This window comes from Lissotriton vulgaris, chromosome 2_1 (genome assembly GCF_964263255.1).
Source record: "Lissotriton vulgaris chromosome 2_1, aLisVul1.2, whole genome shotgun sequence".
Classification (NCBI taxonomy): domain Eukaryota; kingdom Metazoa; phylum Chordata; class Amphibia; order Caudata; family Salamandridae; genus Lissotriton; species Lissotriton vulgaris.
Genome location: NC_141687.1, coordinates 738,420,443 through 738,492,531, shown reverse-complemented (window position 1 = coordinate 738,492,531; position 72,089 = coordinate 738,420,443).

Below are 72,089 nucleotides of genomic sequence, written 5' to 3'. Positions count from 1 at the left end.
TTTCGCCCAGTTAACCTTCAGTCCGGAGAGCGCGCCGAACCTCACAACTTCCCTCAGCACCGACGCGAGGTTATTGGCCGGGTCCCTGACATAAAGCAGGGTGTCGTCCGCATATGTGGAAATGCCCATCTTGTAGGTGGGGTAGTTGATGGCTTCATACGAGTGGTATTCCCGAATCGCACACGCCAGTGGCTCTGCCACAAGGGCGTAGAGTAGCGGGGAAAGGGGGCATCCCTGTCTCGTGCCCCTGCTGATGGAGATCGGCTCCGAGACTGCATCCCCCAATCTGACTCTGGCCGTGGGCTCGTGATAAAGGGCGCCCAGCAGTTGGAGGAAAAGTTCTCCTAGCCCCAGCTTCTGCAGTACCTTGCGCATGAAGGGCCACTCCACAGAGTCAAAGGCCTTCTCCATGTCAAGAAAGACCGCAATGGCTTTAGTGTCATGCCTAGTATGCTGCATGGCCCCCATGACCGTGCGGATATTGTAAGTGAGGTTCCTGGCCGGGATGAACCCAGCCTGCTCCGGGGCTACCAGCCCCGGCGCCACTAGTGCCAGCCTGGTAGCCAGCACTTTTGCGTAGAGTTTAGCGTCCACATTAAGAAGGGACAGTGGGCGGTACGAACCTGGCAGGTCGCTGGGCTTATCAGGTTTGAGTATGGTGACAATTAGCGCCTCTCGCATGGAGAGTGGCATAGCGCCGTTTTCGCAGATTTCGTCAAAGAGGGTGGAGAGGTGGGGTAGCAACTTATCTTTATACGCTTTGTAAAAGGCCACCGTCAGACCATCTATCCCGGGGGCACTGTCCGCTCTCATGGTGGCCAGCGCATCGGAGATCTCCTCGCGGTGTATGGGGGACATCAGGAATTCCCTCTGCCAATTCTCAAGGAATGGCATCCTGATATAGGCGAGGTAGTTGTCAATTTGGTCCTCAACCCCCGAGATTTTAGTGGTGTAGAGCTCCTCGTAGAATCTCCTGAATTCCGCCAGAATGTGTGTCTCCTCCTTGAGCGTCTCCCCCCCTGAGTTCCGCATTTCCGCGATGGTCTGTTTGCGCCTAGTGCCTTTCATAATCCTGGCAAGCAGTGCACCCGGGCGGTCACCTTCGCCATACGTGCGCGCTGTCGCATATTTTCCTAAATGTCGCACCTCCCTGTCAGCTTCCTCGTGGAACTCACTCAAAAGGTCTTGCAGGGCCCCATCCCCAGGCAGGTTCGGGTCAAGCAGCTGGCGGCGTTCGTAGTCCGCTATCTGCCCCTCCAGATATTTCAGCCTGTTTTTAATGGCCTTCAGGATCCCTGAGTGCTTCGCCATGACCACCCCCCGCACGTACACCTTAAATGTCTCCCAAACCGTCCCAAAGCTGTCCACTGATCCCAGATTGGTGTCGAAGAAAGTATCTATGTCCTCCCCCAGGTCAGCCCTGAAAGCCTCATCCAGCAGCGAGTAAGGTGGAAAGCGCCACGTGAATGGCGGGATTCTCTGCTGGGGAGTACGCAGCGCCAACAGCACCGGTGAGTGGTCCGACAGAGTGCGGGGAAGCACACTGCAGCCCCTGACCATGGAGAGCAGGAAGTGTGAAGCCAGCCAGTAGTCAATCCTGGTATGGATGTTGTGGTACGCTGAGTAGTGCGTGAACCCCCCCTTGGCGCTATTTCTTTCCCTCCACACATCTACCAGACCCAGTTTCAGCATTTCTGCCTGCATGCAGTGCGCCGCTGCCGCCGGGCGCCTGGCAGGGCCCGCAGACCTATCTAGCTCAGGGCTAAAGGTGAAATTGAAGTCCCCACCCCAGATCATATTACCAGCGGCCCATTCAGTACAATGTTCCGCAACCGTTGTATAAAAGTCAGGGGAGTCATAGTTCGGGCCATAGACATTCATGACCAGCAGGTTGTGGCCCTTGCCCGTGCACTTGCTTAACAAAAACCTCCCCTCCGGGTCCGCCTTTACCAGGGCGAGGGATAACTTGGATTTCGGATTGACCCAGGTGAGGACCCCTCTAGCATGAGTGGTGAAGCCTGCGTAAGTGGAGTGACCCTGGATCCCCCTGTGCATTAGCATCTTACTGGTGTTGGGCAGATGCGTTTCCTGCAGCAGCGCCAAGTCTATGTGATGTCTCTGTAGGTAGTGTAGCACCTTACGGAGTTTCCGATAATCATTCAAACCCCTCACATTCCAGGTAAGAGCCCTGAGGGACTCTGTGTCGCTCAGTGAGTCTGCCTGTGTTGTGTTAGCCATCAACAGTGAAGGAGGACAACAATTGTAGTGCAGCGTCGAGGGCCTCCCCCCACCAGTAGCAGCAGCCGCCCACCCACCCTGTAGAACATAACATTTTAGAGCACATGCCGGACCTTTCCCCAAACATCCCAAACATCCCCGAACTCAGAACCCCCATTGCCCCCCACCGCCCACAGTCAACCAACCCCAACCTGGTGTGACCGAAATCCCTACATTCACCCCCCCCACCCATCTTCAAACTCCCCCAAGCAGTCTCAAGAAGAGCCGCAAGCACTATGAGCGCCAGGGCAGAGGTAGCACACTCAATGTCTCAATCGACCAACGTCCGGTCGTCCCTTCTGCGCAATGTCTTTGGGCCGCCCCTACGCCAGCGCCCCCAATCGCCAGTGCGGCTTTTAAGTAATGAGAACAATATCGTACCCGCCGTAACGGGCCTCCCCCCCCCCCCCCCGGATCACATCGACCCCTCCCTGTTGTAGGACGCTATCAACACCTCCCCGGGGCAGGCTAACAGAGTCATGGAGAGCGCCGCCCACCACCTTAACCCGAGTGGCTCGTTTAGATCTCACCCGTGATACCATGTCCAGGAGTCCGCTCACTGCAGTGGAGCGCCCAGACTGGGCATCCTCCGGGCCAAGAGGCTAGGATCATAGCAAGGCCTCAAGTGGCCGGGTCTTCGGGAGAGACCACTGCACCCCTCCTTCACGCTAGTCTTGCTCATCCAGGTCCTCGTTGCCAGCGCCCTCCTCCGCAGGCGCCGTCCGGCTCTCTTTATGCTCCTTGATCCACTGCTTCAGGGATTTTTGCAGCTCCTTAGGGTCGGTGAAAAAATGCGAGTGGCCCTGCCTATTGATGCGCAGCCGCGCCGGGTACAACATGGCATAGTCCGAGCCCAGGTCTCTGAGTTGCTGCTTATAGGGGACGAATCGCCGTCTCTCCTCCTGTACCTTGGAGGTGAAGTCAGGGTATAGCGAAATGTTCATTCCCTCGTACTGCAACTCCCCCTTCTCTCGAGCAGCACGGAGGGCAGCATCCCTGTCCCTGTAGTTGAGGAGTTTCGCTATTATCGGCCTAGGGTTCGCCCCTGGAGGAGGCCTCGGGCCCAGGGTGCGGTGGGCTTGCTCCACTATGAACATGGGGGAGAAGGTGTCGTCCCCCAATAGGGTTTTAAGGAGTTTCTCAACAAATAGCTCCATTTTCCCCGTCTGGGTCGACTCCGCCACACCCGTGACGCGTATGTTGGACCGCCTGGAGCGAGCCTCTAAGTCTTCTGATTTTTCCTGTATCACCTGTAGCAGCCTCCCAAACTGCTTGCGGTCAGCGTCCCATGTTGTCTGCGCCTCCTCCGCCTCCGTCAGCCTGCGCTCTGCCATGTCCAGCCTCTCCGCATGCTTATCCACCCTCTCCGTCATGCGATCCATCCGATACGCCAGGGCGTCAATCTTGGTGCCGATGGCCGTCATGCCCTCCTGTAGGCCCTTCTCCATCGTGTTGAGCATGCCTTTAATTTCTGTGCACAGTGCGGTGTTCGGGTCTGCAGTTGCTCCCGGGGACTGGGCCGCCGGTGGCTCCGGTGCCTTCTGTCTCCTCTGGTCAAACGAAAGTTTCGTTTGCGTCCTATCGCCCTTGCCCATCGCCGCTGCTGATAGGGAGGCCAGTGTCCACAGGCCTTATAATGTCAATGGTGCCCCAATGGGACGATGCGGGAGCTGTCCTCGTGCACAGGCCGGCACCGGAGGCCGTGCGTTCAGGCCGCTGTCGCGTTTAGGCCTGCGTGCCCAGCGCCGCCACAGGCCGAGGTAGGCACTCGCCCCCCGCTCTCCCCCTCCGGGTGCCTCAGTGCCAGGACACCCCCAGTCAGCTCGAGGGTGCAGGGCTCGTGTTGGGGGGGCCTCTGTCCCAAAGCTGCCCGCTGCTCCTTAAGGCTCCCTCCGAGTGGTCAGGCCGTCAGGCGGGTCCCCTCCGCAGCATGCAACGGCGCCCGTGAGAACGCCACGTGTGTACTCCCGGCGGGGCTGTGTCGCCGCCGGCACTCACTCGATTCCTCCGCGCCCCTCCAGGGGTGCAGCCGTCACAGCAGGGGTCCGCAGTGCAGTTGCGGTACGCTGGATGGGTCGCGGCTACCGCCGGCCACGTTGTACGCACCACAGCGGGGCTTCCTCTCTCAGGGGCCGCACGTCGGGTGACGCAGCTCGGCCTCGATTTCCAGGACAGAGCGGGGATCCCGGCCCGGTCCGCAGCTCCTCGGTCGGCGGCGGCGCCGGGGGGAACTCGCGCACGCAACCCTTCAAAAGTCGCGTCGGAGGTCCGTGGGGGGTAGGGGAGGCAGCCCCCGCCGGAATTCCACAGTTTTCGCCGCTTTTGGAGGATATTGGACGGATATTCGGCAGCGCTAGCGCAGAGCTCCGCACTTAAGCGTCCACCATGAACGGCGGCTAGCTCCGCCCCCTGGTGATTGTGCTCTTCTCCCTTTGGTATGGGCAGCAAAAACAGGTTGAGCAAAAGAAGGCATAAACTGGGGGGATACCACAGTAAGGGTGTTCATTTAATACAACTATTTAATTTTAGGTTTAAGTGTAGACCCATGTCAAGAAAAGCAAGGACGGATCTTTGCGGAGCTCCTCTGGTTTGGCAGTCCTCTTGGGCACGAAACCCATTCTGCAGATGCAGAGCTGCTTCTGATGGCCAGACTGTGGAGGGGAACCGATTCCCCACCAACCGCATCAACTGGGAGTCTCTGTGACTGTTTGGTCATGGAGTTCTGTGGCGTGCTGGATGAGCTAGTGTTGCCACTGTCATCTCCCTAAATGATGCCGGTGACTGCGCTCAGCTGTGAGGAGTCTGCCTGAGTCGTGACTCGCTTAACACCTTCCTCCTACACATCGGGCAATAACAATGAATTATGGACTTCCCTTCCCTGCTTCCACATCAACGCTTTGCAGGTAAGTGAGGGGGTGCCCGGGGCTATATTATTCAATAGCATTTGGCAGTCAATACATAAGCATGGAGCACTCAAGGGTACCGCCCTACTTCCCATTTAGAAGTGGAGCAGTTCTCGATGCATGACCCTATCTGCAATTTCAAGAATGCAAATCCCAGCTCCCGCATTGCCTACCCATAAATTTTCTACACCCCCCCCTGCACTCAATGAATAAAGCTCCCTATGCAGTCTGGGTGTACTGTGCCTGAATGCCAGTCCAATACTGGTTGTAACTTCAAGCCTGCATGCTCCAGAAGGGACAGAGTGACGTTGGGAGGTGCGCCCCTTACGTTTCACATGCCTATTTCTTTTGCAGTTGCCTGGCATTTTCTTGTGATGAGGGTCTCTGTGTACATATGTGATTTCCTGAGGCTGCTTTGAGCTAGGCATGGGGTTATAGCCTTAGCCTCATCTAGTCAGACATAAGTAGTTGATGTAAAGTGTGGCTCCATGCCTGACCCCAACATGGTGCCACTGCTCCTCTAATCGGTCTACCTGACCATGAGGTCTTCCCATCCGGTTGCTCTGTGCTGCAAGTGCCGCTGCAGGCCAAGGTGATAGTGTTGTCATGGGGTAAGTTTCAGCTGCTACCATGGGAAGGGTACTCGGTCATTAACGCTCTGGGAGGTGCTACTTGGCAGGACCAAACCTCATTGCAGTTTTGGCTGAACCAGCCACTAGCCAGCCTCAATCCATAGAAGGCCAACTAAAAAATGTTGGTTCTCAGGCTTGAACCCTTGGAAGCCCAATTCCCACATCAACCTTATCATAGCATACTCCGCTTAGTTTAGTTTCCTGCAATGTTACAACTGTTCTGGCTCCTGACCAACAAAACAAGCTTATCCATCCTTAGATAACTTTCCTATTCCACCAGCTCATCATATTGATGCCAGTGTCTTTAGGATCCAAATCCTAGTTCCCCTACCTCGCTACCTAAGTCTTTAGCGAACCCTGAGAACACAGAGCACTTCACAAGTCTGTGGACAACCACGTGACGACTATCCATACCCTAGCAATAGTATCTTAGACATACCTACAACTTGCCAACCAGCATCAGGCTCCACCATGAGGAAAACACCAGTTAAACCAGCTCCTCCAATCACCCCTTTCCAGATCTAGCTTTAATCCTGTCAAGATCAAATACCCCAAAATATTTCCGAACATGCAACAAGAACTTGAACACAGTACCTTGAGGGGTTTCCATGAAACCATCTTAGCAGACCAATACCATTGCCAATATAAATGCTCCCTCAACACCGACCTCCTCCTCTTCACTCAAAACACTGACTTATAGATCGGGTCCTTGTGCAATTTTCTCCCATCCTTAGCTCTCTCTATCATCCCTTTGGTCATAAACTCAAATGCTCTTCCCCTTTGGCCTCTCTGGTAACCTTTCTATATCCATTTACAACAATGGAAAAATCATGTTCCAAGCTAAAGATACGATCCTGGCTATGATCAACTTAAATGATTTCACCCTCAGGCCCTCTGGTGATCCTCCACGCTCCCCCTCTCAGTCCATCCATAATACCCCTCACTCATTCTCCTCCCTGCTGGTATACTCAGACAGCACCTCTCACCCGGACACTTATACAATCCAATAGGCCTGTCACAACCCATAGCTTACTGCCAATACCAGACCTTGTAACTCTCCCCACAGACCATCCCAGCACTGTTCCCCTCCAACCACCCTCAAACCATTATCTTCCAGACCAGTTGCCACTGCTTCCCTCTTTTCATCTTCTGAGTCGGCCATATATCTCCCCTACGATCTGCCTTCTTCTCACCCTACCCTAACATCTCCCAACACCAGATATCAACAACCAGCGCCTTCCCCCTACCTGCACCACAACCCCTTATAGTTCATCCCTGACAGCCAACCTCCATCCTCACACGATTGCTGAAGATAACTGTCTTCTGTTCAACATGCTCCTTTCCTTATTTTCACACTTGTTTCGAAGAATGGACATCCTCACTTCAGCTCTACTCAATGTAAGTGACTCTCGGTTGTTTTGTCACTGCTACCCTCATCACCACAGGTGGACCCTCCCCTCACATCCTTCCAGCATACCAAGGGACACCCCACTACCCAGACCCAATCAGACCTAATCACCCCTAGATAACTCAGATGTACTCTATCTCCCTACAAGTTATGCGCCTCAAATTCCCATACCCCTCCTCATATCTTCCCACAGGGAGCTGCCTGATTTCCACCATCATCTCTGATCGCACTCAAACTCACACACACCTTCTCATGGCACGCTCATCCTCTGTTAAATTGATACATATCCCAACTACCCTCCCAGAACAGCCAAGTCAAAAAGACAACAACTTCTCATATTACTGTATGCTACATAATTATCATCATGCAGGGCAACACCATCTAAAAATATAAGATTCGATCCAGACTCATAATTTTAACATCATGATCCTCACAAAAACATGCCTAATGTCTCATCAAACCACATTCTAGACCTCCTTCTTCCTCCCAACCAATACATCCTGCATCGCAACCGGGAAGATAGACACATTGAATGCCTTGCACTCATTCACTGAAACTTCCTGAGATGCCGAACCTTCCCAACGACTCATTTTCAGTCTCTCGAATGCATGTCAGTGGAACTGTCCACTTCCACTTCTTCCAGCCTCTGATTGAATGTGATTTACCATCCACAGGTCTGAACAAGACCTTCATCGAGGAATGCAGGCATTTCCTCACTTTACAACTCATCAACTCAGTCAACAATATCTTCTGTAGTGAAGTCAACATCCACTGGGGAGGTGAGAGCAACAGTTATGTGGACACTTTCACCCCTTTCTCAATAGCAATAATCTTCAACAACACTGTCCTACACCCATACATCACAAAGCTGCCATCCTGGATATGATAATATCCAAGTCCCCCAACCTAAAGATATATGACTCCCATCCCAGTTGACTGGTCCGATCATATGCAGATTCAATTCTCCCTAATCAGCTCACCTACCAAAACATACGGGCAACCCAAGAAAGAGAAAATATGGTTGAGAGACACATCCAACCTTGCCACAGAAGCCATGGCCATCATAGCCCATTCCACCCTAATTTCGATTGCACCTCCAATGGACATTAACGAGGCAGAGGCAAGTAAAACTCCTGCATGGAATACGACAAATGTGCACCCCTGAAAATGCAAATTATCCAGAACTAAAACCTCCAGGCCCTGGTACTTTATGATGAAGTAAAGCTGATCAAAAAAGGTGAGAAAGAATGGAGAGTGCTCCATCTCATCTGAGTTTGACTACGCTCTGCAAAGCGAAAAAACATTACAAATACAGAATCCTCAGAGCCATATCCTCCCATATCAGAGCCCTCGTGCATTCGGCAAAGAATAGACTGAAGCGTCAGTTCGAGGTCATTGCACAGACAACTAACCCCTGCACCACTTTGGCTCCTAAGTCATGAGTTGCCTGATGCAACAACTTAATGGATGTCTTTGATAAAATAGTTAGAGACATCTATATCTCGCTGCCCAACAATGACACCCTTGAAATGGTTGAGACCGTACCGTGAAAGGAACTACAACCAACAAACATTCTCTTTTCCGAACAGGACAAGCAATAAACAATCTCCAAAGTAAAACCCTAAAACCACCATCAGGATGCCATCCCAGGTTCTATCAACAAATCTCTTGCCACCCACCTTCTCCGAATATGGACCACCATGGTGAACTCCTCTCTCAAACAGGGCCTGTTTCAAGAATGACTAAAAATGGATCAAATCCCCCCTCTATTGAAAAACCAACCTCTCGATCCAGAGTACCTGCAGAACTACCCTCCAGTCTCCACACTCCCATTTGTCAGCATCCAGGTATTCCTGGATTCATCCATGGCATTCAACAATGTAAGCCACCTGGGCCTTCTTCACACTCTTGAACTTCACATGGAATGTGGAGGCACATTCAACTGGTTCTCCTCATACCTATCCAACTGTTCCCAAATTGTGAAAATGGGCAACTCAGTCTTGATACCAGTCAGCGTTCTCCATGTGATCCACCAAGGTTCAATCCTCTTCCCAACAGTCTTTAACCACTACCTAGAATCTCTATCTGTGATTCTCAGAAACTCTGGGATTCTCTTCAACCTCTGCACCAACGTCACCCAACTATACTTCAAAAACTCTCTTGAAGATTCAAAACTGGATGTCCAACCATCATTTAAAAACTCAAACCAACTAAAACAGAATTTCTTTTGACCTCACCTTCGGAAGCAAAATTGCCAGTACGAGAATGGTTAGATGGCTAGCCTTCCTTGTCTGGATGGCTGCCACACCATTGCCCAGAGTGCCAGACCACTCGGCATCACCCTTTATAATCAACTCAATATTCACATTCAGATCGCAGACATGGTTAACAGCCCACAGCTTCTGGGCATCAGTCAATTCATTCTGGAACAAGACCTCAAATAAATGTTTCACTTACCTGATTGCTGCATCTTTCATCCATCTCTCCCACGTCATATGTACTCCTCTCCTCAACCAGTAAGCACCCAGGCTACTCTAAGCCAATCACAACGCCTCAAAGCAGCGTTGTGATTGGTCTGAGGGCAATGGTTTGGCATGCAGATGGGGAATGGGAGCCAGGGCATGCTCTCCACTAAGGCTGCAATGCAGTCTGGGTGGAGAACATGCAAAGTGCGCATGATGGTTTTTCTGGGCCGAGATTGCCAGCCAAAACTTAATTTCGCACTTTAGAGTGCAGCTACCACTCCTCCTCCCGGACATCACAGGAGTCAAACCCATTGCGCACTAACCTGTTGATACTAAAATTAAAATGATAACTTATGTTATTATCATTTAATGTTTTCTATTACACTGCCCCGTTAGCAGAGGGGTGCCAATCCTCTGATTTAGTGGAGGAGCCGCCACAGGTAACATGGCTGATCCAGTTGTACAACAGCTGCTTTGGGTCGTGGCTTGGCTCTGTTCTTCAGTCATTGTACAGGAAAAGTCATAGAGAAGACCCTGGGAGTTGTAAAATCATACCTCTCATCCATGTTTATGCAAAGGTTTACCTCATTTGAAGATTTTTGAAGCTCGAATAATGACAATCAAATGATCTCCAATGCACATATCACCATAGGAGCTCACTTTCCCTGTTTGTGCCACTGCGTACCTTAAACAGGTTGACCCGGCACAAACAGGGAAAGTGTACTCTATTATAGTGAATGCACTGCCCTCATGGTAGCCTCGAAGTCACACTGCTGTGGGGGCAGTGCATTCAAGTGAAATACAGAGCAGCTTCTTCAAATCCTCTCCGTGTTTCACTTTGCAGGCGACAACTTGCTTGCGCTTTGAGGAGGGGGGAGAGATCCCCTTGCAGGTAGATGTAGTGAATAAATACAGCTGCCTTCAAGGGATGTCTGGGGGTGGGGTTCCATGGTACCTCCATCTCCCCTCCAAAGGGCTGCCATTAGGAAGCATACTGAAATTGCGGCACCTTTTTCTGGAGCACTTTCAGTGCTCCTCCTAACGGCATGTTTGTCTCTGTGCCCACTTCCATTATACACAAAGCTTTAAATGGAAAAATACATAATTGCAGGTACTCATCAAAAGGAGCTATGGAAAGTGGGAGTGGAGTGTGGGTGGTCAGGTTATGCAGAGGAAAAGAGGAGGTGTAGCTACTTGTGATGTAGAAAGCATACAAAGCAACAAAGTCACTGCAATATAACGTGATTCGTCCTCATAGAGGATCTGTTATTAGTAGAGACCCATCAATTATGATGAGTCCATGTGTGAAAGGCCGAAAGATGGATGAGTTGTTATCCCAGTTACTGCCTTGGAATCTCTCCACCGAGTGGAAAACTCCTAGAGTGCCAATAGAAGGGGGGTTGTAAAACGAGGTCTGGTCTGGCAGTTGGGTTTCTATCACACGTTTGTTGGGTTAATGTGTAGAGTAATGTGAACGGACACAGTAGAGTCATGTGCTAACTGTGACCCCCTTTCTCTTCCTACACTGTAGAGCGGGGCCTCATACTCCCGAGCGGCTGCCGGGTGAGGTGAGGTCTTTACCCACACAAAGCTGGGTAAGTATCACTGAGAGGAAATGCCTCTAGGTGATTAAGCTATTATGCTTCTTTACTATGCAGAATGTAAATCATTCATGCATGTGTGTATCTCTGTTTGGTCTCGGTGTTTTCATGTGGCTGTTTGTGTGATGTGTAACGTTGCTGTAAGTAATTTTCTGCTTCTTGATAGGAAGAAGATACGCTTCTCTTCCCCCAGAGGACATTTAAGTGTTGAAGGTCCTGGTAGATATGTATAACCTTTCTACATCTTGGGTTATTTTTCACCTTACACATTTTTCGCAGTTGCAGTAGCTATCCTAAGTTCAAGGTCCTGAAGAAAGCCTGGGGTAATTCCCCAATAGGCTGAAACATGTCGACCGTTTTGCACAACGCCAGAGGGTAGTTTATCTACTTGGCGGGTTTTTAATCCTTGACACATAGACTTCTTTTTGAATATATTCTAAAGTCTAAGTAGTCAATTTTATTTCACTCATCTCCATCACTCCAGCACTGCACTTTATTATTCATATCACCCTATGCTGATCATTATAGCTAGAGTACTGACATTCATCCTCGCACCGACACGACATGGTCGAACGCGAGATAGAATGATCGGCAGACTCCCACATGACGTGAAATCCACCACATGGGTGGTCTGATGGGATTCATTCTAGCTTTCAGCTTTCGACAACATATTTTCACACATGCATCCATTGGCTTCACAGTCGCTTACATAGTTACACACTTTATTCTTGACCTGTTCTGCTCTGTTGTTACGTATCAAAGCTAGAAGGCAACATGTTTGTTAGTAACAACCACAGGGCATTGTTATTTGCCATTTCAGTGCCAAAGCCCCAAAGCGGAGGGTGTCCGTCCAATTCAGCCAGGACATGCAGGGCCAGGAACAAGGTTGAGGGTCGAGCACTTGAAGATCTCTTGCTCTCCTCTACAGAGCCACTTCCATCAGAGGTCGAGGCGGCGGCCCTCGCTTATACAAGCTGGATTGAAAAGGGTTGTGCTACCCTCGCCCCACCTAAACTTCGCCTCCTGGCCAGAGCCCAGCCTTCAGCCCCTTGGTTTTCTGAGTAACTTAGAAATCAAAAGTTGTGATGTAAAAGACTGGAAAGGGGGTGGCGTAAGGACTATAGGGAAAGTGATAGAAAGCTACCCAAACAAAGCCTCCTATTGTACAAAGAAATGGTGGGGATGGCAAAACAAGACTATTACACTAACCGCATAAACCTCGCTAAGAACTCTGCGAAGGAATTGTTTATAACGGTGTCCGCTTTGACTGCCCCTATACCTGCGGCCACTCCTGCAAGCCCTGAATTATGTGAGGAACTTGCTAAATTTTTTCTAGGGAAAGTGGAGACAATCTTCAAAGCCTTCCCCAGCCTAGAGATGTCGAACTGCCAGGCGAACACACCAGAAAATGGAACAGAGCTTACTGTAGGGCTAAACCGGGCTATTTTTCACCGGTAAATGGTGAAGAAATCATGCGTCTGCTGCTAGAGGCAAGATGAGGCGCCCCGTCGGATCCTTGCCCAGTCGCTGTGATTAAACTTGCCCCAGGTCCGATAGTTACATCATTGGTGACCATCTTTAATAACATGTTCATGACAGGAGGCTTTCCATTATGCTGGAAACATGCCTCTATTCTGCCCCTACTCAAAAAACCAAACCTGGATATTAGGGATCCAAACAACTATCGCCCCATAGCGAGGCTCCCTCTACCATCCAAACTAATAGAAAAGGCGATGAACATCCAATTAAGTTCCTTCCTCTTGGCCACTCAAGCACTGGATCCCTCCCAACATGGCTTTGGAGCCAATCATTGCACGGAATCCACCCTAATCAAAACAACGGAGGAGATTAGAGCAGTGACGGATGCGGGAGGTTGGGCTGCCCTGGTGTTGTTGGACCTCTCCGCGGCCTTCGACACAGTAAACCACTGTATCCTACTTGACCGTTTGAAGGCGTGCGGAGTACAAAGAAATGCCTTTATCATACTTAAAGCATTCCTGTCCAGCAGAGTTCAGAGCCTGGCTCTAGGCGATTTTGAATCAAAACCTTTCATCTTGCCCTGTGGAGTTCCTCAGGGCTCGTCCCTGAGCCCAACGCTATTTAATATATATGTCAGCTCACTTGCCCCAGAAATTCGGGCCTTTGGATTTGATCTTACTTCGTACGCTGACGACACCCAGATTGTGGTGTCCTTATTACCAGGGAAGGAAGAAGGAGTATCAAGGAACTTTCAGGACTGCATGTTGGCGGTCGGAAACTGGATGGCGGTTAACTGCCTTAAATTTAATTCAGCTAAAACTGAAGTCATAGTGTTTGGCTCAAATATTAACTTTTGGAGCCCAAACTGGTGGCCAGAGAGGATGGGAAATGCACCCACCCCTGTGTCAAAAGTCAAAAACTTGGGTGTACTAATTGATGATCATCTTACCTTTCGACCCCAAGTCAATGCGTTGTCCTCCTCTATTGCTTTTTTGCTTAAATCCATCCGCAAGATCCTGCCATTTATTCCAGGTAGTGACAGAGAAACAGTGGTCACTACGCTGGTTTTGGCACGGCTGGATTATTGTAATAGTCTGTTTCTTAATGCTTAACAGGGGATACTGAACAAACTGCAGGTGCTACAAAATGCTGCAGCCCGGCTTATTCTGGGCATCCCAAAATATGCCCCTGTGTCCCAGGAGCTAACCAAACTTCATTGGCTCCCGGTGCGAAAGAGGATCTTGTTTAAAACAATGTGCCTGGTATTTAAGGCCTTACAAGGCTTGGGGCCATCATTCTTTTGGCAGTACTTTTATTGGTATTGCCCGACTAGACATCTTAGATCAGCCGATTTAGGGTTGATTGCAGTGCCTGGCATTAGGAGAGCACGTTGGGGAGGCTTCAGAAGAGCAGCGAAGACCTGGCTGTTCATCAACTGATCCCAGACTCGACCTTTCCCCAGGAGTGATACGTAGCGCCAGGACACCCACGGGTAACAGAGCGCTGCACAAATGTCAAAAATAAAGAAAAATAAATAAAATAAACAAACAACCAAAAACTGGCTGTAACTTTTGCACCATAGCCCTATCCTAAACTCTATCCGGTCCCTCTCTCACTTACTGGCTAGAAGAGTTATAAAAATCAAACCTTTTTTATCAGAAGTAAGTCATGGCAGAGAACCTGTTCTTACAAAAGAAAGGGTTTGTTTCATGGTTACATCTAGCGCAGTCCAACTTGTTTAGGAATTTGTACAACATTCTTTATTTGACAAGGAGAGATCAGGCTGGAAATCAGCATATTAAGCTAGCGATGGGCAGGCTAGTCTGCTGGTCTCGAAACAAAACCGACAGGGCTGGGTATCTAAAAGTTAGTTTGTGGTAAGAGCTGCAAATGCATGAAGGCTAACATGATAACTGGATTTCATTTTTTAATTCAGCTGTGAAAGAGCTGGCAATGGCCCAATACCTTGGACTGTTGTACAGTCTACTCAAGGAGAACCTCAGAATAGCAGTTACCCACAAATTGTTTCCTGTTGACTTTGGTGGTTTTGTCAATATAAAATCGGCTTGCCTGCTGACCAGCTCCAACGACCAGTATGGCTACCGGTTCTAATATTTTACCTCATATAAAATTGGCCATGATAATCAGTTTTCTGTGACTCGGCTTCTGTTTATTTAATTTTCGGGAAACTAGAGTAGACGAGCTGGAGGCTGAGTGGGCACTTCAGTGGCTATAAACCTGTTGAGTGTACTCATCTGCTGTGCTAGTGCCAGGTGCTTGCCTCAGAACCTACCTACCTTTAAACCCATCTTGTCGCTGACTTGGAATTAGCACTGTGAGATGCAACTGAGGCGTGCTTTCATTCTTGTGAATCGCAACTAACAGCTGGGTCATGAGGCATTCATAATAAAGTATGCAATAGATTAGCGCGCCAGTTGATTGAATAAGACTGCCTGTGGTGTGAATTCGGCCCTAATACATGTGTTTATGTGATTTAATATTTTTTAGACCTTGCTTTTTTACAAAATAGCTTGTTTTTTAACAAAAATCTAATGTTAAAATAAATATGTAACACAGAATCTCATGGTTAAAATTGTCATTAGCTTCTGTTGAGGAGACATGTATCTGAAGGCCTGAATCGTTTTTTTTGTTTTTTGATTTCAGCTAGATGCATCAAACAAAAATCCGCTCGCAAAGGGGCAGATTCTCAGAATCTGCCCCTTTGCGACCGGTATTTTTGCATTTGGGATGCATCATCCCAAATGCAAAAATCGCAAATTGAGAAATCGCTAAATTGCAATTATTTGCATTTAAGGAATCTCAAATTGAGATTCCTTAAATGCAATTCATGAAAGTTTTAAAAATAGCGAATTCGCTAATAGGGCACGCAAATTACCAAGTACAACTTCATGGTAATTTGCAAAAACTTTGAAAAATGCACTAAAGTGCATTTTTCAAAGTTTCATGTTGCACACACACATGCCCTAAGGGCATGTGTGTGCTCAACATATGTGCACAGATCAATTTCAGGGGCGCAACAGGGTGTCCTTTGGACACCCCTGCACCCTTGAAATCGCAATCTCAATTTGCGATTCGCTAATTGCGAATCGCAAATTGAGATTGTCTTCCCATTCATTCCTATGGGTCTCTAGGCCCATAGGAATGAATGGGGAGGTATTCCTTAATTGCGACTCGCAATTTGCGAGTCGCAATTAAGGAATTCTCAGAATTCGCTATTTTTTTAGTGATTTCTTGATGCATTCCATTTTGCTATTCCTTAATAGCGAATCGGTATTTTTCGCTATTAAGGGATCGCAAAATGGGTTCTTGATGCATCTGGGGGATAGTCTTTCTATCTTGTTACTATTTTATTAGCTATGCATGAATCCATAAATTGTGAATTGAATAAAGTGCCTAGTAGTCGTCCTGGGCTTACTATCACATGGCTAGTTTGGAAGACCATCCGGGTTGGCCGTTCCTCTCGTATGTAATAACGACTCGCATATTAGCTAAAATGCTATTCTCGTAGAAATCTAACATTCTGAAGGTTAGTGCACCCGAGTCAAACAGGCTTCTATGCTACCTTGCGGTATTAGTTGCAAGGAAGATATTAATGTGCGATTCAAGTTCAATTAAGTTCCACACACAACCCCACCACAAAAATAGAGCGCGATTTAGATTTTCCTAAAACTTTTCAAGTCCTAAATCGCATGCATGAATAATGAGGTCGTACAAATGTAGCAAATCTAACAATTAACAATGCAATCAGTTTTCTCTCTGGGGTGTCCTAATCTCCATATGCCGATACTCAGGGGCGTAGATTGGTCTTAACCTATGCACTCAGCCCCACTCCCCCCAGTTGCATGTATCACGTTGTATCCCTTTCTGTAATATATTCAAAGTACGCACTTCTTGTGTTGGTCATTTGTTGGCCTCAGTTTTATTTAGGACTTCATGTATATTTACTCAGTACTTTATTACACATCATTTTGCAAGTTTACTTGTCGCTAAAAGTTATCTGGTCAGTTCGTTCAGTTGGATTTTCCTTTTGTTCCGCGTGAAGGTGGGGGTGTAGCCGCTGTCCAAGAGTTAGGCCCAACTCTCTACCTGTCGTACATGTGCTGTGCTCTGCCTACCGGCGCGGGCTGGGCTCGGAGCGCTGTCTCTGTTTGCTACCCCCTCTTGGTAGGCCGACTCACTCAGCCGTTAGGCATCGTAAGGTGAGTGGTCCTACCCGCAGTCCTTCGGTCCCCTTTGCCCAGCCGTGAGGCATCCCAAGGTAAGTGGTCCTGTCCTGGCACACCGCCCTCCGGTGTGCCTCTGTACCAACCATTCTCCTCGTTGTTCTTCGCCAATGCCCTGCTTGGTCCTCGGCCCTGCGACATAGCCATTCCTTAGGTGTGGGTGGGCGGGTCAACAATTCTCTGTCTGGCTTTGTGGTGATCCCCAGCTCCTGAAGATAGGAGCATACCTGGGTGAGCCCAGCTTATATCCCCCCCGGTGTCCCTTGCCATAGACGGGGGTTGCCTCCCCATTGGGTCATTGAAAAGGCGTGGGGCCCCTCATTGACCAGGGGAGTTGGCGCCTCTCTGTCGGCTGCCGTGAGGGGGGCGGAAATCCTCCCGCTCGCTCCATGGGCGCTTTTGGCACAAAAGAAAAACCGTTTAAGGGTGCAGGGGTATGGCGTTGGTTATGGCGCCGGCCTCCTATGCCCCCGTTGGGGGCTGCCTCTGCGAGTATGATTGGAGAGGGGTTTGAGCTTCAGATTTCCCAACATTCAGGCTGGTTAAAATATATTATACGAGAAGCAGGGCAGGAGGGGAGCTTTAATGAGCAGTAGGAAGGGATTTCGGATTTTGAGGTGTACTTATAACTCTATATTTTGTAAAATATCCATTTAGAGGGCCTCCCTTTATTTGCGTGTGCCCCCCTAAAGCGCAGCGTTATATTAAAACAGGGTTAACCCAATGTAGTCAGAGGGACCTGGGTGGATAATTGTCACAAATAAGGGGGTCCCAGACTGGTAGAGGAAGAATTGAAGGGATAGAAATAAGATAAGCTACAGAAACAGATCAACAGTACAATGTTTTTATTCACACAGTACTACAAACCTTATTAGTGGTTGTACGTTATACATCCTAAGATTTTTAACAGTAAAAATGCCCACAGGTGGAAGGAGGGAAGGGAGGGGAAGGGTAGTGTTGTGAACGGGTTTCATGAGGAAAATCAAGGATACAAATTTTATTCAAGAGACAAATAAATCAAAATCTCTCAGTTAGTAGGTTCAATTTTATGGTTATTCCCTTATTATGGGGCCACATTAGCCTTCAAAGATCAAACACAGTTCCAAAAAACCAGGCTTCCAGTACAGCCGTACAAATCCTGCTAGCAGTAGAAGCTGGTATCAACGGTGTAGCCAGTCTACGTTTCAACCCTAGTTTATGTAGGGGTAGTTTCCCTTACGGTGCGGGTCAAAGTTAGGACAAAAGGAGAGGAGGGGGTAGAGAGTGGGCAAACCTCCTACGGGAAATAGAGAAACAGCTATTTATTTAGGGTCTCAAAAAGATCCCTGATATATCATCGCGGGTTGAAAAAACATTGAAAACACATTTAAAACTTACATATATATACAAAGAGGACTACGAACATGATCAATCTCACATTGCGTAATAACCCAAATGGGTCTTCACGTCACTATAACCAGCAGTTTGTTCACCAGATATAAATAAGTGCTTTCCTTGAACATCGGACATTGTGTCAGAGTGTCCTATATATTTGACCATGACAAATAAAAAAAACGACAACACTATTGTCAAGTACAGCCACAAAAAAGGGGGATGGATTACCTCGTGATTTAGGAGGGGATGTATCAATCCCAAACAGTCCACAACGAATGTGTCCACTCGTTACTGTAAATAGAAAAGTACCCAAAAGGTCCCATAAGAAAATTTTTTCACTAATAGACAGGGTCAGCATTGTCAATCCATGCACTCAAAAGTTCACCTCTCCATGTGGTATGGTTATAAGAACACGGAAAACGAAGAACTCTTATTAATGGCCAAGAGGGCAATCAGCTACGCTCGGGGTCAGTATCTAAAAAACCAACAAGAATGACAGCAAGGGACCCATTAATAACCCGCTCTTTATTAGGAAGCGTATGGTGAGAGCGGAATATCCATTGGGGTTAACACTCACCTAATTGGTAAGATCAATCAACGCCGTTGGGCTCCATGGTTTAAAAATGAAAGCTTGCGGAAAAAAACAATTGTCTTTGCTGATCGTCGTCATTGGGGGCCGGTATCTAAACAAACAGGACCCAATTACTCTGGTCCGCTAATTAGTTATCGGAAAACACCAGCGCTAGATAGATTTAAATAAACTCACCATCTAACGCATGAGTCGGAAGACAAAAACGGACCAGCATGGAGGCTCGGTCACTTAGCAATATTAGTGCTGGAAGAAAAACGCGAGGCTCCCGTAGCTAAGAGACAAGAGGTCAAGAGGGCGTGGCAACAAAGAACGCCTACCGAAAAAAGACTGATTTTGTTAAAGTACTGGTCGGGCAGAAAACAGACTCCGCTATAGTGACGAACATTGTCGAGATTGCTGATAGACTGGTGATTGTTTATCAGAGTTCTATTGTATCTGTGCTGGGAGCGTTAATACTGGTTCTCCAAGATTTTGGAGAAGGGTACAGGTTCATAACACATTGAGAACAGAAAGCACTCATTAATATTGGTAAACCACACCTAAAATTGTGAGGTTTGTGAAAGAACCACCGATTCGCACATCATGAGCGCACAGTGCACATACCACACAGGGGAGTGCAACTGTGCTAACATGAAAGTATTTTTAAAAAAAGGATATGCTATAAAGGCAGATGGTCAAAGCATACATGATAGGATACGTGGTGTGGCAGGGAGACTCCCTCCTACAAATGAGTGCGCTGTTTTTCAATGAAACACAACGGTTTCTTCTCCACTTTTTTCAAAATATCATATTCGAATTATTCCATATATAATCGATCAATAATCCATGCTAGATCTGTATTTGATTTGTAGTTTTATTTCACAATTTCATGTAAGATAATTTGCCAATCATCAAAACATCTTTTGTTCCCAATGCATTTCGGGTCTCATACATTGGACCCTTCATCAGGGGGCTAAGGAATGAAAGGAAACAGGACCAATTAATTCACTGTCCAATGTATACATAATCAATATAACGATATATGTACTAACTTTGATTCTCAAACCTGGAATCTATGTCTGAATTCTCAATATTAATACATGAAAGCAATACAGTTGCACTTTCCTAAATTCGGACTAGTAGGTATATCGCTATGGTATAAAAACACATGAACTGGTAGTACACGATCTCTTAACTGTGCTAGACATCAAAAACATCCGCTCGTTTTTCAGTTCAACTTACATTCGACCGTCCGGTCTGTAGCGCAGAGTATACTGGTGTCTCGGCGTTCACAATTTTGCGCGCCAAAAGTCAAGAGATGACTATCGAGTAAAGTTTCACGCACGTGATCGGAAGGTCTTCCAATCACGGCAGAGTATTACTCCGGTCATGTGACAGGGTCCGTGTTGGCTTCACGGAAGTGAAAATAGGTGTAACAACAAGTTGCTTATGCGTATTGCGGTAGGTATGCAATCTATACTAATAGTTACAAAATGCTTTACCATGACAATATGAATATTCAAAAGAAATAAACACTGATAAACAAAATATAATGAATAATGAAGTTCAAATAACACTTCAAGGTTCACGGATATAGTTCAAACCCATAGTTGCCAATTTTACAAAAAACACGAATGTTCAATTCTATCATTGAGCCCAATGGGGTGGGCCGTATTAAGTTTTTTGATCCAGTGGTATTCGCATCTAAGTCTTTGCTTAGAAGGATCCAGGTCGCTGCATGGAAAGATTCTCTCTAAGACCATATATCTGAGTTGGGAAATTTGATGTCGTGCTTCAAGCCAGTGGCATGCAATGGTAGATTTAGAGTTCATGAGTCTAATATTGCTCTTATGTTCAGTTATGCGTGTTTTTACTTTTCTTTCCGTCTGTCCTACATAGGTTTTGCCACTCGGGCATTTGATGGCATACACGCAGTTCATCGTATCACATGTACTATTGTGTTTCAATTCAATTAGATGCCCTTTAGTGGGGTGAGTAAATTGGTTTCCGGTAATCACATTTCCACAATGGATGCAGTTTTGGCATTTTTGCATGCCTTTAAAGGTCATGGTAGTTTTCTTGGGGGTATTCAACATTTCTTTTATGTTTTTCGATCTTTGAAATGCAAAAGTTATTCTTTCATTGTATAGGTCTTTTAAATCAGGCTCTTGCAGGATGAGTCTCCAATGTCTATTCACAATTTTCTTAATTTTTGGTGCATCTGTAGAGAATTTTAGTACACAAACAGTTTTAGTCTCTTGAATTTTAGCTGTTTCCTTTAACATGCTGTTTCGAGATTGATTTGCCACTCTATCAAATGATGTTTGCAGTACATCATTAGGATATCCTCTTGCTTGATATTTCTTCATTTGTTCTTGCAAAATTTTTGACAGCTCTTCTTCATTTGAGGTTATTCTTTTCATTCTTATGAATTGAGAAGTAGGTAAGTGCTTTTTCAACGCCATAGGATGAAAACTTTGAAACAGTAGAGATGAATTTTTATCTGTTTTCTTAATGTGTACATTAGTCTCAATTCTGTTGTTGGTAATTGTCACTTTCACGTCAAGAAATGCAATGCTTTGTTCATCTATGGTATGGGTGAATTTTATTCGTTCATTACACGCATTGAGTGCAATAATGTTGTTTTCCAGGTCTTCTTTTGCACCTCTCCATATTATAAATAGATCATCAATGTACCTTTTGTACATAATCAAATGTTCTGTCCATAGCGGATTTGTCAGAATATGGTCAGTTTCAAATTTGTTCATAAAGATATTCGCGTATGAGGGCGCCCCCCCAAAACCCATAGATGTTCCACTACTTTGATTGTAGTATTTTCCATCCCATTCAAAATAACTACAAAACAATGCGAATTGCATGAGTTGTATAATTAGCAGTTTCTGTTCTTCTTGTAGGTCACTGTTTATGAGACTCCATTCTAATGCCTCTATACCCTCATTGTGGGGGATGGAGGTGTAGAGGGCGGTTACATCAATGGTACACAGTAGGTATGTTTCATCCATCTTCAGTTCAATATTTTTCAACAAGTTCAAAAAAGCTGTTGTGTCTTTGATGTATGTGACTGAGTTTTGTACAATCGGTTGCAAGAACCTATCAATGAATTTTCCTATGGGCTCAGAGATTGACCCACACGCAGAGACAATGGGTCTAAATGGCGGATTTTGCAGATTTTTGTGTATTTTTGGTGTCATATACAACTTAGGACGTCTAGGGTATTTCATCTCAAAAAACTGTTTGGTTTTGTCATTAATCCACTTCATCTCATGGGCGTGATTGATGATTTTTTGTAAACTTTGCTGGTATTCTTGAGTCGGGTCCGATTCTAGTGGAAGATATATATCAGGATTATTCACGTGATCATTGACATTTTTAATGTAAAAATCCGTGTCCATGACTACAAGGGCCCCTCCCTTGTCTGCCTTTTGAAACGTCAATTGTTCATTGTTGGTTAGATTTTTCAAGGTATTCCATTCACTGGATGTGAGGTTACTTTTTTTAGGTTTGCTGTATGTTATTTTTTGCACATCTGTCAATACGGATCTCTCGAACGCTTCGATGGTTTTGTGGGTAAATGGAGCACAAAATGAACTTTTTGGTCGAAATTCTTTCTCCCAAGTTTTTTCAGCTTGAACTTCAATCGAATCTTTAAAGAAGTATCTTAGTTTCAAAGATCTGAAGAATTTAAATAGTGCGATATCTGTTTCTGCTGTATTGGAGGAGTATGTGGGTACAAATGTCATTCCTTTGTTAAGGATCTTAGTTTCAGCTTGTGTGAGTTGTTTAGATGAAATATTCACAATTAGGTTATTTTCGCTTTCTGGCTCCTGGTCCTCTCTGCTATGCTTTTTTCTGTTTCTGCATCCTCGTCTAGTGGGTCTGTAGTTGTTGGTGGAGCGTTTGCCGCAGGACTGATCTCTAAAAAACTCACTTGCGGGGTCACATTACTAGTAGATGGTTTTTCAGTGGGAATTGTAGTTTTAGTGATGGGTCTCCTTGTGGATGCTATGTCTGAATCAGATACTACACTTTCTTGAGATGAAGATGTGGTGGTTTTTTTCGATTGTTGCTGTTGGGTTTGCCATTTCTTTTGGTTGTAAATATCGGCCCAAGTATAAACTTCTTCCAATTTATAGTCCAAAGTGTCTCTGCGATATTTACGCACTTTTCGTTCTTTACTTCTTTCGCGTACTTGTCTAATTTACTATTCATAGATGAACAAAGCATTGCATTTCTTGACGTGAAAGTGACAATTACCAACAACAGAATTGAGACTAATGTACACATTAAGAAAACAGATAAAAATTCATCTCTACTGTTTCAAAGTTTTCATCCTATGGCGTTGAATCACCACCAATAAAGCGGAAATGTTAGCTTTCACTGCTGAAACAGCTAAAGAAATTTATGATCTGATTCAGGAGACCAGACAATTCACTCCCCAGAAAACTACTACAGCACAGCTAATACGTCAATTTGAATATTTGAGTAAAAAAGAAATAAACCAGAGGATGCATGCCACCACGCTCATCCATTATCATAAAAATCAACGAATACCTAGAGGCCTTCGGATAGCCCTCAAGCCCATGTTGTGTAAAAATAGCAAGAAATTTATTGAACGCTGCTATCAAATTTTAAACAAATGCTCGTTGGATTTGATCCTGCTCATAGTGGAAGAACTTTCAAAAGCACTAATAGAAATTGAAGAAGAAATCAAATCTCTGAAAACACAAATCAGTACAATTGCAGATTTACAAATAACCTTAGAAGATGTGAATAGTAAATTAGACAAGTACGCGAAAGAAGTAAATGAACGAAAAGTGCGTAAATATCGCAGAGACACTTTGGACTATAAATTGGAAGAAGTTTATACTTGGGCCGATATTTACAACCAAAAGAAATGGCAAACCCAACAGCAACAATCAAAAAAAACACATCTTCATCTCAAGAAAGTGTAGTATCTGATTCAGACATAGCATCCACGAGGAGACCCATCACTAAAACTACAATTCCCACTGAAAAACCATCTACTAGTAATGTGACCCCTCAAGTGAGTTTTTTAGAGATCAGTCCTGCGGCAAACGCTCCACCAACAACTACAGACCCACTAGACGAGGATGCAGAAACAGAAAAAAGCATAGCAGAGAGGACCAGGAGCCAGAAAGCGAAAATAACCTAATTGTGAATATTTCATCTAAACAACTCACACAAGCTGAAACTAAGATCCTTAACAAAGGAATGACATTTGTACCCACATACTCCTCCAATACAGCAGAAACAGATATCGCACTATTTAAATTCTTCAGATCTTTGAAACTAAGATACTTCTTTAAAGATTCGATTGAAGTTCAAGCTGAAAAAACTTGGGAGAAAGAATTTCGACCAAAAAGTTCATTTTGTGCTCCATTTACCCACAAAACCATCGAAGCGTTCGAGAGATCCGTATTGACAGATGTGCAAAAAATAACATACAGCAAACCTAAAAAAAGTTACCTCACATCCAGTGAATGGAATACCTTGAAAAATCTAACCAACAATGAACAATTGACGTTTCAAAAGGCAGACAAGGGAGGGGCCCTTGTAGTCATGGACACGGATTTTTACATTAAAAATGTCAATGATCACGTGAATAATCCTGATATATATCTTCCACTAGAATCGGACCCGACTCAAGAATACCAGCAAAGTCTACAAAAAATCATCAATCACGCCCATGAGATGAAGTGGATTAATGACAAAACCAAACAGTTTTTTGAGATGAAATACCCTAGACGTATTAAGTTGTATATGACACCAAAAATACACAAAAATCTGCAAAATCCGCCATTTAGACCCATCGTCTCTGCGTGTGGGTCAATCTCTGAGCCCATAGGAAAATTCATTGATAGGTTCTTGCAACCGATTGTACAAAACTCAGTCACATACATCAAAGACACAACAGCTTTTTTGAACTTGTTGAAAAATATTGAACTGAAGATGGATGAAACATACCTACTGTGTACCATTGATGTAACCGCCCTCTACACCTCCATCCCCCACAATGAGGGTATAGAGGCATTAGAATGGAGTCTCATAAACAGTGACCTACAAGAAGAACAGAAACTGCTAATTATACAACTCATGCAATTCGCATTGTTTTGTAGTTATTTTGAATGGGATGGAAAATACTACAATCAAAGTAGTGGAACATCTATGGGTTTTGGGGGGGGCGCCCTCATACGCGAATACTTTTATGAACAAATTTGAAACTGACCATATTCTGACAAATCCGCTATGGACAGAACATTTGATTATGTACAAAAGGTACATTGATGATCTATTTATAATATGGAGAGGTGCAAAAGAAGACCTGGAAAACAACATTATTGCACTCAATGCGTGTAATGAACGAATAAAATTCACCCATACCATAGATGAACAAAGCATTGCATTTCTTGACGTGAAAGTGACAATTACCAACAACAGAATTGAGACTAATGTACACATTAAGAAAACAGATAAAAATTCATCTCTACTGTTTCAAAGTTTTCATCCTATGGCGTTGAAAAAGCACGTACCTACTTCTCAATTCATAAGAATGAAAAGAATAACCTCAAATGAAGAAGAGCTGTCAAAAATTTTGCAAGAACAAATGAAGAAATATCAAGCAAGAGGATATCCTAATGATGTACTGCAAACATCATTTGATAGAGTGGCAAATCAATCTCGAACCAGCATGTTAAAGGAAACAGCTAAAATTCAAGAGACTAAAACTGTTTGTGTACTAAAATTCTCTACAGATGCACCAAAAATTAAGAAAATTGTGAATAGACATTGGAGACTCATCCTGCAAGAGCCTGATTTAAAAGACCTATACAATGAAAGAATAACTTTTGCATTTCAAAGATCGAAAAACATAAAAGAAATGTTGAATACCCCCAAGAAAACTACCATGACCTTTAAAGGCATGCAAAAATGCCAAAACTGCATCCATTGTGGAAATGTGATTACCGGAAACCAATTTACTCACCCCACTAAAGGGCATCTAATTGAATTGAAACACAATAGTACATGTGATACGATGAACTGCGTGTATGCCATCAAATGCCCGTGTGGCAAAACCTATGTAGGACAGACGGAAAGAAAAGTAAAAACACGCATAACTGAACATAAGAGCAATATTAGACTCATGAACTCTAAATCTACCATTGCATGCCACTGGCTTGAAGCACGACATCAAATTTCCCAACTCAGATATATGGTCTTAGAGAGAATCTTTCCACGCAGCGACCTGGATCCTTCTAAGCAAAGACTTAGATGCGAATACCACTGGATCAAAAAACTTAATACGTCCCACCCCATTGGGCTCAATGATAGAATTGAACATTCGTGTTTTTTGTAAAATTGGCAACTATGGGTTTGAACTATATCCGTGAACCTTGAAGTGTTATTTGAACTTCATTATTCATTATATTTTGTTTATCAGTGTTTATTTCTTTTGAATATTCATATTGTCATGGTAAAGCATTTTGTAACTATTAGTATAGATTGCATACCTACCGCAATACGCATAAGCAACTTGTTGTTACACCTATTTTCACTTCCGTGAAGCCAACACGGACCCTGCCACATGACCGGAGTAATACTCTGCCGTGATTGGAAGACCTTCCGATCACGTGCGTGAAACTTTACTCGATAGTCATCTCTTGACTTTTGGCGCGCAAAATTGTGAACGCCGAGACACCAGTATACTCTGCGCTACAGACCGGACGGTCGAATGTAAGTTGAACTGAAAAACGAGCGGATGTTTTTGATGTCTAGCACAGTTAAGAGATCGTGTACTACCAGTTCATGTGTTTATAAACCATAGCGATATACCTACTAGTCCGAATTTAGGAAAGTGCAACTGTATTGCTTTCATGTATTAATATTGAGAAGTCAGACATAGATTCCAGGTTTGAGAATCAAAGTTAGTACATATATCGTTATATTGATTATGTATACATTGGACAGTGAATTAATTGGTCCTGTTTCCTTTCATTCCTTAGCCCCCTGATGAAGGGTCCAATGTATGAGACCCGAAATGCATTGGGAACATAAGATGTTTTGATGATTGGCAAATTATCTTACATGAAATTGTGAAATAAAACTACAAATCAAATACAGATCTAGCATGGATTATTGATCGATTATATATGGAATAATTCGAATATGATATTTTGAAAAAAGTGGAGAAGAAACCGTTGTGTTTCATTGAAAAACAGCGCACTCATTTGTAGGAGGGAGTCTCCCTGCCACACCACGTATCCTGTTATTGCAAGACAAGGGCTAGGATGCCTTGTGACATGAGTTGCGCTAACTAAGAACTACTACAATACATGTTCATAAAACTTTACCACTACAGAGTGCACCAGGATAACAAGCTTCCAGCAAAGCATACATGATATCACATTCAATAGAGATGGGTGGGTCTGGAGAACAATAATATACATCCAAGGTGTATGGTCAAAATACATATTGTATCATATTCATTAAAGGGTTACAGTCCTGGATGTGCACCAACCTAGCAAGGTAGTGTAACACCCAGACTACGACTCAAACAGTAGTCATACATTGAGTGATCGAACTATGCGCGTACCTGCCAATCATGGTAGTAAAGGCGCACACACCTTATGAGTGATTAGAAAATGAAGTGATGTAGTGACAGATGCCATCGATATAGAATACAGGAAATTCTGGTAACCTGGCTAAAGATTAGCCAACTGTGCGAAACTACTCTGCAGTAGTTTCGCACAGTTGGCTAATCTATAGCCGGGTTACTACCATGATTGGCAGGTAGGCGCATAGTTCAATCACTCAATGTTTTCCTATGGGCTAAGAGGCCCATAGGAATGAATGGGAAGACATTCTCAATTTGCGAGTACCAATTACAGAATCGCAAATTGAGAATGCAATTTCAAGGTTACAAAGGTGCCAAAAGGACACCCTGTTGCACCCCTGAAATATGAATCTGTGCACATTTTGCTCACATACATTCCCTGAGGGCATGTATGTGCGACATATAGCACTTTAAAAATATAAAAATGTGCTTTTTTTTTAAAGAAAATCGCAAATTACCACCAACATGAAGTTGGTGGTAATTTGCAATTCCTTAAGGCCAAATAGCAAATGTCTGGTGCTTCCAGAATTGCATTTAAGGAATCGCAATTTGCAATTCCTTAATTGCATTCCCAAAATAGAGAATCACAAATTTTGTAATTCTCTATTTTGCGATGGCCTTTTGGTATGATACATCCCACAAGGCTTTTTCCAATTCGCAAACGGGCTAATTCTGAGAATCTGTCTGTTTGCAAACAGGAAAAAGGCTTGACATATATGTATGGCCCACAGTCTCTTGTTGTAAAAAGCAAAATCCGTTGTATTCTCATACACAAAAAAAGCTTATGTTAGTACACAAAATGAATACATTTAGAGAAATAAATATAAAATACATAGTTTCCCCGTTCAGCATAGTTTTTTCTCCTTCTTTCTGATTAGCTGTCATGTATACTTTTCACTGCTGACTATTATTGAACTTTTTTTCTGTTTACCCTAAGCACTCCAGGTGAGTGTGTTTTCTAACTGACACCCTTGTGTGCTTTTCTCCACCCCCATACTCCATGCTGCTCTCTCTTGCTTGTGTGCTTCTCATCATTCCTGTGCTTGTATTTCTCTATTGCCCACATAGTTCTCGGCCCTCCTGTCTTCCATGTGACTCCCCCCAAACCCCTGTGCAGGTTGCCCACCAGCTATCCATGATACTTTGATTAATGTTGCTTTCCCGGCTCGCTCTGCTTGCTTGCCCTACTTCCATGTTGATTTCCCCAGACGTCTTCCATCTTCCCTTGTTGCTTTCCCGGGTCATCTTTTTTTTGGATACATCTCAGATAGTTACAAACTATTGCATCAGCAGTGCCTTTTTATTTATTCTTCAGCATTACTTCACAGCATCAGTGCTGCAGTAAGGCATCACGAAAAACCATTGGCAAACAGATCCCAAAGGCAAAACCTATTGTCTTTTCAAATGCTTCTTTTAACTTTCTACTATGTACCTTCAAGAGAGATGTCCATATATAACTTGTCACACATAATCTTCCAAGAATTAGGTTGATGACAAAGTGTCAAAAAGTAAAAATGTAGAAGTGAAGTGATAAGCCATGTGAAAATTAATTTCCTGAGCTGCCATTATTATACACGATATTTGGACCTTCTTATAGAAACTGTGCCCAACCTTTTTCTCAACAGTTTTAGAGATTGGTGAACACTGAACAAAACTGGGTTGGTCGCCATTGATTTTTACACATGAAAGTGCAGGAATATTTCAGGAGTCCACCTTCCAAACCTGTAACATTTTTGTGACTTCAGTGCTAGAAAATTGTATTGGGCTGAGCAGTGTTAAAATATTCTTATGACAAGAGTGTTATCAGGACCTCCAGAGGAATTAAGGTTTTTATCGCTTGATCTAATTCATTCCCCCTAACCCTGGTTTCATGGAACGTCGCAGGATTAGCCAGCAAAATTGACTCTACAGACTGGGGTTCCTTCATTGGTTCCAAAAATATTCTACTCTTTCAGGAGACCTGGGCGCGCGAGGAAATTTTATTTCAGGGATTAGCAGTTTTTTTTAAACCTACTAAATGGAGGGGAAGGGGAAGGCCATCGGGAGGACTCGCGACATGGATAGCTACGGATTTAGGCTGCCAGGCTATCTGCCTGGAAACAGAATCTGACGACATTTTGGCCGTCCTATTAGAGTGGCCAAATTCCTCGAAATTGGTGGTCGTAAAGACATATTCCAGGCCGGTACCAATGTCAAAGGAATCCAGCACTATAGAGCAACTCTCTGTGTTCCTTGACGGTATTCCCTGGGAACTTGCATGCCTGGTGGGAGGTGATTTAAACTCACAGTATGAACCACTAGCAGGTCTACGTGATGGCCCCTCTCTCGAGGAAGACTCACGTTGGCTTGTTCCCGTGACGGTGGCGCCTCCCCCCAGGACTTGGACCCCCCTGGCCCTGCAGATAACTGCCCTCACTCTAAATCAAGGATTGAGGGCCTGCAATGGTCGTTGTAAATCAGACATACCTAGTATCTGTACTTACAATAAAACTGGCAGAGAATCGAGACTGGATTATATCCTTGTTAAACTATGCATGTGGTCACATGTAGTTGATTTTAAAGTCATTGAGAGAAGGGACAGTGACCATAATGCTCTGGAACTTTCTTACATCTCACCAGGGAACAAAGCCACTACGTTTGGCACGGATAAAGACAAGTCAGGCCTCCTACTAGAAAATAACCGGAGGAAAGTAAGGTGGGAGAAATTGGCCACTAGCGGATACAGATTACCAAAACTATATGCAAGAATCATCCCGCATTTAGAGAAGGCTTTCCAGATAGGGAAAGAGGTGGAAGGTCCAGCCAATAGAGAAAAGCTTGCTTACATACATGCTGATCTAATTAGTACCCTAGAGCTAGATCTGTTCTCAAAGCCGGGAAAAAGCTCAGGACCCCCAGCCAAGATGACCTGGTATAATGCTACTTGTAGGGAATCCAAGGCCAAACTGCTATTTGCCATCAAGAGTGGCAATAGCAGGGAGGAAATCCAAGACAGGAGAAGATCTTATAGAAAGCTTCTGGTGGAGGCGAGGGCTGAATGGGACCAAGATTATTGGGAAAATCTCTCGAGGTCACTAACCACTCGAGACTCGCGCAAATTCTGGCGCCTAGTCTCTAATGGTACAGAGGATTTATCCTCCGCAATCGAGCCTAATATAGCTCCTAGCCTATGGCAGATCCATTTCCAGGCATTGAACTCAGCAGAAGAAGGGTCTCCCATTATCTTAAACAGTACGTTAGGCCCAGGCCCAATTGGCGACCGTTTCACAGAAAAAGAGGTGAGGGCGGCTATAGCTGGGCTGTCCGCAGGAAAAGCCCCCAGTCTTGATGGGGTACCTGGGGACCTATTTAAGCAGGAACCAGGGATATGGGCTCCATACCTCACATTGATATTTAACGCTATTCTGGGGGGTATGGAGGTCCCGGATACTTGGCTGGGCACAGAGGTGGTCCCAATTTACAAAAAGGGGTCCCTCTGCTCCCAGCCAACTACCGCCCAATCAGTCTTATTGACATATCCCAGAAGCTCTTTGGGAGATTGGTTCTGAATCGGCTACAGGACTGGGTAGATGAGACTCCCTATCAGGCGGGATTCAGACAGGGGGTGTCCACATAGACCACATTTTTAGGCTGAAACTCCTATATTGGAGGACAGCTATAATCGAGGGCGGTACCCTATATACAGTCTTTGTAGACTTGCGTGCCGCCTTTGATTTGGTACTTAGAGCAAAATTATGGAAAGTTTTGGAGGAGTTGAATGTCCCTGGAGATATTTTGGCTATCCTGATGAGATTGCATCACAACAACTATGCCCGCGTTAGGTGTGGCAGAGGTGGCAACTTAACCGAAAGGTTCCCCGTTCGCAGAGGGGTAATACATGGTTGCGTGCTCGCACCGACCCTGTTCTGCCTCTTGGAGAACGGGGTAGTTGCCCACCTAACTAGGATTCCCAACACTGACGCCCCAAAATTGACTGGCAGCAGGGTGCCTGCAATCATGTTTGCAGATGACACCCTGCTGCTGTCCAAATCCCCTATGGGCATTCAACGTGTTCTGGACGGGTTCTTACAGTTCTGTCTAGATCGGAGACTCGAAATCAATCCACAAAAGACCAAATATATGATTCTTAATCCGAAGCCCCATAATCGCGCCCCACCTAGGTTGGGAGCAGTCCTGTTAGAGCGGGTGCACACAATTGAATACTTGGGGATCACTCTTAATGAAAACCTAACGTGGTCGTCTCACCAGTCGAAAGTGAACATCAAACTGGCACAGTTGACGGGTGGCACTATGAGACTGGTGAACAAATCCCCCTTCCGTCCACATAGCCCCATTATTCACATTTACAAAGCCCAAGCTCGGGGTGGTGTCACGTATGGGGGTGAGCTGTGGGGGCACATTCCATCGACCAAATTACTAACAACTGAGAATAAATTCCTGAGACAGATTGTTGCTCTTCCACAGAGTACTCCATTACTCCCGCTTAGACTGGACTTGGATATTCGACCAATAACGGAGGAGCTGGGCCTAAAGCCTTTGACATTCTGGCGGCGTCTATGGAGTAGCCCAGACCTATTAAACTACAGAGCTGAGTTGCAGGAATTTTTAGAGCTACCCAATGCCAAAAGAATTCCATGGCTGATTTACATCAAGGGAACGCTGGAGGCAATTGGACTCTCTGAACTATGGCTGGACCCACTAAACATCTGCCCAAAGACTCCAAAAAAGGCACTGGTGAGAGCTTATTACGACCACATGCTCCTCAGAGCCACAGTCGGTGCACGGGATGGGTCACTGTCCAATAAGTTCATACAAACAAAAGACTCCTATCAACTCGAAAGTGTCCTAGACGCCATCTCTCCACAACTAACTAGGAAATTATTTCTCCAATGGAGATATGGAACTCTTCCCCTAGCATCGTTCACAGCATCCTGGTCTTCTCGCTCCTCCTCAGAAATTTGCCCGGCATGTGCACATCCAAAGGAGAATGACGTTCATGTTGTTTTCTTTTGCTGGGGCTATGAGAGGAGCAGGAAATATTGGCTAGTCCCCTTGCTCAGGAATATGGGATTTAGAACTTTCCTACCCGCCTACAGAGTCCTAAAGACTGATTTATCCCCTACTGTAGTTTTTGCTCTATCTAAATTTGTAACCTCTATGTGGTACGCTCGAAGTCGTCATGTAAAAATGATTGTGTAAGAAACTTGGAGATTCGAGACAGCTCTAAAATTGTGGTATATTTTTAATTCTAGTTTTTATGCTGATCACTAATGTTATTTAATATGTTTAAAAAAAAAAAAATTGTATAGAATGGAATGTATATCTTTTATGATCTTGTGATCGAAATAAAGATTATTCGAATCGAATCGAATTCATGGTTGATACTTACTTCCTAGCCTTTCCAAAGACACCAGCTAGCAGTGTTTGAAGGGGACCCTCAAATTAAACTAGAAACAGTGGGTTCTTTCGCTGCGTTCACTGTCATGCCATGCAGTTATGCACATCATGACAGCCAAGGGCCTTGGTGTGGAGTGGCACCTCATTATGGGAACTGACATGGGAGAGCGGCACGGAAAGAATACTAAGGTAAGGAGCCATATGGGCGTTCAGACTGTTATAATCATCATCAGAGAGGCTACCCCTGCATGCTGCAGCACAGCAATGTGAAGTTTGTGCATACAATTAATGAATCTGTGTGCCATGCTTGATCATCATCAGCCTCTGTTCTGCTCCCATATTCCCATTACAATGTGTTGCACAATGCAGAATGGTGGTGCTGATGCTAATATTGTAGTTTCTCAGCAACTTTGTTGCAGTAGGCACCAATGCTTACTAGAGCTTCACAAAGTAATAATGAAGCTTGATTTTGCCAGTGTGACCCACACTAGTGACTTGGTGCTGACGGTTGTGATCGTACCAGAGCAGGATCTGCATTCTGCATGACTGCATTGCAAGCTAGCCAATTACCATGATTTCATTGATTGTATTTTTGTAAAACTGTACTTACACCAGTGGACAGAACAGACATTCATTTTAGGGAGTGAAGCTTATTTTTCATCCTAAGAATTTAATCTAGATTAAGAGAGAGAAAGGTAGAAAAGTGAGAAAAAAGACGGAAGATAAAGAAAAGAGAAAAAAAATGACAACGGGGTGCAAAAGAAGCTACAAGTGTGTGAGGCAAGGGGATAGGAAGTGTAGAATACTGGAAGAGAACTGTATGAGGTGGAATCAAGATGGAGCACACTTGATATTAGGTAACCCCAGCATTCAGCAGCTCTGGCGACGATCTCCTAAGAAAAGTTTTCAAACACAAACTGTTGATAGGTGAATCTAAGTAATCTTAAACTCCTTTCACAAAATATGATTCCCATCTCGGTTACAGAAACCCTGCTTTAAATTAACCTGTTTTGGGGTTCAGTGCTGTCGTTTGATATCATGGTATAGTGGCATTAGTCTGCACCAATGAACTGCAACATGGATTAATGTAAAAAAGAGAACCCCCTACCACTCTAACCCCTCCCAACCACAAGCCACTTTGTTATGAACAAGCAATAAGGCTCATATTTTATGATTATTTCCTGAATTAAATTATAGAAAACATTGCCTGGCATTAGTAAATTCCCAACTGAATACTCACTACACTTGGTGTTTCTATTGCGTGCACAATTTTCCTGAGTAGCTTATACTTAATGTGTTTTTTAGCAGCATCTGTTTCGCGCCAATACTCTCATTAGCTTGGCCCCGTAGTGCTGTCATTCATCCAGCTTGCTCTGCACACCTTTCTGGTGTGGATCAATAACGCAAATATATTTTGAGAATAATGCTAGAAAATGAACCATTTGTCAAAATTTGTTTCATGGCTGGTACTTCAAATAACCCTTTGAAGACAACAAGGGTTCCCTGTATGAAAATTAACAATCAACCCCTAGGTCAGGGAATAAATCAATGGAGAAAACTACCTAGGCAGTAATTCTGAATTTAAGCACACAATACGAAAGGACCAACACTGAGAATGAACAGCTTCCAATTAAAAACATAAGTTTATTACAGTCACATAAACAATCGCTAAAAAATACATTTCATAAAAAGTTGAATTTACATCAATCATAACATAAAAATTCTTGAACATAGAAGAGTGAGTTGTGTGTCGACGCGTTTCGGCGGCCAGCGCCTTTCTCAAGACAATTTTACAACTATCTGAAAATAAAATGATGTATAGTATTAATTAAATCATTCTTAGTTATTACATTAATATGTTATTCTTTGCATATTATATAAAAATAACGGAAACACTGTTCAAAAGTCTCAGGTCCTAAATCTATCCAAAACACAGTTGATAACTTAGAAAAATTGTTAAGCATAAATTCATATATCATGACCTCTTTTAAAGCCTGCTACTATTTTGTATAGTTAGTAGCCACAGTCTCTTGATGTGATGACTTGTGGGTTATTGGTCTCATTGTTTTGTTCTTCAGGGTTTAGTCATCATTATTATACAATAAATCATGTCTGACAATTACTAATCTGTAACAAAAATTTTTATATCAGCCTACGTGTCAGATAAGAAGAGTATTCATCACTAGCATCAACAATCGATCCTATATGATTTTTAGAACATAATGCATAGTATGACAGATGTAATTAAATTTCTGATAGATAAAATAGGAACAAGTCTGATTACATTATGATATTTTATGATCCAATATCCAGTCAGCATTGTATAGCAGTGATTGAAAAGCGATGCTAAAAGCTAACATTAATCCTAAATAGTAGAAATAGTTAAGAATATAATTCAGAGAAGAGCAGATAAAGGATTGAATGGAGATAAGAAAGGAAAAAACTGAATCTCATAGTTCTTTATTCTAAATTAAAAAGCTTTTGTATTTTCTACTAATTATTATTGGAGTCTTAATCAGTTATATCACTTGGAAATTTCTGTTCTTACTGGAGTATCTGACACGTAGAATGGTTTTCCTATTTATGAATATCTATATATCTATATAGATAATCTTCTTGTAATTACGATAGGATTATCGCTAACAGATGTTGTTACGTTCATGCATCTAATTTACACTTACCACAGGTAAGAAAGAACTTCAAAAATAAGTGATGATGTTGATGTTAGAGTGGTTTCATCTACTATTCTGAACCGGAACACATGTGTTTCAAAACTAATTCTGTAATGTTGATGACTACAAATAGAAAACACAATTAATATTGCAGGTGTACATGAATATCATGAATGCAATCCTTTCTGTAAATGGATAATTGAATTGTAAAGAGGGCAACTAACCTATTTTGTAGACTTGACAGTTCTTGTGATCTGCTACTAATAGATATTTCAGTCTGTTTTTCTTGGATAAAAATCTACCTAAATAATAATGAGAGATACACCTCTTAGGATATGCTTTGATGTAGGCTATGTCTTATAGTTATAAGGACTATGCCAAGGAAAAATATACTTAATTGCTCTTCTCACCCAAATGAGAGCTTTAAAAAGTGTCGCCTCCACACTATAAATATATGCTAATTAGGTCTCGAAGCCTTAGATGCCAGTGATATCTGATGACTGAAACAATTAAATAACGGAAATATCAGTACGGAGAATCTGTTAAGTTAGCTACAAACGACAGGTATTCTTTAGGTTGCCCTATTACATGCTTACCGGGCTTATTGACAATTGGTGACCGTCACTGATAGGGGGTCAAAAGCTGATTATTACTTGCTGTGTATGTGATGGCCATACATACCAATACGTCTGATTCCTTAAAAGACAAGAAAAATGCTTGTTATAGTCTGGGACAAGGATATATCTTAGACGGAGTTTGGTCTAACAGTTAAGCTAGCAAGTACTCTGAACATACCGTTGTTGATGGCCTGTATTCTTGTAACTTCTCTGCAATATGGCGAGATGAAGTTCGAGCGTGTAGATGTAATTAATACAGCTTTACAGATTCCTGCAGGGCAACATCAATTCCTTAGTTATAGTGAGGCTAGATGATTTCTATTGCTAACGCGTACTAATCCCTATTTACCGATGGCATACCTTTCGATTCTGAAGTAGAAGTAGCGTGGAGGCGAACGTCTGCTTCGGGCGTAGTCCCGGGATGAAATGAACGAGTGGTTCTGTGCGCGCGTATTTATGTGACCACCGCTGCCGCTAATTGGGCTAATCCTGACGTAATTGGGTCATGGAACGCGAGGAGAGACTATGATCTACTCGTAAAGGACAAATGTGTACACGCTGTTGCTGTGAAAAGTAACTCCACACTTGACTTTACTTATGTTGATAGAACTAGATGACAGACTGAAGTCCACTAATCCGAATTCTCCTCGCGTTCCATGACCCAATTACGTCAGGATTAGCCCAATTAGCGGCAGCGGTGGTCACATAAATACGCGCGCACAGAACCACTCGTTCATTTCATCCCGGGACTACGCCCGAAGCAGACGTTCGCCTCCACGCTACTTCTACTTCAGAATCGAAAGGTATGCCATCGGTAAATAGGGATTAGTACGCGTTAGCAATAGAAATCATCTAGCCTCACTATAACTAAGGAATTGATGTTGCCCTGCAGGAATCTGTAAAGCTGTATTAATTACATCTACACGCTCGAACTTCATCTCGCCATATTGCAGAGAAGTTACAAGAATACAGGCCATCAACAACGGTATGTTCAGAGTACTTGCTAGCTTAACTGTTAGACCAGACTCCGTCTAAGATATATCCTTGTCCCAGACTATAACAAGCATTTTTCTTGTCTTTTAAGGAATCAGACGTATTGGTATGTATGGCCATCACATACACAGCAAGTAATAATCAGCTTTTGACCCCCTATCAGTGACGGTCACCAATTGTCAATAAGCCCGGTAAGCATGTAATAGGGCAACCTAAAGAATACCTGTCGTTTGTAGCTAACTTAACAGATTCTCCGTACTGATATTTCCGTTATTTAATTGTTTCAGTCATCAGATATCACTGGCATCTAAGGCTTCGAGACCTAATTAGCATATATTTATAGTGTGGAGGCGACACTTTTTAAAGCTCTCATTTGGGTAAGAAGAGCAATTAAGTATATTTTTCCTTGGCATAGTCCTTATAACTATAAGACATAGCCTACATCAAAGCATATCCTAAGAGGTGTATCTCTCATTATTATTTAGGTAGATTTTTATCCAAGAAAAACAGACTGAAATATCTATTAGTAGCAGATCACAAGAACTGTCAAGTCTACAAAATAGGTTAGTTGCCCTCTTTACAATTCAATTATCCATTTACAGAAAGGATTGCATTCATGATATTCATGTACACCTGCAATATTAATTGTGTTTTCTATTTGTAGTCATCAACATTACAGAATTAGTTTTGAAACACATATGTTCCGGTTCAGAATAGTAGATGAAACCACTCTAACATCAACATCATCACTTATTTTTGAAGTTCTTTCTTACCTGTGGTAAGTGTAAATTAGATGCATGAACGTAACAACATCTGTTAGCGATAATCCTATCGTAATTACAAGATTATCTATATAGATATATAGATATTCATAAATAGGAAAACCATTCTACGTGTCAGATACTCCAGTAAGAACAGAAATTTCCAAGTGATATAACTGATTAAGACTCCAATAATAATTAGTAGAAAATACAAAAGCTTTTTAATTTAGAATAAAGAACTATGAGATTCAGTTTTTTCCTTTCTTATCTCCATTCAATCCTTTATCTGCTCTTCTCTGAATTATATTCTTAACTCTATTTCTACTATTTAGGATTAATGTTAGCTTTTAGCATCGCTTTTCAATCACTGCTATACAATGCTGACTGGATATTGGATCATAAAATATCATAATGTAATCAGACTTGTTCCTATTTTATCTATCAGAAATTTAATTACATCTGTCATACTATGCATTATGTTCTAAAAATCATATAGGATCAATTGTTGATGCTAGTGATGAATACTCTTCTTATCTGACACGTAGGCTGATATAAAAATTTTTGTTACAGATTAGTAATTGTCAGACATGATTTATTGTATAATAATGATGACTAAACCCTGAAGAACAAAACAATGAGACCAATAACCCACAAGTCATCACATCAAGAGACTGTGGCTACTAACCATACAAAATAGTAGCAGGCTTTAAAAGAGGTCATGATATATGAATTTATGCTTAACAATTTTTCTAAGTTATCAACTGTGTTTTGGATAGATTTAGGACCTGAGACTTTTGAACAGTGTTTCCGTTATTTTTATATAATATGCAAAGAATAACATATTAATGTAATAACTAAGAATGATTTAATTAATACTATACATCATTTTATTTTCAGATAGTTGTAAAATTGTCTTGAGAAAGGCGCTGGCCGCCGAAACGCGTCGACACACAACTCACTCTTCTATGTTCAAGAATTTTTATGTTATGATTGATGTAAATTCAACTTTTTATGAAATGTATTTTTTAGCGATTGTTTATGTGACTGTAATAAACTTATGTTTTTAATTGGAAGCTGTTCATTCTCAGTGTTGGTCCTTTCGTATTGTGTGCTTAAATTCAGAATTACTGCCTAGGTAGTTTTCTCCATTGGTACTTCAAATAAACCTCTCACTTCCCAGGTTTCGGAGCCTACTCACTACTTCCATCAAAGCCATGAAAATCTGTTTAGAGCAGCACACTCTTCCCTTCAGTGTCTTTCATTGTCACCCACCATCATGGTTTCCTCTACTTTTTGCTGTTATAGCCTCTCCTGCCTTAGAAAGGCCCTTCTGCTTTTGGTACTTTTAGCAGGGTCACTGCGTTTATTATCTGCAAAGCAGGGCAGGTGCTAAAATCAACTGCTGCCTGTGATGGCTCAAGGGTTAAAAATGCACTTTTTGAAAGTGACGAGAGAGAGGTGCACTGAACCACCGTTAGTCAACTAAGAGAGATAGCTGTGACAAATAACTTGAGACACTTTTGGAAAGGGGCGACCATTCGGTCCCCCCGAACGTATGGCGGAGTGCCACGATCCCCCCGGGAAGCCATCTTGGGCGGGAGGCGAGTCTCGGCTGGTATGCCCGAAGCGGCGTAGCCGGGGCGCGCTTTTTCCCGCCCTGGAGTAGGCTGGCCTAGACACTGACGCGGCCGGCCACGCCCTTTGGGGCAGGCAGGGGCGGGTTTACGCCCGCCCTGAAGACGGATAAAAGGAGCAACAAGCCAAGAAAGCATCCTCTTGTTCCTGTGCTCTGAAGCTGCACCTCCTCGCTACACGTGAGCTCGAGACGGAACGAAGAGCCAATTTTGACCCACCCACCAGCCCCTGAGGACAGCAAGTGGTTTTGAATAAAGTTTGATGTGGTAACACTATTTTTTGCAGGTTGTGATGACTATCGTGATAACTTTGAATATGCAATAAAGAATGGTCAAATCGTATTATGTTTTGCAAATAAAGTAATTATGCACTAGTGTTGATCAGTAATCATGCCTTTTTATAAGTTGTAATTATTACTGTCTTTTAGTAATTTAGTGATTTAGTAATTTAGTTAGAATTGTCGTATTTATTTTGGTCGGGCGGTAAGGTCATGATCGGTGAGCAGTAATTGGAAGATCCCTATGGGTGGGCGTCACCCATTACGGATGGGAGCGCTCGAGGGAGGTGGCCATTGGCCCCTCAACGGGGAGGCGGACCCTTCTAAGGATGGGCCGCCGAAAGGAAAGGAAAGGCGGTCAAGGCCCCTTCCTGGGTAGGAGGGGCTACAGCCCCCTCCTGGGGAATTTCCCGGGGCCTGGACATCTGCGACGGCAGATGTGGTAAGTTGTGTGGGGTTTGGGAGGGGGTCTACGCTACCTTCTAGATACCTCACACGAGTCCTCGGACGACCTTTAAATGGCGTCGAGTTTATTGGGGCCCCCGTCAAGTCAAGGGAAATTGGTAAATGCACTTGAGGTACACCTCTGTGCGGTCGCCCCTCACAAGTGGGGGGGATATGTCTGGTTTAGGGATCTTGACATCGGTTACGACCTTGCCGTTGGCCCTTAAACGTTAGGATGTACAATTTCAAGTTAAATGTTTTGTAGGATGTTAGTTCGGCTAGGAGAACCTTTGTATTAGAGAATATGTTAAGGTTAGCCAAACTTCGCAATGTGGAAATGAAATTGTACATTAATATGAAACTGTTATTTTAATGTTTTATTTTGTTTCATATTTTAATAAATACGGCCGGGAGGGTCACTCCCTCCCGTCTTCCAAAAGTTCAGAACCGTTTCCGGTATCCCATTCTTGGGGGATTGTGTTGAGAGGGGGTGGCGGGTATCTCAGCCATATGGGAACGAGTAAAAATACAAAATAGAAGGAGCTCCAAGTGTGAACAACATAGAAAAAAGGAAGAAACATGATGAGGAGATTGATGTAGAGAAACAGGAAGAGAGAGGCACTAAATTCAATGGGGACAACGATTGTACCAGTTGTGTTAAGAAATCGTATTGTGCCTGATTCACATACTTCACTTTGCAGCACGTAAGGAAGTACTACAGTAGTATTACTCACTTACTACAAACCACTACTCACAGACCTACAGGTTGAAATCTCCATCTCTCCTATCTTTTCTATGGGTAGATCTCCACACATGTACTACTTGATAGTAAATATAAGTGGGACCAGGGGAATGGCTGAAAAATGGGGAATACTTACGACCAAATAATAAGAGCAGTTTATGGTGCGACATGCTAATACAAATGCCCACCCAAAAAAGAGAAAGAACATTGCTATTCACAAACTACAATTCTACAACCCAAGAGGCCACAAACAATTATAAATGCACTCCAACCCCGACTTGGAGTAAATCTAGCACCAAATATGACCACTCACAGGTACTGCCACAAATCAATAAGGGGGACAGGGACTTAAAATACCATCCCACATGAAATAATGTAAAAATAATTAAAATGTTTCAATGCTAAAAAGAAAAAAATTATATGTTATGAATATAGTTATTTTACGTTAAAAAGTTATATTACATTTACATTTAAGTATATTCTAATTTAGAAAAGATGATTTTTTTATACAAAAACGTTTAATAAAAATGTCAATTTATTTTAACGTAACTATTATTTCAATTTATGAAACATTAGTAGAATAATAAAATGATAATGAGTGTAGGATTTGTTTTAATTTTATTTAAAAAATAGTTATACATTTAATGCACATATTTTAATTATTTAATGAACATTTATTTTGATGTGTAATATGTTCTGTAACATAACTTATTTAGTTCTAGTTTAATAATAATTTCACTTTAATTTACAATTTTATGATTAAAATAGCTAATATTGTTTTTAAGAATAAATGATGTTTATTACAACCCCTTTACTTTATCATAGGGAGATTTCCTCCCTGGTGGTGAAGACCTACACATATGAGTGAAAAATAACTGATAGTAACTTTACACTTGTAAATTTTATCTTTCATGTTTTCATTCACTTTTCAGGTAGTGGAGACATGTAAGTCTACACTCCTTTCTAAATTTACAGCCAGAGATAGTGAACAGCAAAAAGTGAAGATTTACACCAAGATACATTTTACACGTGTAAACCTACACATGTAAATTTGCCGTTATGAATAGGGACTGCTACATATGATCAGACAAGACCTCAAGCAAACACTATTGTATTGTAAGGCCTCTTTCTGTAAAAAGGTATCTCTTTACGTTCCTGGCTAGACCAACTCAATCTTTCAACCTTCACAGGTCGATAAATTGACTAACTTTAAATTGAGTTACAGTAATACATGTAATTTTCAGCCACTACAAAGTCCAAAGTGTGGAATTAACAACTGTATAATAGCATTTTATTTTTATAAGTTAATCCATAAAATTTACAAAGGGAACAACCCTCCTTGCTAAATCTTTAAAAATTGAAGAGGATTGTTAGTCTGGTAATTCAGTAACCAGATGTGCCCACTACAAATAATATGTATTCAACCATCAAGTCACAGGTTCAAATCATGACGTATTCCCCCAATCATTTATCCTTCCCTTCATAAAAGGAGCACTACTGAGATAGGTAATAGTACACATCTGACATCTGCCACCACTTTAGCAGAGATCAAGCACTTTACAAAATAGACAGTTTGTTGTTCTATTACACTTTATCTGCCTTATCAAGATTTTCCTAACTGCTTTGTTACGTTATTGGAGCCTCCACCTATAACATGGTGGCTAGCCGTTCATTATTGCCCTTCCTGCTTTTTCCCATCACTCCAAAACTGTGAACTTGTGCTGAACGTCTTCTGTAGTAAAGGTGTCTGCCCCTTGAAGGTGACAAGGTAACATCTGACTATCATTCATGCACAGTTATCGATGTTTGGATCATGGATGTACCAGAGCTCTGCAAAAGACACAAGGGTCAGAAAACATATCATACAACTTTACACGAAGCTGTAAAGTCAATGACAGGACTTGTGTCACTGTTTCAGTGTAACAACAACCTGTCATGTGTGGTTCAAGCTATCAATCGAAATAAGGTCTGCCAGGCAGCAAGAGATAAATGAGAGGCCACAATTCAAATGACTGCTAAAGCTGGACTGGATAGTTGAGCAAGTGTATAAATAAGACTTGAATACTGCTCGTATGTGGATGCAGACAAGTACATATGTGTGCATTTGCATGCATGAGGAGAGATCATGTGATGTGTCCACCATTCCGTGCCCTATTGATGCCCACTCCAGTTAATATGTGAACCTTAACATAATGATGGTAGTTCATGTCATATTCTGTTCATTCATAACATGATGGTGCCTTCCCTTTGAATACTACTGGCCCTGGTGTGCTGGTGATAATTCTCACCATACTTTGGGCACACAAGAAGAGCAACCACAGGGTATACTGGACATGAAATATTATGGGCATCAATTGAATGACACAGGGATAAAATCTGCGACATTATATATTATGGATATTAGTATGTACTTTCATCGTATGTATGTGCATATGTGAAAGTCACACACGGCTGTTGGGGCATCAATCATGGATTTATTGAAAATGAGAAACCTGGTATTGAATGAAGCTAATTTACTTCATTCACTCGCACCCGCCTACATCAAAGATCGCTTGGTGGTGTACAGTCTAATGAGAACTCTCAGATCTTCAGATTCTCAATTATTGGTCTGTCCCCGGTACAAACTTGTAACCAAGAGAGGGAGAGCCTTCTCTGTGTTAGTTCCTCAGTTATGGAACACACTACCTGAGTCGCTGCGCAGGGAAGAGAATCTCCTACGCTTTAGAAAGGTGCTAAAAACATTGCTGTTTAGAAGGTCCATGAGTGCTATATAGGCTAGTGGATGCCTCTTCTGTGATTGCTAAGTTATTGTTCTTACCATCGATTTCCGAGCGCCTAGAGACCTGCAGGTGATTGGGCGCGTTACAAATCAAAAATAACAATAACAATAACAATAACAACTTTTTTCATGTACTGATAACCATTTGTTTTGGTAAATTGAGGCCATGTTCCCAAAATGGAAAGCTTGCATTTGATTGCAAATATGTTAATTTGTACATATCATATATTGAAAAGTTGATGTTTAGAGTCAAAATTATTGTATTTCTAAGTATATAAATATATATATTTCCTGCTAGCGGTCGCCAGTAGATAGTTATAGTGAGGACCGGACAAATAATGTTTTTCGCAATTTTAGAAATCGCAATCATGTTGCGATTTTTAAAATTGTGATTGCATTTAAGAAATCACAATTTGAGATTTCTTAAATGCAATGCATGAACATTTTAAATTTGTGAATTCGCAAATAGGGAGAGATAAATTACCATGAAGTTGACCTTCATGGTAATCTGCGAAAACTTTCAAAAATGCACAAAAGTTGATTTTTAGAAAGTTTCATTTTACACACACACATGCCCTTGGAGCATGTGTGTGTGAAAAATGTACTTAAAGTTATATTTCAGGCGTGCGGGGGGTCCTTTGGACCCCCCTCCTGCACCCTTGAAATTGCATTTAGAATTTGCGATTCGCAAATTGCTAATCGCAAATTGAAAATGTCTTCCCATTCATTCCTATGGGCCTCTAGGCCCATAGGAATCAATGGGAAGGGATTCCTTAATTGCGATTCGCAAATTGTGAATCGCAATTGAGGAAATTTAAGAAATCACAAAAAAAATTGCGATTTCTTGGTGCATAGCCGTTTGCTATTTCTTAATTGCGATTCCTTAATTTTCGCAATTAAGAAATCTCAAACGGCAACAATGATGCCTGTGGCCGTTAGTTACCATAGGAAAATCGCAACATTCTATTCCCAGTAACTTTTGCGCCGATTGAAGAATATTTGCGCAATGTTCAAAACTTATGACCCGCTTCAGTTCGCTCTTATCTCGTAAGTTTCGGGGTGATTTGGCAATCGGGGAAGAAAAAAAAAGGGAGGTCCCAAAACGTGTTTTCACCATGCAATTTTCCATAGGAAACTTTAGACACAGCTACAGCCCGAACTGCTGAACGGAATTACACCAAATTTGGGAAAAAGTTAGCCTTTGGTTCAGAAAGAGCCCTTTTTGTTAAATGGTGTAAATCCATTCAGTAGTTCATGAGAAATTAGAAAAAGAAAAATTTGCAATATCTGGGCTGAGCCTAACCACACATCTCATCGTGAGATCTGATTGGCTGTCAGCACTTCATCCAGAAGTGTTGGCAGCCATCCTGGGACCAATATGCATGATAGCACCTCATTAAAAAGAATTGCAATTAATTGAAGGTTTTCAGACTTTAGTTACATTATAAATCATTTGTTGATGGTACCATACTCATTTTAGGAATTGTGGTGTGTTCTAAGGTGATTTTACTATGTGAAAAAGGCTTCTGCTGAGATATCATGAATCATGTTTGAGAGAAAACTATTTTCTCATGCTTTTCCCACAGAGGTTTGGAAGGTGATCTATAAGCTAAACTGAGAGCATATTTTCTGTAAATTCACATTATCTTTGTCGGTCAAGTGAGAATGAAGTCTGACATTCTCCATAAAACATGTACATCCAACAAGGGCAGAGACTGTCAGTTGATTCCTTTGTGTTCTACTGCAGCTTCCCAGAGTGTACTAAAGAACAACTAGAGTGCTAACAGTCTAACTTATGACAAAAGTATGGCACACCTGAAGCCATCTTGATTGGAATAAACTGATAACACGTAAAACATTTAATTTAGAAAGGAACATCATGAGGGGGTTCATTTTGCCATAGAAAGTATGATTCGTGCTGCAGAAAGAAACATTAGGGCACATTTTGAGTGACTTCTCCAATCCTCTTCTATTTCATTAAAACATTCTGACATGCAGACTGAAACATGCACTTTCAATACCAGCAGCAGTCTTCCCTGGTGAGCAGTAGCTTTACTACAGTGATCTAATGAGCAACCAGATTGCTATCATTCAGAATTTATGGTAAATATGTGACATATCTGAATACCTTCTTGATGGAATCAAAGTAAATAACTGAAAGCATTTCCTACTGAGAAGACTGCAGTAAATGAGAAAATTAGGAAACTTCATAAAAAATAAATCTCCTAAGATGGCCACCAGAGACAAAAGAGCCCAAATGTAGCACAAATATCACCCAGATGTAGCCCACATGTAGCCCAATGATAGAAGTGTGCAAAACATTTTATATTTTTTGTGTTTTTGCAGTTTTATATAGTGCAGACTTGTCAGGTATTTGAGTGTTTTACATAAGTATTGGTTATATCAAAAAAGAACACATTTATTTTGATTTTGACATGGGGAGATTAAGTGATTTGACCAGAATCACAGAATGTCGAGATGAAGCGGAAACTCCTACCTGGTTTCCCAGTTGCAAAGTCTGCAGCTCTGGAAGTAACACCACACCCTCCCCCCTAAGTGCAACATTTAAGTAAATGGTCAACTGGGTAAAAAAACATAAAGATACCAAATAATTTAAAAGTGCTTTGTCGCTTTTTGAAAACTCAGAAAATATGTCCTCATTTTAGTTTTTTAGAGCACTAACCATAATTTTGATGCAAATAAGCCTCTCTCATATATGTAATTTCTAAAGGAAATGAGCTAGGTATTACAATTTTGATTACATCAAGATGACGTCAGGCGTTCCACACTTTTGTAAAAAATATAGAATGTAAGCAATTCTGTTGTTCATTATGATACTGTTGAGAGGGAGATGCCAGGGGCACGGACTCTGAAAATTGGAGGAAGGTAGGAGGGTGCAGAGGCAACAATTTGACCACCCTGGGCAGGCAGGAAGGGCAGTGGCAGCACAACAAACTATGAAAGGCAGTGAAAAGGGGGGCAGGGGCAACAAACCAACAATACGGGACTGGCAAGAGAGGCTGTGGCAATATAATAGACCATTGTGGGCAGAAGGAAGAGGCAGTGGTAGTACAACCATACATGCCAACAGACGTGATTCAGCCAAGAAACGTCCAAAGTTTTTAAGCCCAAATGGGCTTTATTTATTTATTTTTTTTATTTTTTTTTGTCCTCATCTGCCTTCCCCTCCGACGGAAGATACCAACCACCTTGCACAACATTGCTGACGTGATATGTACTATTGGTGGGAGATATATATCGAGAAACAGACAGTTAGGGGAGCGTTCTTTTGACTCTATCTAGGTATATTTCAACCTGCCGGACCTTGTTCGAAACTGTCCTAGCCCTTGGTCCAAAAGAGTAAAGATGGCATAATCATCGGACCCGGGGGAAAAAAAAAAAAAACGGATTATCTCCAGTTGGTCTGGAGATCCCAGAATGCTAACTTTCTCTTATTTACCGATCTCATTAGGTCTCTTTTGGAAATCTCGTATAATGATGTGAACAGTGTAGAGGAGGTGTCTTCTCTACCCATTGTATGCAAATCTGTCTTCTCGCCAACAAAATTGCATAGAAAAGAAATGACTTTTCCTTGCCTGTGATATTGTCTTCTGTCCCAAAAATGACAAGTGGGAGAGTTATTGACAGGGAAGTGTTTAGTATGGAATTTAAAGTGTTTTTCACGTCTTCCCAGAATTTTGTTATATTAGGGCATTCTAGGAACATATGTATATCACATGCATCTGCTAAATTGCATTTATTACATTTTTTGTCTGTTTGGTATTTAGAGAGTTTCCGTGGTGTTAAGTATGCCCTATGTACAGAGAAAATGTGATTTCGTACAAGCCAAGAAGGCTTTATGATATTACGTAATATCTCAAAAGAGTTTATCCACCTCTCCTCGCATGGAGTCCCAATTTCTGTCCCCCATAACTCATCCGGGAGTTTAAACTCCCCTTCGCTTTCCTCTAACAGAAGCCAGTACAATCTAGCTACTTCTTTTCCTCCAGTTGGTTGTTCTACCAATTGTTGTTCCGTTTCGCTTATTTTTCCAATGTTACTGTCTATATGGATTTCAGACCTTGCCCAACTATCCAATTAAATATGTTTAAATCTGGAAAGCCCTGGGCCTACTTGCTCATGTAACTCGTCCCAAGTTATGAGTTTTTTTTCTTTAAATAGGTGACCCCATTTACAAATGCCTGCTTGTTCTATTATAGTGGACAAGTTATCTTTCAGGCATAGGGGTAGCCCGGGAGAGTCCCATATCGGGGCATAGTTTGAATAGTAAGATAATCTCAGTTTTTTCCTGATGTTAAACCAATTTTTGGCCCATGAGTGTAGTATTTTCAATTTTATATTTTTGAAGAATGTCTGACTTCCAAACTTAAACATAAAGCCATCTGCTGCAAGATTTGTCTCCTTTAGCATGGCTCCGTACATGGATGTATTAGGTAGATTAGATGGCATTTTGAGAATCATTCTAGAATAGGACATCTGAAAGGCCCATGAGTAGAACATTAGGTCCGGTAGTGCAAGGCCCCCTTTTTCTCTTCTTCTTCTGAGCTTCTTCCATAATATTCTTGTGGTCTTGTAATTCCATATAAATTAATTGATTTCTCTTTGACATTTTTCCATCATTTTTGTGTTCATAGTTATTGGGATTGTGTTAAAAAGAAAGGTGAATTTTGGGAGAATACACATTTTGACTAAGTTTACCCTTCCTGTTACAGAGAGAGGCAAATGTGTCCAAGATTTCATAAGTCTTTTGCTTTCATTATGTATTCTTTCCAAATTAGTTTGTGGAAGGGTGCCCACATCTTGAGTTATTTTGATTCCCAGATACCGCATTGAGGATGAGATGTTAATCCCAAGATCTAAATTGGGTAGGTTCCATGCCATGATCTCACTCTTACTCGAATTTATGTCGTACCCCGAGACATGACCAAATTCTACAGCGCGTTGTATAACCACTGGGTATGCCTTGACTGGATCAGCTGTAAACACTAATATGTCGTCTGCATATGGTGCTACCCGTCTTTCCCACTCTCCGAAACAAAAGGATGAAATATCCGCCTCTTCCCTTAACACCTAGGCAAAAGGCTCGATGTATAAATCAAATAGGAGAGGGGAAAGCGGGCAGCCCTGCCTTGTTCCTCTTGTGATATTAAATGCTTCAGTCAAGGACCCATTAACCAGCAACCTAGCTGACGGTGAGTTGTATAGCTGTTTAATCGTTCTGCAGAACACTTCACCACAGTTGAATTTTTTTAGGACGTCATTTAGGTAGAGCCAGTTAACTTTGTCAAACGCCTTGGTTGCGTCTAGAGTCAGGGTGGCCAAAGGGAGAGAGAAAGCGGTGGCAATGTCTATAGCCCCTATTAGCTCACGCGTTAGCTCGGCTAATTGTCGCCCCTTAATAAATCCTTTCTGATCTTGATGGATTACAGTACCAATAACGCTAGCCAGTCTTGTGGCAATTATAGTTGTAAAAATTTTATAGTCGTTATTAAGTAACGATATTGGTCTGTATGACCCACACTCTAATGGGGATTTCCCTGGTTTGGGGATGAGAACAATTGTGGCCTCACCCCAAGATTTGGGCATAGGCTGTTCTTCCCATAGAATGCCATTAAAAAGTTCAATTAGTACTGGTATAATGGCGTTCTCAAGTGTTTTGTAGATCTCTCCCGGTAACCCATCCGGGCCTGCCGCTTTGCCTTTCTTAATTTGACTGATAGCTTTTTTCACCTCCTCTTGTGTGATGACTGATTCTAGTGATTTGCTCTGGGTTGTTGAGAAGTTTGGTAATGTAATAGCTTCCAACCAGCTATGTCTTGTGTTTGAATCATTGGGGAGATCCTCTTTGTAAATATCCTGAAAAAATTCAAGAAATGCTCTCCCTATCTCAGGACTGGTAGTTCTTGTCTCTGGCTCACCTTCTATCTTAATTTCCCTGATGTAGTTTAGGGCTTTATCAGATTTGATTTTCCAAGCCAGAATTTTTCCTGCACTTTCTCCAAATTCAAATTGAGAAGATTTACTCGCTTCCCACCTTCTATTTATTCTCTCCTGCAGTGTATGTTCTAACTCCGCTTTTAACTCAGCCATTTGTTCTTGTTCTTCAGCTGTTCTTGATGGCAATGCCGTTTTTGACTCTAAGGTTTTCATGTCTTGTTCTATTCTATTTATCTTGTCAAAGTATGACTTCCGCCTATGGGAGGCTCTGTTGGTAATTTGACCTCTTATAAACGCTTTAAATGTCTCCCAGAGGATTGTTGGGGTGGCTGAGTTTCTATTTAAATCGAAGAAGGTTATAGATTCCTTAATTAGGAAGTTGATTTCCTCTTCTTCAAGCAGGAGTGTCCTATCAAAGGACCATGAAGGGTGTTTGATAGAGGTTTCAGCCTTGAGAGTAAACTCTAACGCCGAGTGATCTGACAGATGTGATGGAAGATATTCTATTGATTCTAGAGTGTCTTGTAGACAGTAACTAAAAAAGGCGTAGTCTATTCTGGATTTATGTTTAAACCTACTGTTCCTATAGGACACCCCAATCTTTTTACCCACTTTTTCTCTCCAAAGATCAGCCAGACCCATGTGTGTCATAATTACTTTTAGTGTTTCTCTAGATTTAATCGAGCCAATATTTTTAGATCTTATTGATTTATCTAGTTTGGGATCGAGCACAATATTAAAATCAACCATCCAGATTATTGGCTCTTGCACTGTTAGTAATTGAGTCCTTATTGCATCTAGATGTGATGGGTCATCCGAATTTGGACCATAGTAACCCACCAAAATTCTAGTATGACCATCAAGCGAAACTCTTATATTTCTGCCTTTGCAGATTTTTTAAAGATGAACACTACTCCTCTTACGTTAGCGTTGTGGTCTGTGGAACAAAATTTATCGATCCATTTATGTTTTCTTAGTAAAATATTTGCCTCTGTTCTTAGAAGGTGTGTTTCCTGCAACACTATCCTTACCCCGGTAAAGCCCCCATGTTTACTCTGGCTTGGTCTTTAGCCAGGTTAACGCCCTTCTACAGCCTATCCATGGACTACTACTGCTACCTATTATTACAAGAGTATATTGGTCTGTGAGAAAGTAGGGAAAAAAAAGGCCCCCAAAAAAAAAAAAAAAAAAAAACAGAGAAAAAAGAAACTTGTTTTCCTTTTTTTTTTCTTCTACCTCTTTAAAATAATCGTAGGCGGGAATTAGGTGGGAGTTTTAAGTGCTATTTTCATATATATATATACATACATACATGTACACCCATATACATATATATACATATATGTATTTATATATTTATCTTTATATAAATATGCTTTTTTTATTTTTTTTTCCTTCTTATTTGCTTTTTACTTTTTACTTTTTACTTTTTCCTCCCTATTTTCCTTCTCTCTACTCTCTTCTCTCCCTTTTTCCCTTTCCTCTTTGGAGATTTATTTATTTAATTATTTATTGATTCCTGCCTATCCCTGTGCATAATCTCCCGTGATTATCTACATTTATTGTGCGAACATTTTTTTATTTTTCCTTTTCTTTTCCCTTTTCTCTTTCTTCTTTTTTCCCCCTTCTTCCCCCCTCTTTCCCTTGTTTTCCCTTTTCCCCTTTCCCCTTTTCCTTTCCGTCTACTCTTTTTCCTCCCTTCATTTTCCGACTTCTTTTTTTTTTTACCTTTTTTTTTTTTTTACCGTTTCCCTATTTGAAATCTTCCTTTTTCATTTATCTATCTATGTCTAAAGTCGATTTCTAAGCCTTATGAGAGTGAGCCTGGTCGTGAGCTTGGGCTTGGGCATGATCTCGGATGGACTCTAACAGCTCATCTGCATCATGAGTAGTGCGAACATTATGCATTTTATTATTATACATGATGCGCAGGAATGCAGGGAATCTCATCTGCACCGTAGCCCCAAAAGATCTAAATTTATCCATGCGCTGCCCCAATTCCCACTGTCTGTCCGGTGTAGTTTTTGAAAGATCAGAGCGAATTTCAAAAGAAAAATCAGGACCTTTTATTGTACCAGCTTTCAAAGCTAGGTTTAGTATTTTCTCCTTAAGAGTATACGTCAGGAAGTTAACTAACACTTTCCTAGGTTTGGTCCTTGCTGGTTTCAAACGAAATGGATCTCTATGTATCCGTTGGATGTCTTTACCAAGTTCTTCAACCGTTTCCTCCAAGTTGTGTGTCTCTTTTATTAGTTTTGTTATGTATCCCTTAAGATCTCCACTTTCCTTCCCTTCCGGGATCTTCAAAAGTCGGATATTGTTGCGTCTGGAAAAGTTTTCCAAGACTTCTATTCGCTCTTTCATGCTTTCTCCCTCTTTTTGAAGATTGTATATTTTTGACCTGGCACACTCCAGATTGTTTGTTAGTAGACCCACAGAACTTTCTAGAGTCTCGGCCCTCTCATAAAGGCCATCAACCTTATGACCTAACTCCTCACAGGTTGCTCTTATTTCATTTTGATTAACTTTGGAGACTTCAAATTCCTGTTTAATCTCTTCTCTCATTGTTGCGATAGAGGAGACTATAGCCTCAAGCGATTTACCAAGATCTAGAACTGTGTTTTGTTCAGCCTCACTTCCAACTGATGCATCCAGGGACACCCCCTCTTTTGATATTGTGCTATGAGCTCCCTTCTCTGTAGGGGTTTTTGGAACCAAAGGTGTGGGTGGAATAGCTGAAACTTCGCCCCTCATCTTGTTGCATCATAATTACACCACCGGTTGATAGTGATTCGGGGTTGCTCTGCATTTGCTTATTGCTTTCTAACGCAGCTGCTGCCTTATCCTGGGTAATCTGCAGAACTTGAGGTAGGACCCTAAAATATGAACGCAATGATGGTGTAATATTACCCGGGGCTTTCGAGCTCTCATTCTTGAGTTTATTCTTATTTCTTTGTTGTTTTTTAGTGTCTAGAACTGATTCAGATTTTTTTTTAAGTCCTGTGCTTTCTTGTGAACCTCCCCCCAAGTGCACACTGGGCCCTGTAGTTCTTTTCCTGAAGTTTTGGCCTTGCTCCTTGTTACTCTCACTTGAGATTCCTTGGTCTGATCCTCACTATAGCCTCTTGTACAGTCGCTATTTGTGCCCCCCCTTGCATTAGTTGACCCCACCTTACTTGGGCAATTGTTGGTATCACCTCGATCCTCCAGTTCGGCCGGTTCTCTTTGAACTTCTCCCGTTTTTCCGGCTATCTCAGCGTCTGCCACATCTATTGCCTTGCGGTGCCTTTCCTTGCTCCCTCGACCGTTCTCTGCCACCGTGTGGAGTCTCCGTGCAGCGGCCACCTGGCCGCGCCTTATCTCCGCTGCCGCCCGCCACCAACACAGTCGAGGAGCGGAGATCGGCAAAAGTAACCCTGCCGGTGGGCACATCCACAAATTCAAAGTGCCAAATGAATAAAGAGTAAACTCAGAAAAGGACTGGATCAGCGTAGAGCTTTCTGTGCTTTTATATCTCTGCACCTCTGATCCGGACTAGAAGCGTCCACCGGCTGACACTGCAACCGATAGTCAAAAATCGAAAGTCTGCACGGAGATCTGCAGACCGAAGGGTTCCACCCCCCTCCTCTCCGCGCTCTGACTCTGAGCTTAGTGGAGGAGAAAAGCCGCCGTGAATTACAGAGCAAACACCGGTCACTACGGCGGGGAGTCGATAGCCTGCAGACCCGGAGGGTTCCGCCCTCTCCTCTCCGCGTTTCGATCTTGAGCCCGTGCTCGCTTGGAGGGGAGTGAAACCGCCCTGAAGCACAAACAAAACTCCGGTCAGCACATAGAATTCAAAAGGGTCTGGATTTTCCTGCTTTCACTCGCATTACCGTCCTGGTGTTAGCGGTAGCAGTGTAGGTTTGGATCGGCTGCTTCCAGGGGCGTGCGCGCCACGCTAGCCTGCGGCCGCCATGTTTCCCCGCGCCGTGCGCTTTATTTGACCTGTCTTCTGTCTACAATCTCCTCTTTTTCTATGTAAGTCAAAGGGGAAAATCAATACCCCAGTTTTCTTTCAAAATCTCCATTTTACCAAGTTCAAAATGTTAGCAAGTATGGTACATTGGATCATGGAAGGCATGAGGAATTTGGGTATGAGACATAGAATCGGATAACAGAAGACAGGAGGGACATTGAGAGGTGCACCAAACTGACCCTACAGGGCAGGCATCAGGGTTTGCAGCAGCACAATACACCACACAGGGCATGCGGGACGGGACGGGAGTGCAGCACAACAATCCATAGAAAGCAATATGGAGGGGACAGGACCATGCACATCGACAACAGAGAACAGAGGGGAAAGAGGAAATGGTAGCTAGCTGACCATAATGGACGGACAGAAGAAAAAGCTGCAGCATAACGGACCATAAAGTGCAGGAGGGATGGATCAGGGGCATTACAATGGAGCAGACAAGCCAGGAGGGGGTCTGCACATGGAAACAGAGGGCTGGGGGCAAAGGGGCAGGGCATAAGCAGCAAGATGACCATGGAGGTCAGGCAGGATGGGCACTAGAAGCAAGTCACACCATGGAGAGCAACAGTGAGACTTTAATGGCATACACACAGACCATGGAGGGAAGGTGGGAGGGGGTCAGGGAAGCTAGCTGACCAAACATGAAAGGTGAGAGGGGCCATGGCAGCAGAGAAGACCATGCATTGCAAGCAGAGTGTTAGTGACAGCACAATGGCTACGATGGGCAAGAAGGAGGGTACATGGGCATGCACAAAAGACCATGGAGGATAGAAGGGAGGCTCAGGACCTCGGCACAGACAAGAGAGTTCAGGGGAAGGGGCCTCAGAACAGACCACGCGGGGCAGGCAGGAGGATCAGTTGCAGCACAACAGCACAGGGAGGGCAGACAGGCGTAGCAGTAAAATGGACCTCGGGGGACAGGAGGAAGGAGATTGGGGCATGGAGTGTGGACAGGCAGGGTGGAGGTGGCAGGGACTGAATACAGTCATCTGACAATGCGAGGCAGGTGGGAGGGAAGTGGCAGCTCATCAACAGAGCACTCAAAGTAGATAGGAGTAGCAGGTCCGTGGAACATGGTGGGCAAAAAGGATGGAGCAGGGTCATGCACACAGACATCGAAGGGCAGGGGGAAGGTGAATAGGGGCAGCAAGCTAAATACAGAGGCTAAGCAGGAGGTTAATGATGGGGCATAGAATTGGGCAATGGAGGGCAGGAGGAGTCGACTGGTACATCATGCTAAACAGAGGACAGTGGCAGCACATCAGACCATGCATGGCAGGAGGGAGGAGGCTAGTCCATGGATTTGGACAACAGAGGATAGGGAGGAGGTGGATGGGGCAGCAAGCTAACTGTTTAGAGAAGTCAAGAAGGCCAGTGGCAGAACAACTGCCACACATGGCTGTAATAAGGGAGCAGGGAAATGGACTTGGACAATGTTTGATTAGGAGGAGGGAAGGCAGGAGTGTTGTTTATGATTTTGGGACCCTAGTGTAATTTTCCTGATTTATGCCCATATATAGGTATAAATCACCCTATCCTTATATAGGCATAGAAATCATAACCATATTTAGACTTAGCCTATGCAGTCCAAATACGGCATGGCTACTTCCACTAGTTCCTAAAATCCACAATGATTTCTTGGAAATACCCGCCTTCAGCAGACAGGGACTTCCCCTTGCTTGAATATTGATTTATCCAAGAACTCATGGAGTTTTCAAAGAACTGAGTCTTTGATGACATTATTATGTCCAATCTTACGTCAAACTAGGCACCTTCAAGGTATAAATATGCCCACACTTGCCCAGTCAAACACTCTGTGGTTTGGAGCAGTTCAACTATCTACCTACACGACACAGCTCGCCGCAGCAAGTGCCGAAGGAAGCCGACCCTCCAGCAGATGCACTGAGAGAGACGTTGTCTTTTCTCTTGCCGAGAAATCCAGCTACAGTGTTTCCAAGCTACCCTTGCGGGTTGTTGGGAAATCGAATCCTGAGAGAGAGATACCAGACCTCCTTCATTCTAAAACCAAGGTACGGAGCTGATTAGACCCTTAGAGAAATCTTGGATAGGTTCTTGGCAAAAGAATACTGAAACTAAGCTACACCCCACTTGCTTCTTCCCTTGTACTAGACCTAGGTTAGGTACACCGGGGAAGGCGTATTTTAGAAGCACCAGTTGAGCACTTTTAGTCCTTATTTATTAATGTATGCATTCTATGTGTCTTATGGCTTAGAAACCATATCATGCTTTTACAATATTATTTTATAATAGACTTCACACTGTACGCATTATACTTTGCATCAGTATTACGATTGTAGCAGTTCCTTTCCTCTGCATGAGAAAGAAGACTGTTCAATAAATACTTTTATTTAAAACCCCCGTCTCTCTATTTCTCTGCACCTCTGGTGAAACGAAGCATGCATGATTGACTGAGTGAAATAACTATCTATTGTTTCCTCGACTTGGAAGATACGTTTTTATCTTGGGAAACAAAGTTGTCATGTTTTAGGCGGTTGTCAGAAACTAATCCCTTCTTGTTTATTCGAGAATGTTTCTAGTGACCTCTGAGCTAGCTGGCACTTACAATTAAGTCTAACATATTCGATAGACACCTAGTCGACCTTAGCCTAAGTCTAATCTATAGTATATGTTATTCTAATGCGCATAGCCTATTGGGAACATAGGAACTAAACTACATGGCGCCCAACGTTTTATAACGCGATAATGTAACACTAGATACTAGAGTAACTCAGTTGTGCTTTTCACAAAGATCCCTTTTTCCCATAAAATAGTCCAATAGACATCTGGAATGGGTAAATGGATATAATATCTGCCATACCTGAATAGGACGAAAATCCCATGTATTCGTTTTTTGATGTGTTCAACGTTGAAGGATACAGTGTTCCAACAATATTGTGCACCTTATCTTTGTTTACTTGAAACTTGCTCTGCAAACTTTCGGTCAACAAAATGTCAGAGAGTGACACCGAAAGGGAGAGAGCTGCAGCAGCAGCTCAGGCAGTTTTAGACAACACAAGTTTCCAACAAAATGACCCGGATGCTATACTCATCCCGGTAAATATAAGGACAACAATCACTATAAAGCTTATAAATGATGGAGTGTCCTCGAGAGGTGGTAAAGTAACATTTGTTATAGAGGCACATGAATATCAGCAGACAGAGGCATTCATTTAATGGATTCTGTTTCCTGCAGCAAATCCAGTAACACACGAGTTCCACTACTACAAAGTAGAGGAAACTCCAGTGGAATATGTTCCTTTTGAGGACATTGAAATTCCACTAACTTACCAAGAGCAACAGCTCTGGTTTGAAGGCGCCCTACTACATCAAAATAACATTACCAGGCTTGTTCCACTAGGTAGACCAGGAGCAACATGGCCGTTACTAGCCAGCTATACACCACATCCTGACATTGAAAGAATGACAGGTCCAGAACTGTTAGCTCAACTAAAACAGTTAATTAAAATACATAGACAGTTGGTTCAATATGTCATGTGGACTTTAACAGTCCTACTTGCTATAAAGATTACACATCACACCCCTCATCAGGGGAACACAAACAAAATTACACCACCGACTATACAAGCAGTCATTGGTAAATTACCCGCAAAACGGGAACAAATTCTGTTCTGGTTAGCTCAAAAAATTACTCAAATAGAGGCAGTATTTCTAGATAGTACACCTCATGAGAAACACAGGATTCTGACAATCTGTCTACCAATGGGGATCGCACCAAAAGGAGGACTGTGACACTTGGGGTACAGTCTTTTCTTCAATCTACACAAAAACACATGGTGTTCCGTTTATGGTGGTAATACCAGACTTCCTAAGACAGATTCAAAAATTAATACGGACCAGAACCTGCCTTAAATGTTGGTATGAAGTTACTAAAAGATTTCAAACAGGTCTCGGCTATACTATTAGCTAACATCAAAGGTGAAGCAGCATCCATGGCAATCCGCCAAAAACTAAAAGAAACTGATATAACAGAGCAACCATATGAACTTGCAAAAATTATTGAAAAATCCTATGAAGAACTAGGAAGAGATAGTTTGGGGGGGGAAACCAGTAAAACCCAAACTAACAGAAAATCCTGAAAAGGTTTTTATTAAAAATAATCTCACTACTCCTAAAAAGAAGTGGGAAAATAGTAAACAGACACTTCCTAAAGACAAACGATCTCAGTCCAGAGGTAGATCTCCTCAAAAGGAGCCCTCTGAAATGAGGTATAACCTCAGAAATAGGGATAATTTGAGAAAACCTGATAGATATCAAGATATTGATACACGTTCCTCTCATACCTTTCAGACTTCATCGCAGAAATTCGAAAGAAAAGGAAGATCAGAACAAAAGGAAGAATGCGTGAAGTCCTAAGACGAACAGCACGTTCCAAAAAATAAGAAAACTCAATTCACAAAGAAGAAGGTAGCAAGTCTAACGATCAAACATGCCGAGGATCTTGAGGACACAACTCAAGAATGGGGAGTGCGCCAAGACAATGCTAGACAGCGCATCAGAAGTCACCATAGCTCGCAAGATCCCGAAGGATCACCTGGAGACGGTGGACTTGAACAAATGTATTCAAGTTGAAACTGCCAACACCAGGGTTAGTGTACCCCATATGTTATATGAAGTAACACTCCAGATGGAGGGGGGCATCACTATAAAAATAAAAGCACTCTTTTGGGAGAAGCTATCTAAGGGTTATGACATTCTTCTAGCTGAACAAGACCGGCCACCTGAATTTGTTAGGGAGTGCCCACATTGCGAAGAGATAATTATGCCAGCCTTCTCTAATCACATTCCAATCAGTAAACAATAGACCTATGCCAGAAAATGGGCTGTAGCCCAGGCTCCAGCTTTATACAAGAATCACGTAAAATGGAATGAGGATTCTCCTCACCATAAAATCCACTTAAAAACCCAACCAACAATGCAAAGGCAATATCCTGTTAAACAGGAAGCTAAAAAACAGGTCAGGGAGATTTTAAATCAATTTGAATACCAAGGGGTGATTGAAACATGCACCTCATCTATGAACAATCCTTTGTTTCCTGTCTCCAAGCCAGACAATACATATTATCTAGTTTTGGACTACATTCACTTAAACTCTTGTTGTAAAACTTTTGCAGTACAAAATGCACACAGTGCAGCACTGATGAATAACATTGTGCGGAAAAAATATAAAACCACATTAGATATTTCTAACGGTTTCTTCTGTCAAAACATTGCACCAGAAAGCAGGAACCTGACCGCTTTCTCAATTAGGGGGACACAGCGACAATTTTGCTGTCTCCCCCAGGGATTCAAGAATAGTCCAGGGTTATTTGCAGCCAGAGTAACAGAGTTACTACAAACGTATGATGATGAGGCATTATCTTAGGTTGATGACATCTATCTTACAGACGATGATTTGGACATGCACTTCAAAAGAGTAAATAACATAATACTTGGGTTCGCCTCTGAAGGGTACAAATTCAATTTTTAGAAATCACGATTGCCCACCTCAACGGCCTATTTTTGGAATACGAACTTTCAAGTGAAGGCAAAAGCCTAGCAGCAAACTTTCTAGAGAAATGTGCGCTGCTCCAACCTCCAAAAATGCTGAAAAACTTGCAGTCAATTCTAGGTTTCCTGAATTTTGGAAGAACTTATGTTCTAAATTACGCAAAAAGGGTTAAACCTCTCTACAAACGAATAAAGCCTCATTTCAAACCAACAAATTGGACTCAAAAACACACAGATATTTTGCGTTCAATGCAAACAGACATGTTAGCTAAAACACAGTTACAGACACGCGACAACGTGCGCAATCTTGTGATCTGAATCATCCCAGGGAGATCCGGATTCACATACCTAACCTTTAATGAAGGTGAAAAGGTACCAATAGCTTACAAATCATACTTGTACACACAAGCTGAAATGAAATTCACTTCAACGGAAAAGATTCTGACAGCGCTTCAAACTGCAGTAGCAAAAGACAGAGCCCTTGCGCAGGGTAAACGCATAATGATTGGTACAACTATACCTGCCTTAGAGGCTATGACAAAAGCGAGCATTCCAAATGCTAAGGCTTTACATACGAGATGGATACAATGGGTTAATTCTCTTGCTGCAACAGATGTTGAATACGTTTTTGACCCCTACTTGAAAACACAAGAATTTCTTCAATATGAACACGAATGTCCTCTGCCAACCGAGATTCTGCCTCTAGAACATTACGGATGTATGATTTATACAGACGGATCAGCACAGCCCGCATTTGGGGTAAATAAGCCTATAATGCTGCGTGCGCGATTGTTAAAGGTCGCTGGCACGAAGGTAAATTTCGACCTATGGTCACTAAAACTCAATCACTCGGAGACTGTACAGCTTAGCGAGCTGAACTACAGGCTTTCAAAATAGCTCTTGAAAATACTGATCGCGAATTACCCACCCTCATAGTGTGCGATTTGTATCACTGTGTCCAGTCTTACAATGAATATCTGCAGAACTGGGTTCAAAATGGTTGCAAAAACGTAAAAGGTGGCACAATTAAGAATAATATGCTTTGGGAACAAGTAGTTCTATTACAAAAAGAACTACAAAAGACTCATGTGATCCATATACTGAGTCATCAGCGTGATAGCGTTCACGTTGCAGGGAATTCATTGACTGATGAAGCCGCGAAGGCAGCTCTGCAAACAGCTTCCATAGCTGCAATCACTTGTTCAAAAACAGAAATAGATGGTGAAACAATGCTAGCTGCAAAGGCAGCGGAGCTAAGTTACCTCTAAACTATCCACTCAAATATACATACATAATTGATGCAAACTACGTTCCTTTTGCTTGAATCCCTGGAGTGGGGAACAGAGTAATTCCGAACAGGAAACGTATAGGTGCTTTGATACAAGAAGCACATATGGGAGAGGGTCTGATACATCAAGGGATCTCAAAATCTCTAATAGAACTGAAAGAGATGTACTGGTGGCCAGGGATGAAGGCCCATATTTACAAATTCGGAATTAACTGTGATACCTGTTACAGAGATCATAGCTTTGAAAGCCACTAGGTACTTGACTACAGTGTAGCCAGCTCAGTACATACACCACTGTTAGACAGCATTAGACTTTCTACATGCAGATGGATGGATGCGGTCCCACAACTAATAGGACATAATTCATTTGGATGTGGCCTCAGGGCTCGGCTGACGCCGGAACTGTTATAAAAAATTCGCGAATCTTTATCGGTACATACGCAATCGGCACACTACATTCTGACCAGGGTCCTGCGTTTGCTCTCAAGCTTACAAAGAAGCCATGGCCAGCTTGGGATTTGCATTGCGGTACTCAAGTCCATTCCATCCTGAGGGAAATACGGTAGTGGAAAGAAAAAAACGTGACATAAAGCAATCTATCACAGCTAGGGTATTAGGCTCGGGTGACAGGTGGGTCAAACATCTAATAAGTGTCTAACGTAATCTTAATAATCTGCCAAGAAATTTTCTGGGAGGAATCACTCCATATGAATTACTGTTTGGTACTAGAATGATCATCCAGGATCATGATCGTCACACTTCAGTGGTGGAACAAAAACCTTTTGATATCAAAGACCGTTTGGCTGTTTTACAGGACTTAAATGAAATAAGACAACACAAAAGCCAATGACCACTGAAGAAAAACCACCTGTCCCAGCTAGACCTGTCTGGATTCCAAAGATTGGGGATCTAGTCAGGGAAAAGATCATGGTGAAGAAGGAATTTGGGCCTTCTTGCAGAAAACTAGTACCTGTTTTAGCAATCCACGGAACAAGATCACTGTTACTACCACCACTTGCTGGAAAAAGGGAGAACAGAGTCGTGTCCATCGACCTCGTTAAACCACATCATGTGGCCTATAATAAGTAGTAGGCCCAGTGGACTCCCAATGTGTAGCAGATGACCAAATCCTGCTACAATCCAAGAGGTTCAAACTGAAAGACTATTCTCCTTTGATATACCAGCAGTGAGAAAAGAAGGACTATGCAACAAAGCAATGGAACTTGTACCTCTTGAGACCCAAATACCAGTTTGTCAAGAAACACCTGTCTACAATGAGATAGCCTCTGACTATACTAATATGACAAAGGAAGAAACAGTGCCGGCAATTCCAAAAAATCCTGATGCAATTCCAACACGTGACAGAACTGCCTTTGGCTATTTTATCAACTTTTATACATTTTCTGAGGATCCCAGTGAACCTGAAACCACGCCAGCTAATAAAATGTTCAAAGAAAAAATAACAGAACTCTTTCATCAACTTGAAAAAACATACCTGGTTTCACCATGAGTTGAATTTTGGATTGTGTTAGGTCTACTTTTTCTCCTACTTTGGGTCCTTCTTGTTTTAAGTTTGGGAAAGATGATAGATGGAAAATACAGTACAATGGACACAACAAGTAAGAATATCAACTTGCTCCTAAAACCTCAAAAATCATCTCATCGTGAGCCAAGAGACCTGTCATCAGTGAACATCACAGCCGTTCCTATACCTGGTGATATAGCATAGGACACAACTGATTATGACATTCATGGCCCGGTGGAATTGTTGAAGATTCCACACCAATTTAAGGTTTATTTGATTAACTTTGTTATACCCAGCACATTTTCGGATGATTGGGACTTTGAGACTGTTAATAAGATGATGACAAATTTAGAAATGTCAGCTAAATTCACAAAACATGAATACTTAGAAGGTTCATCAGATTATGAACAAATGTATTGTTTTAATCATTATGGTCACCATTATTTGCACAAATCAGCAAACCCTAGAAATGTTTTTACTTATAATCAATGGGAACATTGTCCAACACCGCGAAAAGGCAGTTCAAAAACATTTTATGAAAAGTTTCCGTACTTCTCAGGGTTTAATGTCACAAATACAGAAACGTTTTATTTCAAAAATGTGAATAAGACAGGAATGAAAAACATGTTGACTAATACTAAACAAATTTATTCTGCAAACTTTTATGCTCAGCGGTCTACATTAGGTTTTAAATTGCGGAAAGACAACATTGAGACAAAAACTGTCTGGGGCACAAAAGACTGGCAGGTGCACGGTTTAGAAGCCTTATTCAGAGCCTGCATTATCTAAGAACAAATAATGTTTTTAAATGACACTGTTCAACAAACATCTTGTCTTGGCTTGGCTAAGATAAAAGATTTAAACAACCGTCCATACCTAAGCTCACACCTGACAGTAATAGCACTGCAGATGAGGAGGTAGACGTAAAACAGATTTTACAACAGAACAGAACTAATACTGATTGGAAAAAATGGTTAATCTGGCCCACAGCCACAAATACCTGTCAAGATATATTCCTGAAAAAAACACAAGGGTTCACAGTAACTAGGCCAGATCCAAGATATTCCCAGAGACAACATCCAGGGATAGTTACAACATACAGTGTAGGAAAACTATGCCTTGAGTGGCTACAGAAACCCACACTTCCAGAAATTAAACAACACTTAACTTTACTTAAAGAAGGCGTTGATTTACGAAACTTCTTACTTGGACTTCGTAAACCACGTCAAAAACGTTTCATATACGCCGGTATATACTCTGCTTACAATGAAGCATGGAAAATCACGCAAATGGAGACGGCAGAAAAGAATACGAGAAATTGATAGTATTAATTTAGAGAAAGCTCTCTCTGTAGTGGACAATGGGTTAACGACTCTGTCCCCCAGAATCTGTTCTGTGGACAGCACTGTATCCTCTGCCATTGACATTATATAGCAGGACTTACTAATGTTACAACATGGTCAGTCTCAATTGCGTTCTATAATGCTGCTAGGCTGGACGTTACAAAATCTCCGTTGAGCCTACGTGCCATGGCGTCTAATCAACACCACGTCGTAGTTTTCTGTATTTAACCTTACAGATAAACAAATCTCTTTGGCACAAAGAGGAGCAGACTATACGGTGCTGACCATAGAAAAACTGAAAAGATTACCATTAACTGTTTCTGAGAGGCCCATCGTGGAATGGATAATACATGGTGCCATCACATTACCAGTGACGATATTCCAGTTTCAGTATTGCTTAAGACACATACAAGCGGGCCTGTATGAAAGGTTGGGTAAAGAATACATTAAGTCGACCAAAATGTTGGAGTGGGGGAAAGGAGGTATTTCTTAGTGGAAACATTTGTAAGAACTCGCTAAGTGGTACACTTTTATGTCAAGGTATTAATTTACACAGAGCCTGCAAGGGTTCTTCGAATAACCTTTCTTGCCACCTGCACGGTTCTCCAGCAGCAGTAATAGACCCAGTTTTTAGGCAGCTATCCAATGGTAGCTACATATTGTTGAGTGATCACAGCTGTTGTGGAATGATGCCAGGTATAGCCTATCTAGTTAGTGTGTCAGCCAGGGTCACTTGTTGTATGCAAGTATTGTTTCCTAAAAGCAAGACAGACGGGGAGTCGCTGCTATGGCCTTCACTGAATATCTCTTCTATACGAATTGATACTTTAAGCAGAATTCTTTTGCAAAAAACTGTGCCACTGACCTCGTCCAGAGAAAAGTATGATCTGCAAGTCGCAAGGACTTCTGCGGAGAAACATGCCCTATTATCAACGAACTGTCCAATACATTTCGCAGAAATGTTAGGTCGTATCTTAAACATGTCTGATATGAGTGGTATTGTACATGTATTTAAGACAATTTTTTCGGGACTGTTAGCACCCTTTGAAGCAGTCCTAGGCATTTTTCCAAATTTTGTGCACTCTGTGTTCGGCGGCCTGCCTCTCATTTTTGGACTCGTAGCAGGAATTTTATTTTTGTTTCTTCTGCTCTGATATGGCAAGTCCAGTTACCAACGATACCCAGACTACCATGGAGAACACTCTCCTAACCATGCGGTACAGTGACAGAATTACACAGATTCTTGGCTTGGCTTGTTTAAGAGATCTGAATACCACATGGTTTCTTTCGTTCAGACCAATCTGGCAAGATTGCATATTACCTGTTCTACGATGCCTGCTTTGCGGAGAAGAATGCATGTTGGACGTTTGTCTTACACTTCCATCAGCACTGCCAACGGATGTTGACGCTTTGCTAGATCCGGTAACGGCTCATGTATCGTGTTGCCCCCTAGGGCTGCCAATCCTGATGACGGCATTCGTAGAGATCTCACCAGCAACTACAGCTAATGGTGAGGTACGTGGAACAACAGGCCCACAGGTATCCTCTACTGCGAACATTGCCAATGCGAATGAGGCTGACGGCAATGCTTCTCATCTGTGCAAAATTGATCTACTTAATGAAGTAGTTCCACTTTCACCTACTGTGGTAGAAGATTTCTTTACCAGCTGAGATGATTTGATGTTTTCTCCTGACACCTAGAATAACTTTTGAAATGAGCACACGGCGTTCCATGAACTCTGAATTCGACCTTCGCTCGTCAAAACAAAACTTCTAATTCTGGAACTCTATTTTTTCTACTATTTTTGATATTACTTTTTTCCAAAATGTAACTTTTTTGGCACTAAGTAATCTGCTTAAAGTAGAACTATTCATAGAGAATAAGAAGTCTTTGAATACTTCCTATCGACAATATTTGACCTTAACCTCAAAACCAAAACAGTTTATATATTCTGCTATGACATGGTCTCGGCCTTTTCTTCTGTAACTTAGAGCCATTTCATAAATGTCATTACATGATTCATTCAGTTAGCTTTGCCAGCATCATAATTCATGTTTTGAATTACGCTTATTGCTTTTAAATGCGTACTGTACAAATGCTCATTTTTCGTCTGCAACCTTATCAAATGCATTTTGTGTATTTTGGGTGGGATTGTAAACACATGCTTTAGATATGTTTTAGTGCTTATAATTTAGTAATATTAAACACAATAAAGTGGAGTGGGTGTTGTATATGATTTTGAGACCCTAGTGTAATTTTCCCAATGCATGCCCATATATAGGTATAAATCACCCTATCCTAATATAGGCATAGAAATCATAACCATATTTAGACTTAGCCTATGCAGTCCAAATACGGCATGGCTAATTCCACTAGTTCTGAAAACCCACAACTGTTTCTTGGAAAAACCCGCCTTTCATTATACAGGGACTTCCCCTTGCTTGAATATAAGAACTCATGGAGTTTTCAAAGAAATTAGCCTTTGATGACGCTATTATGTCCAACCTTATGTCAAACAAGGCACCTTCAAGGTATAAATATGCCCAACCGTGCCCAGTCAAACACACGGTGGTTTGGAGCAGTTTGACTATCTACCTACATGATACAGCTCGCCGCAGCAAGTGCCGAAGGAAACTGACCCTCCAGCAGACGCACTGAGAGAGACGCTGTCTTTTCTCTTGCCTAGAAATCCAGCTCCAATGTTTCCAAGCTACCCTTGCGGGTTGTTGGAAAATCGAGTCCAGAGAGAGAGATTCCAGACCTCCTTCATTCTAAAACCAAGGTACGGAGCTGATTAGACCCTTAGAGAAATCTTGGATAGGTTCTTGGCAAAAGAATATTGAAACTAAGCTACACCTCACTTACTTCTTCCCTTGTACTAGACCTAGGTTAGGTACACCGGGGTAGGCGTATTTTAGAAGCACCAGTTGAGTACTTTTAGTCTTTATTTATTAATGTATGTATTCTATGTGTCTTATGACTTAGAAACCATATCATGCTTTTACAGTATTATTTTATAATACTTCTTCACACTGTATGCATTGTACTTTGCAACCATTATTACGATTGTAGCAGTTTATTTCCTCTGCATGAGAAAGAAGACTGTTCAATAAATACTTTTATTGAAAATGCCCATCTCTCTATTTCTCTGCACCTCTGGTTAAACAAAGCATGCACGATTGACTGAGTAAAAATAGCTATCTATTGTTTCTGCGACTCTGAAGATATGTTTTTATCTCAGAAACAAAGTTGTCATGTTTTAACCCCTTCCATACTCATGACGAGCTCAGCTCGTCATGAGGTAGCCTGGAGCTGTGCTCATGACGAGCTGAGCTCGTCATGACACCAGCAAAATGGCAATTCCCAGCACAGGAGGGGAATTGCCTTAGCAGCCATAGTGTTAAGCAGTTGTCAGAAACGTATCCCTTCTTCTTTATTCAAGAAAGTTTCTAGTGACTTCTGAGCTAGCTGATACTCACAATTAAGTCTAACATATTCGATAGAGACCTAGTCAACCTCAGTGCTACGTCTAATCTATAGTACATGTTATTCCAATGCGCAGAGCCTATTGGGAATATAGGAACTACACTACACGAGCAGCTAGCTTTAGTGGGGGCAGCACAATGCCAGGCCCTGCTTCCAACCCCCAACCATCCATTGTGATATGCATCCTACTTAAAGTTAAAAAAAACTAGAAATTTGCTGAAAAAAACAAAGATTAAAGGGACTGTATAGTTAGACTAAGATTTCACTCATACACAACCAGTGAAATTCAGCAGTTATAGTTACCTGAGCTAACTATAACTTACACCCCGCAATGTACTGCTAATGACCTCAGACATTACATCATTCATGGCATGGTCAGTTACATCACTCATGACATCACTCTTGACATCTCAAATGAGCTGTGAATGGAATGGAACTATAATGGCTAGAACTTTATTTAGGGGATAGTGTGTGTATATTAACACCCCCTTTTTTTCTTTTCTTTCGTGTAAGCACCATTATAATACGCAACGCGCCCAGATTAATATGGCCGATAGCCTTTCCCTTTAAAGTAATCTGTAGTCCATTGTTTATGTTGATGTTTGCAATCCTAAGTATGTTTTTTATGTATAAGTCACGTTGACGAACATACAGGTATGGCGGTCATGGGGCAAGATATGATGAAATGAGATTGTGTGCATATCACCACTTGTTTTCTTTTCTTTATTGTATCAATTCCTAAACTTTCACATTATGACCAGGACAATATGGCTGCCAGCTTTTTGGATTAAAGTAATATGTAGTTCTTTGTTAATGTTGGCAACTTTAGGCATGTGTACATTTAAACAAGGATGCTACAATGACGTCTTGTATCGTTATCAAGGTTTGGACGAGCCGAAGCACGTGGATCACGTCCTTTGCAGATTAAATACTTCCAAACTACAATCTGAGTGATGATTCCTTCCTTGTAAGAGTGAGAGGAGATTAAATACAAATATATAAAATACACTGAGAAAACCACAAGTTTCAGGGGCATTATAGTTAGATATTAGCATTTAAAAAACCTCAGAAATACACTGAAAAAAACACAGGTTTCATAGTTAGTTGGACATTTCACTTGTACAAAACAAGAGACATTCGGACGTTATAGTTAGTTGTGCTAAATATAACTCGCGCACCCGCAATGCACTGCTGATGATGTCACATATTACATGATTCATGACAAGGTTAGTGACATCACTGATGGCATTACTGATGACATCACAAATGACAGAAGTGCATTGCGGGTGCGTGAGTTATAGTTAGCAGAACTAACTGTAATAAGGGAATTTCTATGTTTTAAGTGGGGACTACAGCAGCCTCAGCACACAGCTTACATCAAGAATAACTGGCCAAACTCATTTCGGGTTCCTGCACCCTTGTTCACTGGCCCCTTCAAACAAAACACAGCAGGACAAAGTAAGGGAAACACGTGCTTTTATTTGATAGTTCAGCCCTTATTGTTGTGTACTCCCGCCCTGATGGGCGTTAGCCGCAAGGCCTTCTGGTATTAGCAGTCCTTACAACGATAAACACCCATGTGGGTTGTGCTGAGTTTTCCAATAAAAGTTCTTTAAAACCACAGTCGGTTGATGCTGGCACGCATACTGGGGTATGCTGACTGTAATAGAGTCTCTCACTTTTGAGTGTGGTCCGTCCTGACATCAGCGCCTTTCCACTGGCTGACGCTGCAGGTCCACGTTTCAGCAACGGTTCGTTCTCACGACTGGGTTCAGCTGCTAAAGATCAACACACAAAAGCACCCTTGTTGAGAACGCCCACACGCTCCACATACCCTCTTAAAGTGGGGACGACAGTAGCCTCAGCACACAGCTTACATCAGGAATAACTGGCGAAACGCGTTTCGGGTTCCTGCACCCTTGTTCACTGGCCCCTTCAAACAAAACACGGAAGCACAAAGTAAGGGAAACACCTGCTTTTATTTGATAGTTCAGCCCTTATGGGCGTGTACTCCCGCCCTGATTGGCGTCGGCCGCAAGGCCTTCTGGTATTAGCAGTCCTTACAACAATAAACACCCATGTGGGTTGTGCTAAGTTTTCCAATAAAAGTTCTTTAAAACCCCAGTGGGTTGATGCTGGCATGCATACTGGGGTATGCTCACTTTCGAGTGTGGTCCGTACTGACATCAGGGCCTTAGGATTGAAGGGGAATTATTTCCCCAACTTAAAAGGCGCCACAGGGCGTGTTTGCACACGTCACCTCAGGCTCCGTCCACTCCCTTCACCACTGTGTAAACACGTCCTATGGCCGTTTTAAGTTGTGAGATTAAGTCCCCTTGAATCCTGAGGGTCCCTAGAGTCCAACTAGCCCACTACGTACCTCCAGTAAGCGCCAATGAGCTGCGTTGCAGAGAGGTGTAAAAAGGGGCACAGCCTGGACCACCTCTCTGCAACGCAGTGGCGCTTACTGGAAGCATCTGGTGGGCTGGTTGGCTCCCAGGGGCCCTCAGGATTGAAGGGGAATTATTTCCCCAACTTAAAACGTGCCACAAGGCATGTTTGCACACGTCACCTTAGGCCTGGTACCCCGGGCATGTGGGGGGGTTTGAGCCCCCCCACACAGGGAGCTAATCTTTCAAAAACTAAGCACAAGCACTGTTGGGTGGTGGTCCCCGGGGCTGCGGGGGGGGCATGTGCCCGCTTATATTTTATAAAAGCCACTTTGGGGGTGGCAGTCCCTGGGGCTTTGGGGGGCCTTTGAGCCCTCCAAACCATTTATTATACAAGCCCCGGAGGGTGACAGTGCCCGGGGCTGCGGGTAGCCATGAGCCCTCCAAAAATACTTTTGAAAGGCCTGGGGCTGGTGGTCCCCGGGACTGGGGGGCCCCCATTATAACATAAACATTGCCCCCAGGACTTGAACCACACGGGGGCTAATTATTAACGCAGCGTGGGTGCCCGTGCTTGTTTTTTTAAAATTTTCGCACCTGAATCCGCAGATCTGTCGCGCATTACGCAGTTTAAAAAATATATATATATTTTTTTTGCCCCTATGGCTCCTTGTGGGACCCCCTAAGCAGGCCTAGGGGCGTCAGGGTTTTTTTTACCTTGCCCCCTTTTCTTTTTTAGCGTTTGTTTTACTGATTTCTTGTGCCTCTGTTCCACCGAGGCACCAGATGACTGCCAACAACTTCTGGTTTGGAGTGTTGACAGCCAATTAGCATGAAGCTTGTGATCCTGCGTGCCTCTAGATATCAATATTTTTTTAATTTTGATTTTCTCAGCAACTACTGAACGGATTTACACAAAAAAGTTCTTTCTGAACCAAGGGCTACCTTTTTGCCAGATTTGGTTTAATTCCGTTCAGCAGTTCGGGTTGTAGCTGTGACTAAAGTTTCCTATGGGAAAATGCATGGGGAAAACATGTTTTGGGACCCTCTTTATTCTCGACCCCTGCTTGCCAAATCACCCAGAAACTTTAAAGGTAGGAGCGGACCAGAGCGGGCCATAAGTTATGAAAATTTCATGAAGATTCATTAATCGGCGCCAAACTTATTGGGAATAGAATGATGCGATTTTCCCATGGTAACTAGGTCCTAACTATAACTACCTACTGGTGACCGCCAGTAAGTTATATGTATATATATAAATATAAATATATATATGGCTATATATGGCTTTATATATATATATGTATGTATGTCAACTGGAATGAAGTCACAGATTGCTTATGCTCGTGAGTGTCTGTGAGAGTCAGAGAGAGAATGTGTGTGTGTGTATAGTTTAATATGCCATTTATTAGCACTATGGAGTATGAAGATAGTACTGCCTCATGAGAGGTGAAGCCTCTTGTGGGTCATGATGCTTCTCCCTTCCCTCAACAAAAGTAATAAATAAATACATATCATAATCCGCATATCTGCATATATAGGTCTGTAGTGTACTAATAAATGCCATCTTTCTTCAGAATAATAACTATGGTTGCTGATGGACATTGGCATGTATTTGTGTAGATGTGTGGGCACTGACAATTAATGGTCAGTGCAGGGTTTTCTATCTAGGGGTGCAGCTTCAATTGGTGCAGCAGGTACACTGTAATTGGGGCCAAGAAGTCCTGGGGGTCCCCTGAACCCTTGTTATTGCTGTATTTAATCATTGAAACAGCAGCAAGAAGGGGCGTTTCCTACCTTGCACTATGTCCCATGATGCTGGACCTAGAGGTGGTTACTGATTAGTCCTACCACATACATTGGAGTTCTCAGCATGGAGCTGGCAGTAATGACTAGCAATTTGAAACATTGGGGCATCTTTAAAAGAAGCGGATGCATCTGTATCGATGCGCCACTTTCCCTGCGCCTGAGTGAAAAACCCTTGAGCCACCCTAGATGTGCCGTATTTACAATACGGCGCACTATGGTGCAAGAATTGACAGATGCGTCAGAAATTCTGACGTATCTGTTGGTGGAAAAGTCACGCATTGCAGGAGTCGTGTCACAAGCACAACGCAACTCTAGCAATGCGTGTTGTGACCTATATCCAATAGGCTGCGTCACTCCTTGCGCCTGCTTCAAGCAGGTGAAAGGTTTTGACGCAGTAGCATCCTAAAAGTAGAGAAGTGAAATCTTGTCGATTTCACTGCGTCACTTTTACAAGGCTTTCCTGCATGGGACCGCCTACCCTACATACATTATACCTGACGCAGGTATAATGTCACGCAGGGCTTTACAACGTGATTCCGTTGTAAATTTGCTGCATTTTTTACGCCGCAGTTGCGTCACAAAAGTGAGGCAATTACAGGGTAAAAGTGACGCATGGGGCTTGTAAATCTGCCCCATTATGTCTATAAAGTTCACGCCACCCACAGAACCTATATTTAACCATAGCTAGCTAGACATTCGGCCCAAAATTGCTTTAAAACACACCATATGGCATGTATTTATCTCTTGTATTCAACAAAAATCCAATAAGCAGAACTTGAGACATCGATTTTTAAAAAATAAACTGTAAACAGCATTAAGCG